The sequence below is a fragment of the Lynx canadensis genome, chromosome E2, assembly GCF_007474595.2.
Source record: "Lynx canadensis isolate LIC74 chromosome E2, mLynCan4.pri.v2, whole genome shotgun sequence".
Classification (NCBI taxonomy): Eukaryota; Metazoa; Chordata; class Mammalia; order Carnivora; family Felidae; genus Lynx; species Lynx canadensis.
This window is the reverse complement of record NC_044317.1, coordinates 25,390,534-25,462,622: the sequence shown is the minus strand read 5'-3', so window position 1 is coordinate 25,462,622 and position 72,089 is coordinate 25,390,534. Positions and strand designations below refer to the sequence as shown.

The 72,089-nt window shown below is 36.8% G+C and overlaps 1 long non-coding RNA gene across 1 annotated transcript; it reads right to left on the bottom strand.

Annotated features, from left to right (window-relative positions):
• Nucleotides 1–34,112: 34,112 nt before the first annotated feature.
• LOC115503188 lies at nucleotides 34,113–59,586 on the bottom strand. Its single transcript, XR_003965315.1, has 3 exons — nucleotides 59,528–59,586; nucleotides 35,741–35,887; nucleotides 34,113–34,492 (listed from the first exon to the last, which is right to left on the bottom strand). It is a non-coding gene; the product is annotated as an uncharacterized LOC115503188 (long non-coding RNA).
• Nucleotides 59,587–72,089: the final 12,503 nt, after the last annotated feature.

Below are 72,089 nucleotides of genomic sequence, written 5' to 3'. Positions count from 1 at the left end.
GAAATTGAAGATGATATAAAGAAATGGAAAAACATTCCGTGCTCATGGGTTGGAAGAATAAATATTGTTAAAATGTCAATACTACCCCAAGCTATCTACACATTCAATGCAATCCCAATCAAAATTACACCAGAATTCTTCTCAAAGCTAGAACAAGCAATCCTAAAATTCAAATGGAACCACAAAAGGCCCCGAATAGCCAAAGTAATTTTGAAGAAGAAGACCAAAGCAGGAGGCATCACAATCCCAGACTTTAGCCTCTACTACAAAGCTGTCATCATCAAGACAGCATGGTATTGGCACAAAAACAGACACATAGACCAATGGAATAGAATAGAAACCCCAGAACTAGACCCACAAAAGTATGGCCAACTCATCTTTGACAAAGCAGGAAAGAACATCCAATGGACAAAAGACAGTCTCTTTAACAAACGGTGCTGGGAGAACTGGACAGCAACATGCAGAAGAATGAAACTAGACCACTTTCTCACACCATTCACAAAAATAAACTCAAAATGGATAAAGGACCTGAATGTGAGAGAGGAAACCATCAAAACCCTAGAGGAGAAAGCAGGAAAAGACCTCTCTGACCTCAGCCGTAGCAATTTCTTACTTGACACATCCCCAAAGGCAAGGGAATGAAAAGCAAAAATGAACTATTGGGACCTCATGAAGATAAAAAGTCTGTACCGCAAAGGAAACAATCAACAAAACTAAAAGGCAACCAACGGAATAGGAAAAGATATTTGCAAATGACATATTAGACAAAGGGCTAGTATCCAAAATCTATAAAGAGCTCACCAAACTCCACACCCGAAAAACAAATAATCCAGTGAAGAAATGGGCAGAAAACATGAATAGACACTTCTCTAAAGAAGGCATCCAGATGGCCAACAGGCACATGAAAAGATGCTCAACGTCACTCCTCATCAGGGAAATACAAATCAAAACCATACTCAGATATCACTTCATGCCAGTCAGAGTGGCCAAAATGAAGAAATCAGGAGACTGTAGATGCTAGAGTGGATGTGGAGAAACAGGAACCCTCTTGCACTGTTGGTGGGAACGCAAATTGGTGCAGCCGCTCTGGAAAACAGTGTGGAGGTTCCTCAAAAAATTAAAAATAGACCTACCCTATGACCCAGCAGTAGCACTGCTAGGAATTAGAAGGTATTTTAGAAGTGTTGATAGTGGACCTTGAAGGGTTGGTTTAGCTATAATTGGTGGCTTTGAAAGAGGTTGAGGTTTGTTGCTTTAGGTTTTCCAGCATCTTTCACCCCTTTCCTCATTAACAGCATACTTGGTCTTAGAAGTCCACATACTTTGCATGTGAGCCAACACCTACCCATCTCTGGCTTCAAAGATAGACATGCAACCAAATGCTGTTGAATCTTAACTCCATCTTCCTCAACCAGAGAAGTTGGTTCAGAAATAGTCACATGATCCCAATTGGCGAATTACATTCCCAGTTGTGCTCCTTAGGTTGTCTCAATCACATCCTTCTCGTTTCTCTCTTTTTGGAGAACCACTCCCATTGTACAGATTGTCCCTCCACTCTGAGATCTGAATAAAACACCAAAGCGTGGTGGAATGGGATCTAACTTCCTGAGAGCAATGTCAACTAACAGAAAATTGGAAATAGGCAGGTTCCATTTGCTCTTTCTTGTTATGAGTCTCAGATACGGTTTTTCCATGTAGTCCTTCTTGGGAAATACCATGTGCCCAGTGAAAGTCCCATGTGCCCAGTGAATATGCTGACTGGGGCTACTTCAGCTGTGTCTCTGAAGAATAGGTAGTATATTAAAGCCCTATATTTCAATGTACCACATTTCTATTTACCTCATTGCTTTTTTCTTCTTTCCTTTACTGACTTGGTTTGAACCTCTCAAAGAAAAGTGTTAGTACTTTAATTCTTGCTTCAGTCTCTGTTTTCTGGGAAATTCAGTCTAAATCAGAGCCATATTTGACACATCTGTTGGAGCTTTCAGAAAGAACTTTTTCTACTAGTTTGTAAAAATCTGTAGAATGCAAACCTGGTGCTATTTTGCAAAGAGAGTTTGAGATTAAAGTCAACAGGAAAAACCCAGAGATAAAGAATAGTGACAGATCCCTGAGGATATTATTCAAGGACTTGGATAGAGCTTTGATTAATGGAAGCTTTATGACTGGATTTTTCAGTTATGTGAGCCAAGAAATGGCCATTTTTAATGTTTTGTATGAGTTAGGTTTTCTCTTTTGCAATAATCAAAAACTTCTATGTATTTAATTTTAAGAACAAAAGAAAAGTCCATCTAGTCCAGATGAAACTCATGTTACGATATTCTTTTTTTAAGTAATTTACTTTTTTTTAATTTTTTTTTTTTGTGTGTTTATGATATTCTTATAACTCTGAGTTTAGAAACAGGGAGAGATCAGATTGAAAAGGCTGGCTGAAACCAGAAGTTGGATTGTGCTAGATATCCAGTTAAAACAAACAAACAAGGGGCGCCTGGGTGGCTTAGTCCGTTAAGCATCCAACTTCGGCTCAGGTCATGATCTCGCGGTTCATGAGTTCAAGCCCCGCATCAGGCTCTGTGCTGACAGCTCAGAGCCTGGAGCCTGTTTCGGATTTTGTGTCTCCCTCTCTCTCTTTGACCCTTCCCCGTTCATGCTCTGTCTCTCTCTGTCTTAAAAATAAATAAACATTAAAAAAAAAAAAAGAAATCTTAAAAAAAAAAAGAAACAAAATTCAACATGCTTTCTTTTAGAAAGTAAGGATACAAGGTAGGTATTTGACCAAATAGGGCAGATTGAAAAGTGATACTTTTAGGAGAAAGAAAACAGAAATCTGTATTAATTTTCTATTGCTGACATAACAAATGATCACAAATTCAGTGGCTTGAAATAAGAAAATTTTATTTATTATCTTACAGTTGTGGAAGTCAGAAGCTCAAAATGAGCCTCATGGGGCTAAGGTCAGAATATCCATTAAGGCTGTTTTCTTACGGAGGCTTTAGGTGAAAATCACTTCCTTGCTGTTCCAGTTTGTAGAGGATATCCACACTCCTTGGCTTCAGCCCCCTTTTATCTTCAAAGACTTCACTGTCTGGTCAAGTCTTTGTCATGTATAACCCTGAATACTCTGCCTCCTTCCTCCCTTTTTTAAAGGATCCTTGGGATAACATTGAACCCACCCACATAATCTTGGATAATCTCCCTATTTTAAAAGCAGCTGATTAAAAACCTTAATTCCTTCTGCTACCATGATCACCATTTACCATGTAATGTAACATATTCACAAATTCCAGGAATTAAAGCTGGACCATCTTTGTAAGGCCATTATCCTACCTGCTAATGTTAAGGGGAAAAAAACAAAAACAAAAACAAAAAACCATTGAATATTGATTGTATTCTGCTTCATCCCAGTCCAGATTTATTTTCAGGGGAATAAAAAATAACCTGATTATGTTTCATCAAAATGGTTTTATCAGAAAAGAAGTCTGAGAGCATTAAAGAAAATTTTTTTTTAACAGAGAGAACTAGTATTGTGTTAGTTCATCTATTTTGGAAGTTAATGTTAGAAAGGTAGCATATTTTATTATATATATAGTGTGATAATAGGTCTTAGAAGGTACTTAACTCTAAACACATCCAGAAAGTCCTTTTTACCATTAAAAGTAATATACTCATAGGTTTGGGGGATTGGGCATCATTAAGGAGCTATTATTCTGCCTATCACAGAATCTCTTATATATTATTTTTATTAGAATGATTGGGTCCTTTGTTTACAAATACCAAGGATATACTAAGAATTTTGGCAACATGCATCATAAGCCAAATTTTGGTTCACCCTGTATTGAAACTTAATGGAGCTAATATTCACTCAACATTTATTCAGTTCAAGATAGGACTAAGCAAAAGCAAAATACACAACAAAAAAAGAAAGAAAGAACAGCAACAAAATGACAGATAGGAATCATTTTAATTATCCCCATTTTGTAGATAAGGAATTTAGATGAAAGTAGATGTTAGATGAGTTACCTATGTTGACTTCCATAGTAAGTGATACATTAAGAATTAGGGATTAAATTTGGTTTGACATTTAGTAATGTTTAAAGGGTACCCATAATTTAGAAGTCATGAGTTAAGTACAGTCAGCAGAGCTCAGGTAATCTCTAAATTAGGGAATAGCATTTTTCATGCTACAGTTTTCATATATTCAAGTTCAATATCTGTTTGAACTATAGCAAAAATTTGCAATGCAGGTCAAAGGATTAAAAATGAAATTGACATACTATAAGAATGCATTTCAGTAATTTTTACATTTATGAGACAAACATTGATTTTCTGAGATATTGAAGTATTTAACAATAGCTTTACCATTTTGAGGCTTCTGTTTGAAAAATCTAAAAATTAAAAATTACAATCTCCTTTTCTGTAGACACCATTACTAAAAACAAATGATTACAAATTTATCAAAGATCACTATACTAAATGATTTTGGAATCCTTGATAAGTCTTTTTTAATTTTTTTTAATGTGATTTTTGAGAGAGAGAGGGAGGGAGCGAGGGTTAGAGAGAGTAGGAGACACAGAATCCAAAGCAGGCTCCACGCTCTGAGCTGTCAGCACAGAGCCTATCATGGAGCTTGAACTCAGGAACTGTGAGATCATGACCTAAGCTGAAGTCAGACAATCAACCAACTGAGCCATCCGGGCACCCCTACAACCCTTGATAAGTCTTGGTAGGGATTTGAAAATTGGAATTTTGTTCAGTATCTGTTAAATATAGACATATTTATACTTTGGATGTACTTTTATTCATTGCAAAAGACTGAGAATTGCTTCAAAGATAGCATTCAAAGTATCACATTTTTCCCTGAGGATAGTCTTTTTAAAAAAATCTATCTTGCAATTACTATTTGCTGTGATCAGTCAATATTCAGTCTTTGAAAAAAGAACATTAGCTTGTTGAACCATAATTCAAAATAAGTCACAATTTAATCTTATTTTAAAAACACTCTAGTTAATTGTAATTAATGTTTGACAGTTTGAAAGACATCTGTTATATTAACATAATGATCTTCTTACACATGAAATGCTGCACATTAAAAACTCAACAGAGTTGAATTATGGGTATTTGGTAAATAAAAGAAAGTCTTCAATAAAAAAATGTCGTTCTTTCCATTATTTGTTAAACAAATAGGTTTTTTTCTCTTGACAGAATAATTAATGAAGCATATATATTTCTTCGAAAGCGAAATGCATTTCCCACTGTTTTGTTATAAAGTTGGTTATTCTGGAGAGACTTTGGTCCTATATTTTACAGTTTGAAAGTCAGTGACATACCCTATAACTTCATGTGTTTATTCATTGTCATTTGTGATTATTGGAGGTCACAGACTCTTAGATTATTCCATGCTATTGCAAACAATATTCTCAATAAACGAATGAATGAGCAAAGGCTTAACAAAAACATTTTGCCCCATAGCTAGTTCCTTCAATCAGTGGTTCTACACCTAGGGGATATTTAGCACTGTCTGGAAATATTTTTGATTGTTACACTGAGAGGGGGAAAGGAGGTGCCACAGGCCAGGGATGCTGCTAAACATTCTATAGGAAAACACCTCTCCAATCAAATCCAAAAAGTCAATAGTGCCAAGGTTGAGAAATCCTTTCTTATATCAATAATAAAAATCAAAAAAGCAGATTTTAAAGCATCAATACACTGACACAGTAGGGAGTTAGTCTGGCACAGGAAACGTACAGAGGTAAAATTTATGAATGCAAACAAATCTACCTGAGTCTCCTGCCTTTTCCACCCACAGATTTGTGATAATGGAAAGTTAGTTTTGAATGGAGCTTTGTGACTCACATTCTAAAGCAAAGGAACCTGGGACTAAATGTGTCAAGGCTTTATTTCACGATATGTTTGTGTTTCTTCCTCTTGAAATAAAATGAAAAACTGAAATAAAGATATGAATTTAGTGTATTAGAAAAATAAAAGGCTAACAGTAGCAGAATAATTTTAAACTGGGATGGTGTTAATGCACAAACATGTTCATTTGCTACAATTGGGTAAAATGTTTTATTTAAGCTTCCTGCTGGTAAATGTGAAGAGGGAAGCTTGCTGAGTTGTGCAATTTTCAGTCCTTAAATTTAATACTAAATATAGATGCTCTTACATTACCTAAGCATTATCTAATACGAAATTGGAAATGTAGAAGTCACTCGATAAATGTGCTGAATTATTTCAGTTTTCTGTGGGCAGTAAACAAAATGGTTGAGTGAAAATTCTTTGTAAAACTACAAATTACTGTTAAGATCCACAGCCAAATATGCTACTTTTGTGTCCATGGCTCTGTCTTTCCAGAAATTTCCTTTTCCATCTGCTTGATGACCTCCTGTATACATACATGGTTGTATGTGTACATATGTAATTCAAAACCAATCTGATAGGTAAACATAACATCAGATTGTAAACTTGGAATCCAAGGCTAATAGCTAATAGTTACTTTGTGCTCAGTACTATTCTAGGTATATTACACGTAGTGATTTGTAGAATTCTTATAAAAACTCTGTGACGTAAGTGTGAAATACCATTCCCATGTTACAGACGTGAAAAGTAGGAAACCTATCAGACTTAACCACACTCAGTTGATACCTTGACCAGGCTTTAACCACTTGGTGTAACATGTTCCATCTTTTAAACAATGCCCACAAACCATTCCTCTGATAACCTCCAACACTGATAAATATGGGATGGTTCTATTGTTTGGAGTACTCTGTAAATGCCATGTATTCCATTCCAGATCCTCCTTCAAGGATCAGCCTAGCAGTTCTACTTTACAGGAAAAGAATTGCCTATTCTCCTAGCTGTGGGAGTAGCTCTTTTCTCTCTTCTTAATTAAATTTTGTGGTAAAGATAGTGAAAGTATCAGGTAACTTTTCTTGTATAAATATCAACCCCCAAATTTGATTGCTTAAAATAACAACTAAATATTAGCTTTTGGTTTTGTTGATTGGCAGTTTGAGCCAGGCTCAGCTAGGTAGTCTTTTGGTCTTGGCTGGGTTTACTCATACATCTGTGGCTCTGTTTTAGAGGATTGGCTGGCCATTTGTTGGGGTGATAGCGATAACTGGGCTATGGATCACTCATCACCCGGCAGGTTAGCCAATTAATCGATGGAGATTGGACAAGGTTTCAAGAGTGAGCTGATGGACTGGCTTACAACTGGTACATCATTCATTTCTATTGCATCCTGTTTGTTAAAGCAAGATACAGGGACAGTGAGGATTCAAAGTGGTGGAAATAAACTCTACTTCTGATGGAAGGAGCCACACTGTCACACTGAAAAGAGCCCTTTATACATAAGGGAATAACTGTACCTATAATTGTTACCCATCTACCTGGCCCACCAAGATGTCACAGTCTCCTTGAAGTCAAGCATGTCATTTTGTACACAGGGCTTGGCATACAATAAAGATTTTTGTGTAGGCTTTGAATCAGTGAGTGGTTGTTTCCAGTTGTAGAGTTACCTTTTTATTCTTGGCTGGAATGATTTAAAAGGGAATCTGACTCATGACTGATTCCCTGGCCTGATTGCAATTACTTTTGGCCTTATATCATTATTAGTGTGTTTTTAAGAATTAGTAGAATGATTTATCAGAAGGAACATATTTCAGAGCTAACTACCCACCAATGCAAGATGCACTTTAATTTTCTTTTGAAAGGTTTGTTTATATTTGCTTGGAGTACAAACTAGCAATGTCTATCAAAATTAGAATACACATACCTTTTGATCAATTCTACTTCTAATCCAAAAATGGAGCTAATCCAAAATATGGATAAAAATTTTTTATGAGTATGTTCATGGCATCATTGTTTATCATGCACTTCCTTTCAATTTGTGCTCTCTCGGAATTTCTGAAGTCCATAAGTGGGTTTCACATAAAATATTTGTGAATAATTATTTCACATAAAATATTTTTTCAGATGGACATAAAACATGTACAGAAGCAGATGCCATAAAATAAAAGTTAGCACTAGATTTAAAACTAGAAAACTTGTTTTGTTTCCAGATGTATTATTATTTGTGTGACTTTAAATATTTGGTAAATATGAACCTCAGTTTTTTCATCCATACATGCCATGTGTCACTTGGCTATGTAGTAGTAGTAATAATAATAATAATAATAAAAATAATAAATGGAATAGTGCATTAAAGGTACCTAGCGTTGAGTACAGCACATAGCACCTGAAAGGTAATTAAACGTTATAGTACAATATGTTGAACACTAATGTTTAAAAATCACCTTAAATTTATAAGTATTAAATTTTTACTAAAATACATAAGAACATATTAAAGAGAATAAAAGACGTAATCATTTAAAAATCTTGAGTCTCATTCGGGACAGTCTTTCAAACAACAATACTGTATTACTTCCTTGAAGAGTAATAATGGAATTGGGCCCTTAAATGTTTGTTCTCTCCAGGTCCCTCTCCTTAAAATTCTTTTTGATAGTTTTTGTGTAAATCTGTTACTTCTTTTCCTGTCACTTTCAACTTCTTAATCTCTTTTGGTGTGCTGATGTCTAGTAACTGACACTTGAAATTTGATACTGAAAGTATTTCCTGAACTAGACATCAAATGGCAATTGTCCTCATAATTGTGGCAAAATCAGAAGCTAAGTTCTGAGTGAATATCTAAGAGATACCCTTTTAGGAAAGTTGTGAAATCGTAGGAAACATACATATTGGACTCTGACCCTGATTGCTGGCACCGGACTCCTGAAACCCTTGTAATCTCCTGGGTGATGGGAGTGTCTTTTGTTCTAATGAAACAGCCATGAGTGGGCTCCTGAATGGGGGCTATCACTGGAAGGTTCCAGCCGTGATTAGAAGCTTGGAATTTACAACCCTGAAACCTCCACTTCTGTAGAGAGGGGAGAGGGGCTGGGAATAAAGTTAATAACTGATTGTGCCTGGGGCGCCTGGGTGGCTCAGTCACTTAAGCGTCTGACTTCATGATCTCACAACTCCTGAGTTTGAGCCCTGCGTCGGGCTCTGTGCTGACAGCTCGGAGCCTGGAGCTTGCTTCAGATTCTGTGTCTCCCTCTCTCTCTGTGCCCCTTCCCACTTGCACTCTGTCTCCTGTGTGCTCGCTCTCTCTCTCAAAAATGAGTAAAACTTCAAAAAAAAACTTTTTAAAAATTGATCATGCCTTATATAAGGAAACTTCTCTAAAATCCCAATAATGTGGGTTTGGAGAGCTTCAGTGTAGGTGAACACATCCATGTGCCGGGAAGGTGACAAACCTCAACTACATAAGGACCGAAGCTTCTGTGCTTGAGACCCTCCCAGACCTTGCCTGTGCATCTCTTCATCTGGTTGTTTATCTGTATCCTTCTCGTATCCTTTAATAAACTGGTAAACGTAAGTGAGCATTTTCCTGAGTTCCAGTGAGTTCCAGCAAATTAAAACTGAAGTTGGCATTGTGGGTGTGTCCGATTTAGAGCTGATGGTTCAGAAGCACAGGTGACAACCTGAACTTGGGATTGGCATCTGAAGTGAGGAGCAGTCTTACTAGACTGAACCCTTGACCTGTGGGATCCGATTCTATCTCTAAGTAGGCACTGTCAGAATTGAGTTAAATTGCAAGACACCTGGCTGGGGTTGCAGAAAATTGCTTGGTAGGGGACACCATCCTGCACAAACACACATTTGGGGTCAGAAGTGTTGTGAATATTATAGTAAAGTGATAGTAAGAAAGAAACACAGGTGGAAAACTGGGTGGTTTTCTAACTGAGAAAGAATAATCAACTTCAGCGTGTGCCTGCTGCAACATAGATTTTACAAATCCTGGCCTCTTTTTGCTTTCTCTCCAGTGCTCAGTTGTGCAAAAGGAATTGGACTTCTAATAAGCAAGATTTTCAGCGAGATAATTTTTAACAGAAATGACAATGTTGCCTTTCACAAGGCACTTCGGAGTCTTGACATTTGTACCGTTGTAGAGCAGAGGGGAAAGAGCACGAGAGAATTTGAGAGATGTTAATATCCTGAAAGCAGTTTTCTTTCATGAAGGACATTTTTGCAGTCTTAATATAGTGGAAAATGGGTCCAGTTAATATCTTCAATCCCTGCCTTACATGTTCCACATAGTAGTATTTCCCTGGTTAAATGAAGAAATTAGAAATAAAAATATATGTATAAAAGAGGCTATTGTAAGAAAGTTAAAAGACACTTTCTTACCCCTGTCTAAACTTAAGGAAATAAATTGTTCCCTTACTATAACTTTTTTCTTCAAATCGTCTGTACCATTCACTGCACTTCACGTTTATTTAGGCCCTGGTAAATGCCAATCATTATGTAGATATTTTTCTTACATGACCTTTTTTTTTAAATAATAAAAAAAAAAACATTATTTTAAAATAATCTTTTGAAGAGGATATGACAGTCTTGATGAAATTACTGAGACTCAGAATTTATAATGTTGTAGAGATCACAATGAGACCAGAATGAAAGAATTAAAGATACCTTCAGGTAAGAGATTTTTGAACCAATGTTGATCTTTATGAGGTACTTAGGAATCTTGACATTTATAACTTTGAAGAATGATACAGGGTTCAAGAATTACTGTGAGCTGGCCTGGATTATCCTAAATTGTAGATAGAGGAGCAGGGTTTATTACCAATGTGATATTCATATTTCCACATTATTTTTCTTGGAAACACACCTCTCATATTTGAGAGGATACAGTTTGCTCTGTAGTTGAGACCCTTGGGAAGGAGGAGTAATAAAACTCACATACTTTTTACTTCTCACTTGATTACACTCCCCCAGGGGTCAGTGCCATTGCATAACCACTTTCATGTTTGCAAGGTGTCGTAATTTGCAGAAAGGATTGCACACTCTTTTAAAGCTTGCATGTCAGATCTTGTGGGTCTGTCGAGAGCCTCATGCTGAGAAGAAATGTGAGGGGTGAATGGAGTCAGTGGGAAACAGCACTGTAGAATAGAGATTTGGGAATAAAATGGTGGTAGGATTATATGTATACAACAAACGTGACTCTATAGCTGTTAGATCCTTTGTAGCCCATGAGCCTGTCTTTGTAGTAATATTGAATAAAAAGTGACTTGTGAACTGCTATGTACTATACAAACCTAAGAAATAATCATAATTATTGTTACTGTTTTTACTACACTCTTCTTATACATGGAAAGTGCTGAGTCCTGATGTCCTTGTATTAAATCTGTTAGGCCAAATATCTTCTTTATCTAGCTCTGGTAGGATAAAGCAATAATAATAATTTAAAAAAGCTACACAAGCATCAATTTCTCTAAGAATCTTTGATAATATACAGCTTGATTTATACCTCTGTTATAACACTTAAAAAGTCATAATACATATTTTGGAGGAGTCCTAAGACTCTTCCAAAAGAAGATGAATTTCTTAGGGAAGAAATTATGTCTTAATGACCTGTGGATATCACTTTATATATGATACATTTTTTAAAAAAAGTGAAGAAATTATTACAAGGAAAATTGAAAAGAAGAAAGGAAGGAAAAAAGGAAGGAAGAGAGGTGGGAAGGAAGAAGGAAGGAAAGTTTCTGTTAGGAAAGCTGGAAGCAAGGAATGAACAACTTAAATTTTCTGTGCTTGTGAAGCTACATGTCTTGTAATATGAATGGACTTTGTACCACTGATAGGAGTTGAGGTCTGGGGTCAGAGGTGCAGAAATGACTTAAAAACAATATGTGGCAAGAAATGTTGCATACACTAATATCACATGCTTGACTGCTTATTTCATTATTAACTTTTACACCTGTCCTCAGGGACCAAATCGATGAGACACTTGATGTTACACTTTTGTAGTATCATCATTGTTTATTTGGAAGCAATGTTCACTTTCTCTTTGGTTAAGCTGATAAACAGCATCTTGTATAGAGTGGTTATAGATGAATGTTGATAGTGGATAAGCATTCTGGCTGGACTTTTGTGGAGAAGATGGGAAGGTGGAATCATGGTGTTTAAGGGCTCAAAAGATTGGTGATGTTGTCTAATGTAGGGATTGGAAAACCTCTGTATAAGGTCAGGTAATAAATATTTTGGGTTTTGCATGCCAGACTTTGTCACTACCACTCAATTCTGCTATCATAGCATGAAAACAGCCATAGATAATAAATACATAAATAAATGTGATCGTGTTCCGATAAAACTTTATTTACAAAAATGAGTGGCCAGCCCCATGATCATTATAGGTAATAATATGGCATCTTTATGTTGCTAGAATTAAACTACATCACAGTTAATCATCTAGCCTTTCTTTGAATTCTTTGAATGTCTCATTACTACCTAGTTCAAACTTTTCTAGATAGAGGTGTGTGTGTGTGTGTGCGTGCGCGCGTGTGTGTGGTGCTATTGATTTTAATGGTTTTTGTATTTGTGATTGTTAATATTCTTTCCTTTGAGTCAAAATCTGGACTCTCATCATGCACTAGGTTAGACTGAGTCTGGAAAATTGTGATGGGGAAGCCAACTGTGTCCATCTGAGATATCTTCAATATTTTGAGATGGCTGTCATATTCTTTTATTTTTAAATAAACTTTTAAATTTAGAACAGTTTCAGATTCATAGAACTATTGTGAAGATAATACAGATACGTCCTATATACATCAGGCTAAGTTTCTCATACTATTCAAATTCAATTTCCCCATCTTATCTTAGTATAGTGCTTTTATCAAAATTAACGAACTAGTGTTGATAGATCATTATTAAGTTCATGTATTATTCAGATTTTCTCATTTTTATGCCCAAGTGTCTTTTTTTCTGTTCCAGGACCCATTTAGGATGCCAGATTACATTCAGTAATCATGTTTTCTTAGCTTCTCTTTGCTGTGACAATTTCTGACAATCCTTGTTTATGATGACTCTGATAGTTTTGAGGACTGCTGGTCAGGCATTTTGCAGTATATCCTTTAATTAGGATTTGATGATACTTTTCTTACTTTGTAGAGTGTCCTTTAATTGGGATTTGGTTATTAAACTGGGTTTATAGATTTTGGAAGGAAGACCATAGAGGCAAAGTACCATTCTGGTCATACCACATCAAGAGTACTGTGCCAGTTAACTTTATGTGTCAACTTGACTAGGCTAAGGGCTGCCCACTTGGCTGGTGGAACATTACTTTCGGGTATATCTGTGAGGGTGTTTCCAGAAGACACTAGCAATTGAATCAGTAGACTGAGTAAAGAATATCATCCTCACCAGTGCAGGTAAGCATCCAATCCATGAGTCCCGAGTTTCACAAAAAGAGCAAGGAAGGGCAGATTTGCTCTCTTTGCTTGAGCTAGGACTTCCTTCTTCTCCTGCTCTTTGATTTTGGCACTCCTGGTTCTCAGGCCTTCAGACTCTGACTGCAACTTAGGTCATCAGCTTTCCTGGGCAGGTCTTCAAACTTGGACTGAATTAGACCACTGGATTCCTTGCTTCTCTGTCTTGGAGACAGCAGTTTGTGGGATATGCTGGCCTCCATAATTGAATAAACTAATTTCTATAATCTATATCTGTCATCTTCTCTTGGCTCTGTTTCTCTGGAGAGTTTTGCCTAATACAGGTACATACTTTCAGCACTGAACGTATTCCAACTGATGTGAACACTGATCACTTAGCAATTAGTGTTTGTCAATTTCCTTTACTGAAAAGTAGTCCTTTTTTTTCTCCCTTTCCACACTGTACTCTTTGGAAGGCAGTTGTTACATGCAGTCAACACTTAAAAGGAGCATTATGCTCCACTTTCTTAAAAGTGAAAAGTCTACAGTGATTAGGACTCTTCTGCATAAGAGATTTGTCTATCTACCTATTAATTGTTTACTCAATCACTTTTATCAGTATGGACTCATGGATATTTATTTCATACTTTGGGTCATAATCCATCACTGATTTTACTGTGTTGCTCCAACTGTTCCATCTTTGGCCATTGGGAGCTCTTTTGGTATGTACCTACATTTCTTTGACATGCCTCATTTATTTTGTAAACCTAGTGTGTATCACTTTCTTACTTTCCGGCACTGTAGCAGGCTCCAGGCTCATCTTACATGTTTCCTGTCCCAGTCTCTGAATCAGCTATTTTCCCAAAGAACTCTCATTCTTTTTATTAGAGAATGATATTAAAAATGATATAAAAAAATTAAAAAATTCTGGATATTAGCTGTGCTCATTGCTTGTGAGGTGTTGTTACTTCCAGGACCTCTCAACTGTCAAAGCAAGGAGTTGTGTGTATGTATACTAACCCATGCACATCTATGAATATTTATGTATCTAACTTTAGTTAAACTAATGAGTTCATCCTGATGTCTCTGACGCTAATCCTTTACTACATGGATCATTCTTACCTTTCCTTGCTTATTTGTTTTTTTTTTAAGTTTGTTTATAGAATGGGTAAGGCAGAAAGAGAGGGAGAGAGAGAGAACCCCAAGTAGTTGGTCCACTGTCAGCACAGAGCTGGATGTGGGGCTTGAACTCACAAACCATGAAATCCTGACCTGAGCCAAAACCAAGAGTCAGGCACTTAACTAAATGAGCCACCCAGGTGCCCCTTTTCTTTGCTTACTTGTAATCTCTCTCTCCGACAGGGAGAAAGGTGGCTCTAACCATCTGCCATCCATTTAATTGGTCAATCCAATATTGTGTACAGTGGTTATTAGAATTGTTAACCCATATGTCTGTGGGAAATAACTTTATCAAGTAGAATACAGTATTTGTGTATAGTTACTTTTGCCTTTAGTCTTAAAGAATCCATTAATTTCCAAAGTGACTTGTGTCAGCACCTTTTCCCACCATCCCTTTCAATAATTTTTTTCATGTTATATATTCTATCCTGGGATTGCCCAGCCTCCTAAATGATACTTTTTAAATCTCTATAGTTTTGTGTTTTTCAGAATGTCATATAATTTGGAATCATACAGTATGTAACTTTTTTTTAGACTGGTTTATTTCATTTAGCAATATGCATTTAAGATTGGCCCATGACTGTAGAAAACTTTTTTACCCATGGAGAATTATAGAGGAGGCTCTGGTCATATTCATAATGATTATTCTTCACCTCCTCTTGCCAGAGCTTTGTGGGGGTCCCTGTTGGGTCTTCACCATGAGAACCTGGTGGGGTTCCTGGAAGTAAAACCCGTGAAAGTATGGGGACCTTCCTAAGACTAGTTTACCCTCAGTCTCTAACAGTTCATCAAATACCATTTAAATGTTCCTACCCATTTATGGCTCCCATAACTTCTCTTCTAGGTAAGCAGATGTTGGATTGATTCTCTGGTTTTCCTATATCTCCAAACTTCAGAGTGATATAATTTATTTTGAAAACTCTGCTAACAAATGGCCCCAAATAAGATCAAAAGTTTACAGTTGGTATGATTTTTTTTCTTATTGCAAGGATGAGAGTGATGACTTGGAAGCAATGTTGGGGGTGAACCTGGAAGTAGGGGGTGAACCTATCCTTTGGAGGGTTTGTGTTTCCTTCGTTGTGTTCAATGGCAGTTATTTCACACATTTTTTGTTATTCAGGATTTTCAGATTTGGGAACATTTGTATGGTGGTCGAGAACACAGTCATTCTCTTAATTTAGGATGAAGTCAACTAGCATATAAGATTCCGAGAATAGTGTCAGCAATATGTAGAATGCCCACCTCCTTTATTAATATTACTTGAAATAGATTTTTAGATGGCTTTACATTTTTTATCCATTTTCTTCAGTATTGATACAGTTGTGAAAATGTAGTAGAAACACGATAGATGCGGTTTCTGGCTCATTTTGTATAGCATCCCATGAAAAAATACAGTAAAAAACCACACAAATTATATAGCATGTGTGTAGGAAAATGATGAATTATCTCATTAGGTTTTTTATAGGATTAAAGTAGAATAGGTGATTTTTATGGTTTTTGTGAGGAAATTAAAGTTTTTTTCCAATAATGCATGGGCAGCTTTACAGTATACAATTTTAAATGCTAACTCCCTAACCTGTAAAATATGTCATCACTAAATTAGCGAAAACACAACTTGAACCTACTTTACAGGACTGTTGGAGAATTTGATATATTTTTTTGACAAAAGCTAGCAAAATGTCTTATAAATGGTGAGAGAAAGCCAAGTTCCATCCTTATTTTATTGGCAGGAAATCTGAAGTTCTGAGGAGTTACTGCTGTTCCTAAAGTCATGCAGTTAGTAACAACTAACACATTTACTGGGTTAAAGTATGTTCCTACCACTCTATGGGGTACTTCACAAAACATAGTATCAATATTTTGGAGTATTATTTTTATTTTACTTTGCCTGTTTGAAAAAAGTGAAGAGTAAAAATGTCAACAGTTGTAGGAATTTGATTCTGTTGGATACGGCCATGTCTGTTTGACAAGTTTTTGTCAGAAATAGAAATTAGGCCAGGTTTTCTAAAATCCCACCGGAATGAGAACCTTCACATTCCCAAGAGCCTGAGTGTTCTCACAGCAGGAAAGGACATTGAGCTTCAGCCACACAGCAGTGCAACTCTTAATTAAATGATGCAGCAACATATGGGAATTAGCAAAGAGATTAAGAGACTAATAGACCAGAACACAGTAATGTTGATATAAATGGAGAGGAGCTCCATGTTGGCAAATTAAAAAAAAAAAAAAAAGAATAACCTATGATGAAGTATAGAATCATAGAGAAGTGATCTGAGCATTAAGTGCTAAACAGGATCCTAAAGGTCACTTAGCCTTATCAGGCTCTGTATTCAAGTTGCCAGGCTTTTGAGGGAGAAAGTTACACAGACTCTTTGAAAAGGTCAAGTGAATGGAAAGACCCAACCTTATGCAGCAGCTCATCTTACTGTGTCACTTATTTACTCCATCTGCTGGTTCGTCATTACTTTGGTCAACAGATATTTACTGAAGCTTGCTATACTTTATATAGTAAGCCAGAAGAGTGTGTACTCGCTGTCCTAGGCACAAAGTTGATGGGAAAGAAAACCAACATCATCCCTGACCTCATGAAAAGGATGATCTTGACTGAGACAAGTTCTTCCAATTGCTCTTGGTTGTTTTCTTTTAAATATTATAAGGCTTTTTTTTCCTGCAATGCAGGATTTTGTCAGATAATTGAAAATAGTTACTGTGTCCTAGAATATCTTCTGTCTTCATGGATGAAAGTTGCTATTTTCTTAAGTGTCAGATCACATTTTCTTGTATGCATAACAAAGGCTTTGGGGTTACTTAGATAATATCAGAAAGATAAAAGGGAAATGACTGTTTCTATTAGATTTCTACCATGTACCAGACCCATGGATTGCTCTGTCTATCTAGAAAGTGAGATCCATGAGTGTACAGACCTTATCTGTGATCTTCCCTACTGTATCTCAGTGCCTCAAGAGGCAGCAGGAGTATTTTATACACTCAGAATATATTTGGGAAATAAAAGAACCCAATCCTTTGATTAGTACTACAGTGCAGTATTATTTTACAAATGAAGAAGTTCATCCAATGCATGAGCAGTATTCTTCCAATTGCAAGTTGACAGGACCTCTTTAAACTAGGATTAGTGAAGTACTACTATTACTAGTATTACCATTAGTAATAATACCTACTATTTATTAGACCATAGAAGTGAGAAATGGCATTGCTGAACTTGAGTGCTCACAGAAAGTATTCAGAGCTGCTATTTTTCTGTCTCATAACTTGGCTTGCCTTTATGCTGACTTACTGTTCTGTCTCCCAAAAACAGGACCTCTCCTAAGTAACAAAGGGGGCCATGGGCAGCTGTAGACTAACTATATGCATCTGCTGTGAGTCCCTGTTTTAGCTGAGTGCCTGAACTTTGAACAATTTGTTGAATAGATGTACTCATGAAAAATGTTGCAGACTAACTTTTATGTATGTTTTAAATTATTTTTACTGGAGAGGAGGCAAATTTCATTGAACCTGTAAGTCATTTGGTTCCAGAAGAATTATGACCCAATCAAAATATTCCAAAGATGTAAAATCCCATTTTAGAATATTGAGAAAAGAAGATAAAACAGAGATGTTCTGTAATTGAATCCTCCTTTGTATGACAAAGCAAGAAATTAACCAACATTCCTTGAGAGTGTAATGAGGTCTGAGAGCCGGACAATGAATCAGCAACATGGTCTTGAACTAGAGTGGTACAAAAGAACCATTATATCCCAATTAATGTACTAATATACAAAATCTTCCCAATGTAGTAGGTTTCACATATTTTACATGTTATGAGGCGTATGTAATATAGAGATAAAATGAAAAATAGCGAACATTTATTGAGCACTTCGTACTAAGTATTGCTTTAAAATGTTTGGATATAAATCCTTAGAATATCTACAGAAATCATGTGGAATTGACAATTCTATTTTAATTTGTTTGGATGTGAATGAATGGCACAGATATGTTAAGAAACTACCCAGAATTCCACAACAAAGACATAGTGAAGCCAGAGTTTGTAACCTGACGGTCTCACTTCTGAATCCATGCATTGGATTGCATCCTTCAGCTGTAAGCATTACAATATCCCATGTGAAAATATACTCAGGACACAGAGTTAATATAAGGAAAAAGTCATGTAGCAGTTGTGCTTCTCAGAGTAGGTGGGCTTAGAAGGATAAGTAGATGGGGCGCCTGGGTGGCTCAGTCGGTTAAGCAGCCGACTTCGGCTCAGGTCATGATCTCGCGGTCTGTGAGTTCGAGCCCCGCGTCGGGCTCTGTGCTGACAGCTCAGAGCCTGGAGCCTGTTTCAGATTCTGTGTCTCCCTCTCTCTGACCCTCCCCCATTCATGCTTTGTCTCTCTCTGTCTCAAAAATAAACGTCAAACGTCAAAAAAAAAATTAAAAAAAAAAGAAGGATAAGTAGAAGACTATAAGGTGGACAAGGGAATAGACATTTTAGACAATACATGTGCAAAGGCATGGCCTGTTTGGAGAGCTACAGATGGTTTGGTGTTTCCTCACTTGTAATGAGTGAGGAAGAAAATGATGGAGAATTATGTTGGCAAAGACAGCGTTCTCACTTCATAGCCTCCCTTTGTGCCATGCTCATAATGAACGCCAGGTTTGCACCACTGCACTTTCACACCATTTCCAACCTCAGAGATACTAGTATCTGCCTCACTATCTATTCCCCACTCCTACTTTATTCCAGTTTGGAACTTGGTCAAGGGGAAGGGGAATTAAAGAGCAACTCAAAAAGAAATGACTGCATTCACTGGTTTTCACCACAGCCCATTTACCGTATATGATTTTATATGTTCCATGGAACTGTTCACATTTCAGAGCATTTAAAACAAATGAGACATTTATTAGTGTAACCTTTATTCTGTAGATGATTTAAGCCATTTCAAAAGTAACTAAAAGAGGAGCACCATTTCCCTTACACTTGAGTCTTCCCCGTGCCCCCACCAGCCCACAAAACGCTTCAGTGATTTTAATGCACTGTACATCTTCTGAAATACCTACATAAATAATCTATTGTTCTAAAGGTCACAAAGGTAGAGGATCACTTTGAAATGTCAGGAAAGTAAATGAATTGGTAATGTGGTATCATAAGTTTGGATATGTCCATTACCTCTTTATCCTTAGATACCAGTGCACATCAGAGGACATGACGTAGGTGACCCGGAGAGTGTGCAAGCCTTTGGGACTGGAAGGGACAGATGAATGGCCAAAAGTGTGGGCTCTGACATAGCCCAACCTCTTTTCCCCCAGGAAAAAAATTATCAAGTGTCTATCAGACATGGCATTTTTGCTGCCCTTCCTTGCCTCTGTTCAAATGGGATGAAACCTCATTAAAACGCCAAGTCTCAAAGACACAGTTCAGCTACAGATCTCTTTCAAGTTAAAGGCCACCTCGTTAACATGGCCTTAAGAGTTGGCTTGCAACTTTCAAACATCCCATAAATTTGCAGTTAATAGGAAGGTTGATAAATTCTCTCTCATTTTAACTGCTATTCAGAGCTGTCATCCTCCTTGATAGATATCACTGTCTAAAGAAGAAATTTCTAGGTGTCTAAATGTCACCACAGGGTTGATCATCCTAAATTATTTTTGCATATTACCTGGGTAACTTCTAAAAAAATCCTTATAGAAACATGGAGAATTGGACAGGTTTTAGAGACTTCAGAGACAGATACGAACTCCAAACCTTTCATTAAACAGGGTGCTGGGGCAGGTACAGATAAAGTACATAAATAAAAGTCTCAGAACTGAGATTAGAACCACACTTCCTGGAATTCTGTGTTCTTTTCAATATTACAGAGATACCAACTCTCCCACCTTGCAAATAAACTACCTTCCCATGTGGGCTGGAGAACAGAAGGCTGAAAGTCCTAAATTGCATCCTTTAGCTGTAAATAAATAAATGTTTAAAGTGAAAGACTCCTTATAACACCATCTGTCAAAAATGAGCTATGTCCAGCTACACAACTCTAAGGACATTTATTGCCAATGTCTCTATCTAGCCCTCTAAATTCACAGCTCATTTCTCAAGCAGGTATTAATACTTCTGACTAAGACTTTGATCAAAATATTTTGTCTAAAACTGGCTACATTGAGCACACATGTCTCCAGGTGGTGGAAAATAATCAAGGGTGATTACAGCATACACTGGATGTTTTCTTTGGTCAGGCTTTACTATTTCCTAATTTAAGCAAATCTTTATAGTGATTCATGATCAGACTATGCCTGCCACTCAATGAAAAGTAGCAGGTTTCAAATGGGAAGAGAAAGTTCTGAAGCACCTACTATGTATCCTGCAATGTGCTAGCTTATTATCAATGGTGTTGGTGTTATTAATCCAGTTACTTCCAGGAAGAAGAGGCTAGGGAGGCTAGATAACTTACCCAAGATTACACAGGCAGTATGTGATAGACTCACATTTTAACTTACGATCATCTGGCCCATGAATGGAAAGTTAGGGCTTAGCTACAGAATCCCAATTTTATTTTTTTTATTTTTTTTTTCAATATATGAAATTTATTGTCAAATTGGTTTCCATACAACACCCAGTGCTCATCCCAAAAGGTGCCCTCCTCAATACCGAATCCCAATTTTAGAAAGCAGACCAAGCTCTGACTAAAAATATAGCTAACACATCTTCTCTCTGTTAGTCTACCTATTTATGAAATGTACAGAAGAAAACTCTCCCTAATAGAAGCAGTCCATAAATAACTCTATAAGGTCTTTCAATGTATATGTAGGTGAAAAACATAATAATAAGGTGAAACACTGAACACAATTTGCAGTCATAGATGAAGAGCCTTGTTTTTCATTGTCTTAGGGAAACGTAAACAAAAGAAGAAACAGGTCCCACACATGTTTCGTGGGGTCCAGTGTGCAAATGAAATCATGTCCCTCCTTTGCTGGAAACCTTTCCAAGGATTCCCAAAACAGTGAGAATGGAATCTGGGTCCTCATCAAGGCACTCACAGACTTGCCCTTTTCCTCATATCTAGATCTGCCTGTGCTTACTCTCACTGGAATCTTACCAGCCATACCAGGCTTGTTAACCTCTGGAGCATGCCAACATTATGCTTAAATGGCACTGCTCGGGGAATACTTTTCCTGATCGCACTCTTAACATTCTCTGTTCCTTTCCCCTGCTTTATTTTTTATTCCAATTAACATGTAACATTATGTCATACATCTATCTGTGTTTTATCCTATCTGCCTCTCACTAAACTGCAAACTTGTTGAGGGTAAGGGCCTTCGGTGCTTTGTTCACTATTGTATTCCTGGCACATGGACAGTGCCTGACACAGATGAGGTTCTCACTGAATTTTTATGAAATTAATGATCTGTTGCATAGAATTAATGATCCATTGTACAGAAACCACTCCAGAGCATCTACATATGTGAAGGTTACCATGCTTCAAGATGGTTGCTGTCAGTTAAATCTGAGAGACTCAGTGGAAGGTTGTTGTAGACTATCAACATGACAGTAAACTAGATAGATAGATAGATAGATAGATAGATAGATAGATAGATAGATAATTTGCGGAGCATCAATTATAAGGCCAGTATTGCTCTAGAATCTACATTACATAACTCAGGCTTTGCAAATGCCTTATAAAAAAGTTGTTACTAGTTTTATGTCACTGAAGAGGAACCTGAGACTTAGGAAATTACATCAAGCCCATGGGTCATTGCTCAGTTGATGGCTCCTTCAAAAGTTCTGCCAGGGAACTTAGTGTCTCTATCACAGGCTGTGTTTGTTCTCAGGTTTGAAGTCCTAAAAAAGCCTTCTTAACAATTAATTACATCCCTGTTCTACAAGTGTGAATGTTTTGATTTGTGGACTTGCAGGAGAGCTTGAGGGAAATCTAAATTGCCCTCCAACAACTACCCAGTTCACTGCCCTGCACTACACAAATTTGATATTAAATGATCAAATGTGAACCCCAAAACCCATGAGGTCATGGAATCCCTTGATTTGGGACCAGGTATATAGAGATGTTCAATTATTAAATAATTAGTTTGGAAACAATAACTAGTGTAGTTTAATTCTCTTGCTGATTTCCTAATGTTTATTAATTTAAGCACCTGTGTCTTCCTGTAACACTTTCCTGCAGAATGCTTACCAGCATATGCATAGCATGTAAATTTACAATGAATATAATTACCTTTTGTATCTCACTCCAGGTGCCTAAGTGAGTAGAAATAAATTATGACTTTAATTGTCAGAAAGGTTTCAATATTCTGAACCTAATTATTGAAAAATTGTTTAAATTTCTAGCTAAGCAATAGTGTATTGGTGTTAATTAAAACACCAAAATATATTTTTTAGAATAACCAAATGTTCCATGAAAGAAGATTCAGAGAAATAATTATATAGTGAAAAGAAGCAATTGTCTTAGCATACCTAATTTGTTCTCAGGATATTTCAAGGATGATTGACGTTGTAGATGCATTTTTTTTAGCTTTCAGAAAAAGTCCCTGGTCCTTTTCTTTGACTGTCCCCATTTTTCTTGGGAGTGAAAGAACATTAATCTTTGCAGAAAAATATCCCATTGACACTTCAAATTCATGTTCAAAATTGAACTCATTATCTTCCTCTAAACCCATCTTGATTTTCCTACTGTATTCCTTAACTTGATAATAGCATCACCGTTCCCCCATCCAACTAAATCAGAATGGTGGAAATCATTCCAGATTTCTCTATCTCCCTTAAGCCCCACATCCATTAGTTACCAAGTTCTGGTCATTTTCCCTCAGAGGCCTCAACAAATTCTCAGAATGATTGCTTCAGACCCTCATCTTATCTGGCTTCCCTTATCCCAGCAGTGATGCCAGTAGAATAATGCTCTCCTCTCTGCAAGACCCTGCCCCAGCCCCAGGTTGTGACCTTCAGGCCATTTCCTACATGTCACTTAATTTTCTGATGTGCAGTTTAGAAGAGGAAAGGACGAAGTGCATGTCTCAAATAGGGGATTACTAGTGAGTCCTACCTGATAGGAGTGGAAGGAGATGACTTTAAAAGATGAAGGGAACACACAGTGACATTTTGAAATTATTCCAGGGATCAACTATTTAGGGAATAGTTTTCTGATTCACCAGAAAATTAATCATTTCGTATGTCCACAAAGGTGAAATGAAGATGTTTCGTGGATACCAACAATAATAACAACAAGGTAAAAAAGTTAAAAAATGCATCTTCCTAGCCTTGAAATGCCCACATAATTACCCTAATTCTCAATTACATGCTCCTACAGACATAGGAGAAAGCATACAGTCTTAGGGCATAATTATAGGCAGATCACTCCTGATCATTATTACCCAATTTCATCCCAGGCCTTTAGACCAGCCGGTGGATCTCTGTGTTAGACAAATTTGTTAAAGTGCCCTGTTAGCACAAATTGATTTGATAAAGACTAACCGAACTTTGACCAAAAGAGAAAGAAAAAAATAGGTAAAATGATCTTTTAAAAAGTCCATTAGTTTGATGGGAGTTCAGCAGGGGTACTCCATTATGTGGTGTAATAAATATTACTCCACTCCTAAGAGTGTATGTTAAAATGACAAGAAATAAACAGCAGGATTGAAATAAGAATGAGGTTGCCTGCATACAGCAGTTCTTAGAAACATAATTACAACATCACTGAAGCATGAAGGTAGGTGCACATATTTGCAGCCACTGTAATCAGTGTAATTGGCCTGCCATTTTCTCTGCTCACCCTCCTTCAGTTAAGATATTAGGAGTATTTCTGCTGGAATGATACAGTTGATGCCCATTTGTCCTCTTCATGCTGCTAAATCATGCTGTTGGTCTCCTCTGCTCACATTGCTACAATATCATTTGACATCACTTGCAGAGTAGATAACAATTGTCAAACTTTCAAGTTTACTGGCACAGTACATAGTCTGTAAAACAAAGGAAGGTAAGAGTTGCTTTCCTTGATGTTCCTTTTTTTTTCAGCATTTATGGGTTCACTTATAGATATCTACCTATAAGTTCCACTCTACTTGGACACCTTGGTTGTCATTTGCAGCATTAACATTCTGGAGGACTCACCAGAGATACTACAAAAAATGAAAGACTGGGGATGAGAAAAATGAAGATTATTTACAAATTGTTAGGGTTAACCAGGGCAAATTCTAAAGCTTATTTCTAATAATTATTCTACCAAGGAAAACCAGTGCAGTCATGGTGGAATAGAATACTTTGCTTTTGCTGATACGCCACACATAACAGATTTACAGAGATTATTTTCATGTAATTATCTTCATTCTTGACACACACACAAAAAAAACCCTTCCATCAAATGAAGCCTTCATATTGTTCTGTTATTTACTAAAAAAGAGGTAAGATGCTAAATAGTGAAGTGCTACCATGAACTACACTTAAAAGTACATATTTATCACATTATATCTGATGATGAGGAAACACTGATCTTTGTGTCTACATTTGTAGCAATAGTACAACTTGTTCTGGGATGGTTGCCCTGCGTATAGAGACATTGTTTCTTCTTCAGCTCCAGGGGTCTAGGGGAATACCGCTCATCCACTATGCTACTAATTTAAATTCTATAGATGCATCCAATTAGATAAACAGGCAACGTTAGACATTAGCTAAGATACTTAAGAAAAGTTCTCACCGAGTTGTTTTGATTGCAGCCTTGGTGTGTGGCTGTTGTAAGAATTAATTGTTTTAAAACTACTGCTATCTACAGTATCATGTAGTCTCCCACAGGCAGAAATTTACATTATGCATTATGTTATGATTAAGTTCCAGGAAAAACTTTTACTCCCCTTAGGAATCGATATACTTCCCCTTTACAAAAGAGCTAGGTAATTCAGACATGGAAATGCATTACAATCATTGACCTTCTTTTGAATATCCAACATCTTATCCATCTCATTGTCATAACCAAAAAACAGGGGAGTTTCTCTTCAATACAGGATAGAATAGGAGCCTTTAATCCAGATTCCCTTCTCTCATATTGATATGTCAAATTGATGGTTACTTGCTGAAATGAAAATCTTGAGCTGTGCAGTAGAAATACTGAAAATGGTCAGAGTTGATTGAACTATTGAATATGTATTTTTTTATCTTGATATACTGAGGAGCGCCAGTTGTGTTCATTTCTGGACCTAATTTATTGTCAAAATGTAACATAGTGTTATCCTTTCAATTGCTTTAACTTATCAATAAGTTATCAAGATCAAAGTTTATATCCAAACAACTCTAGCTTATACAAGGTGGTGCAGTTGATCGATCAACAGTGTTTGAATTGCCTTTGGCTACTAGAAAACTTATAATAAATTGGATGCTCTATTTTATCATTTTTTTAGCCTGAAAATAAACATACATTCTTCCATATTTTTCTGCTTCTCTTTTCCTGTGTTTATGTTTTTATTAAATATGTTGTATTCATATGGCATTGGTTATAAATCCACTTAAGTTCATTTGGGATTCAGGATAATAAATTTTTTAGAGGTCTTTACACACTTTTTTTTCAGCATGTATATGGCTAAATATGTCACATATTTAATGATTCAAGTAATTTTAGAACATTACCACTTTTTTTCTTAAATATTGAGGAATAATATTGATCAATAGGGAGAGTCATTGAAGAATTTAAGTAAGCAAAAAAGGATAATAGTTAACACTGTTATGCTATTATTTTACATTAGTTATGGTTGCATTGATAATCAAGGGTCTCAGAACTGAAAGAAGGGAGATACATGTTATTACAGATTACTTCTGTGATGGTCTAATTACTTCCGTGATGGTCTAATAGGGACTGGAGTGATTATTAGGCAAATGTATGAGATGACTTTCTTCATATACTGAAAAAAAGCACCATAGAATTTGATCCTTGAGAGAAGGGATATAAGCAAGGTAAGCCCTATGATGACACCAATTTTGTTCCTGTGGACATAATCCAGACCACAATACTGGGAGAGAAATCCTGAGCACAGCACAGTGGTTGGCTGAAGTATGGAGACAGTGGGAAATTGAGGCAGCTGAAAGTTGCAGGACAGAGTCTTGGAGAGGAGGGAGATTTGCAGAAAATGACCTCTAGAAATTTGCTTCTATGGCTCCCTGAGTGTGTGCTCACTACTTAGGTTATCTATGTGATCACTTAAACTCCAAAGGGCCGCGCAAGAAAGAATTGTGGAGCTATAAATGGAATCATTCCGAAAGTTGATGTAGGTGCAAGTATGTTTGAGTTCTGACCAGGCATCTTGGAAAATACCCTTTGATCACCCAGACCATTCAGTAGCTAACCCAGAAGTTTCACATGTCCTCTGCTTCTCTAGAATAAGTTACCACAGACCCATAATAAAAGTATGAGAAGCAAGAACGGGAGGGATCAAATTGGTCTCTAAGTAAATTAACTGTCTGCCATGGAAAGCCCAGTGTTGCTTAGAGGGAGGCCAAAAATTCAGGCATGCAGCAAGGACCAAAGTCCAGTAAAAAATTGAAAAATATGCAAAGAAGCATAGGACCCACATGGTGGGACCCAAAATGTGACCCATAACTGGGAGAAAAATCCGTCAATTCAAACAGATTCAGATACAAGAATGTCACTGGAATTAATACAAAAGGACTTAATAAATGTAATCAGAAAACACTAAAAAATTTTTTTTGGTCTTTTTTTATAGCAGCTTTATTTGTGAATAAATAATGTAAATAAATAGTGTAAAACTGAAAACACGTGTCCACAAATGATGAATATGTAAACAAATTGTGGTACGTTCCTCCACTCAGGTTGTATTCACAGAAAAAGAAGCAATTGAAGTAGATAAATCTGAGTGAAAAATTAGACTGAGTGGAAAAATGTCAGGCATGAAGAAGCGCATACCTTATTTATATTCTAGGAAACACTACTATAAAGTATAGTGACAGAAAACATATCATTGGTTGCCTAAAGCCAGGGTGAGTAGATTTACTGGGTAGAGCAAATATTATGTCTTGATTGTGGAGATGGTTACACAAGGGAATACATTTGTAAGTACTCACTTGACTATAATTAAATCGGATGCATTTATTATATGTAAATTTTACTTCAGTAAAGTCAATTTAAAAAAAAAGACAATGGCATAAAATTTTTAGAAGATGTTGGAAAATCATGGTAGCGTGCTTAATTATTTACTTTGTCTGAATGTCCCTTCTCCCCCATAAAAACAGAGAAACGATGAAGCTAGAGTAGCAAAACTGAAAACACACATCTACAACAAAACCAGGTGAGATGTAGTGTGGACAGATTCAGAAATACAAGCTGGTGTAGACAACCCATTGATAGCCTCAAGTTTTTCACGGTATCAGAATCTGTGTGGGAGAGTAGAGGATGTTGCCTGTATTCTGATGAGCCTGAGAAAAGAAGTCCTGAGTCACTAACAAACAGTTTTTATCAATGTGGAAGGTCAGTCCCAGAGCAGCATTTGAAGCCAGGAGGAGATTTTCATCGTCAAATATAATGATGAGTGCAAAGAAATCACAATGCAGTTGGTTCTGAGACTTCTAGAAATTCTGGGCTTAACTGAAGTTTCTTCTATGATCAAGCCTTACCTACACTGAGAAGAAACTGCTGTTTAAATAGGTGATGGGGATTAAGGAGGGCACTTGTGATGAGCACTGCCTGTAGAATGGAAGTACTGAATCACTGTATTATACACCCGAAAGGAGTAATACACTGTACATAAATTAACTGGAACTTCAATAAAAACTTAAAAAATACAATAAAGAGTCAAAATTGAAGAGAACAGGCACCACTGGGGGGAGAAAAGAAGTCCAGACAAAAGTGGGGACTGGGGAGCTAAGTAGTAATTCTGAGAAAATTAAAAATGAAGTAACAGTAATATTGAAACTATTACATACCAAGATTCATAGTATAGTTAAACAGTGCTCAGAGAATATATATGACATTCAATACCTATATTAATAGAAATGAAAACAAATATTCAACACAAGGATTTTGAAAGTGAATAATGTAAACAACAACAAAAAGCAAAGAGCAGGAATTAATTAAAATAAGAGCAGAAAAATGAGTTACAAGTCAAAAGAAAGAAAAATTGGACTCACTGAATTAATCCAAAAGCTGTCCTTGAAATTTTTAAAAAATATCAAGCCACTAGCTAATTAGAAAAAGAAACATGTAAATTTAAAAGAGAAATAAAAATATAGACACTTAAGTGTTGCCTGAGTGGCTCAGTTGAATGTCTGACTCTTGATTTTGGCTTAGGTTATGATCCCAAGGTCATGGGATGGAGCCCCATGTCGGGTTTGCACTGAGCATGGAGCCTGCATAAGATTCTCTCTGTCTCTCCCTCTGCCTGTCTCCACTGCTCATGTTCTCTTTAAAAAAGAGTGTCTTTGTGTCTGTGTGTGTGCATATATACGTATATATATGTGTGTGTGTGTGTGTGTGTATACATATATGTATATATTTATTTCCCACTTATGGACACTTAAAAGTAACAAGTGGGAAATAGCCATCAAACTAGATGCATTTTTTAAAAAAAATTATCACAAAAGACTATTCTATACAACTCTGAAAACTCTTTAACAAAGTATTGGAGGTATCAGTCAATGCAATGCACCATGAGAAACCAATCAGGAACGTAAACATTTTTAAAAAGAGGTAAAATACTGGTAACATACAAAAGAATCACTATATGAACTATTACAACATTTACCATAATTTAATAGAAGTAGTATTTTATAAAATTCATTCAAAATAGGTAACTTCAGGGGCTCCTGGGTGGCTCAGTCAGTTAAGCAGCAACTCAGTTTCATCTCAGGTCATGATCTCCTAGTTTGTGAGACTGAACCCTATGCCAAGGGGCTCTGATGTTACACATCCTGCTTGGGATTCTCTCTCTCCCTCTCTCTGCCCCTTTCCCCCATCTCAAAATAAATAAATATACTTAAAACCCCCAAATATGTAACTCCACATATACAGCCCAGTTATAAATTATAATCAAATATTTTAATAGATTTAAATTGCAAAAATAAAACATTTAATGTATTTTTAACTAGACCAATTCAGAATGATTATGGAGAAAAAAAGGATTTGGAATTTTCATGTTTTTTGGTTTTTTTGGTTTTTGTTTTTATGCATAGGAAGACATTAAATAACAGTTTCCTTTAAATTAATGTATACATTTTCGCCGCTCTGGAAAGCAGTGTGGAGGTTCCTCAGAAAATTAAAAATAGACCTACCCTATGACCCAGCAATAGCACTGCTAGGAACTTATCCAAGGGATACAGGAGTACTGATGCATAGGGGCACTTGTACCCCAATGTTTATAGCAGCACTCTCAACAATAGCCAAATTATGGAAAGAGCCTAAATGTCCATCAACTGATGAATGGATAAAGAAATTGTGGTTTATATACACAATGGAATACTACGTGGCAATGAGAAAAAATGAAATATGGTCTTTTGTAGCAATGTGGATGGAACTGGAGAGTGTGATGCTAAGTGAAATAAGCCATACAGAGAAAGACAGATACCATATGGTTTCACTCTTCTGTGGATCCTGAGAAACTTAACAGAAACCCATGGGGGGAGGGGAAGGAAAAAAAAAAAAAGGTTAGAGTGGGAGAGAGCCAAAGCATAAGAGACTGTTAAAAACTGAGAACAAACTGAGGGTTGATGGGGGGTGGGAGGGAGGGGAGGGTGGGTGATGGGTATTGAGGAGGGCACCTTTTGGAATGAGCACTGGGTGTTGTATGGAAACCAATTTGACAATAAATTTCATATATTAAAAAAATAAAATAAAATAAAATAAAATAAAATAAAATAAAATAAAATAAAATAAAAATAAATTAATGTATACATTTTCAAATCAAAATCACACTCAGATATCACCTCACGCCAGTCAGAGTGGCCAAAATGAACAAATCAGGAGACTATAGATGCTGGAGAGGATGCGGAGAAATGGGAACCCTCTTGCACTGTTGGTGGGAATGCAAATTGGTGCAGCCACTCTGGAAAACAGTGTGGAGGTTCCTCAAAAAATTAAAAATAGACCTACCCTATGACCCAGCAATAGCACTGCTAGGAATTTACCCAAGGGATACAGGAGTACTGATGCATAGGGGCACTTGTACCCCAATGTTTATAGCAGCACTCTCAACAATAGCCAAATTATGGAAAGAGCCTAAATGTCCATCAACTGATGAATGGATAAAGAAATTGTGGTTTATATACACAATGGAATACTACATGGCAATGAGAAAGAACGAAGTATGGCCCTTTGTAGCAACGTGGATGGAACTGGAGAGTGTGATGCTAAGTGAAATAAGCCATACAGAGAAAGACAGATACCATATGGTTTCACTCTTCTGTGGATCCTGAGAAACTTAACAGAAACCCATTGGGGAGGGGAAGGAAAAAAAAAAGGTTAGAGTGGAAGAGAGCCAAAGTATAAGAGACTGTTAAAAACTGAGAACAAACTGAGGGTTGATGGGGGGTGGGAGGGAGGGGAGGGTGGGTGATGGGTATTGAGGAGGGCACCTTTTGGGATGAGCACTGGGTGTTGTATGGAAACCAATTAGACAATAAACTTCATATATTGAAAAAACATTAATGTATACATTTTAAGTAATTCCAATAATGATACAATCTTTTTTTAATGCAGGTAGCCAAGTTGATTATAAAGATAAATGTTACAGATTTTTAGAAAAAGGGAGTTTTAGAAAAAAAAAGCAAAAGGAAAAAAGGAAAAAGGAAAGAAACTAAAAAAAAAAAAACAACCTAGGGTGGGCTGGTGAGTAGACCTGTCAAATTTTAAACCATAGAACCCAAACCTTTATTATTACAACAGTTTCACATTGTTGGGTAAATAATTAGACCACTGATGGACAGTTCCCAGATCCACTCATTCATACATATTACAAGGTGGAGCTATCTTAATTCCTTCATTCCTTCCTTCTGGAAAATTTCTATGGACAGAAACTTTTTCTCCTCAATGCTGAGGTGGGAAAGGCATAATGAAAGCTTTATCTTTTTCCTTTTACTTACCTGCCATTCAAAATTATGAATTGGTTCCCAGTATCACTACAAAGATGAGTTCTTAATGTTATTATCAAATCCTCAGCTTATACCTGTAAGTTTTCCAATCCATGGCAGTTATTATCACTAGTGATTCTCAGATTCTCTTGTGTCTGGCTGTGGTGGGTGTGTTTTCAAAATTGGCTCCTGAGCCCTTTGACAAGTCTCAGGAGTTTTCATTCGTTGTCTTGCCCTTTGATATGATAAGATGTCCCAGGTTTATCCTGAGTATATGTTGTCCCCAACCATGAGTCAGACATTCTTCCAAGGAGTCCTTGTTCTTTTCAGTGGGATATGGTATATAGAGGCTACTATCTTGGTGGGAAGGTTGGCATTGTTCCTGGGTTGATGAGTGTTTTAGGCCTGTACACAGTGGACAAACTTAGAAAATGCATTAAAAAATATATTGAGTGTGCACATTGATATTCCAATTTAAATTCAAGAAATCATTGTTGCTAAATAACTTCATCAAGCTTATAGTTTTGATCCCAATGAAAATCTTGATTGGGATTTGGGATTGGGATTTCTGGAATGAAAACTTGCTCATTTACTTTTGACGTACTCACTGATAAGTCACTCATGCAAAGTAGTCCCAGGAGAGTAATATCAACACTATCACCAATAATACGGTTATTGAAAACTGAGCTTGAAAATTTTTTTAATCACTAGATAAATCTCATTGGGGTGTTCAGTGCAATTACAACAATATCTTAATGTAATTAACATTACGTAGAATATTTCCTCTCTGTGTGCCTGTGTTAATAATTGGATATAGAATCATATTTTTAATTTTCAGATTTAAGAATTTCTCTTTTTAATTTTAATTTCGTTTTATCTAATGTATGATATATATAGATTATCCGTGAGACAAATTTACAAACCAGGATATATTCAAAGAAATGAAATTTCTACCCTAAGATCCACTAATTGCACTACTAGGTATTTACCCAAAGAATACAAAAATATTAATTCAAAAGAATACATTCATGCTGATGTTTGTGGCAGCATTATGTGCAATAGCCAAACTATGGAAACAATCCAACTGTCACTGAACTGATGGATGGATCAAGAAGATTTGGTATCTATACACGATGGAATATTACTCAGCCATAGAAAAGAATTAAATTTTTCCATTTGCAACAACGTGGATGGGGATAGAGAGTATTAACCAAAGCAAAATAAGTCAGAAGAAAAATATCATACAATTTCACTCATGTATGAAATTTAAGAAACAAACAGACATCAGGGAAAAAAGAGGAGACAAAGCAAGAAACAGACTCTTAACTGTAAGGAAAAAAGATGATTATCAAAGGGCAGGTGGGTGAGGGTTGGGTTAAATAGGTGATAGGGATTAAGGAGTAGACTTGTAATGAGCACCTGGTGTTGTATGGTAATGTTGAATCACAGTGTTGTACACCTGAAACTGATATTACACTGTATGTTAACTAACTGCAATTTAAATAAAAGAATATAGTTCCCATTCCTATATTCTTTACACCATTCCTTCCTTCTCTCTATGGGTAATGCTTTTTGTTTATATTAGCCCAAATGAAGCTGGGTTAGCTTTAAATCTGTTTATCTTTTTATTTTAGAATATCTATGTATAACCAAATATGGGTATATGTGCACACACACATGTATTTTTTAATAGATAATATGTGGTATACTAGTATCATTTCCACTTTGCTTTTTGCACTTAATACTTGTTAAACATCAAGTTATGGTAGTATGGAGGTATTTCATAGTCCATTCATTACAGATGTATAGTATTCCATTGCAAAGATGTATCAGGATGTAATTAAGAAAACCCTTGTAAAAGGTCACTGAGGGTAGTCCCCACTCTTTTGCCATTGGAAACAGTTCTTTAATAAATAGTCTTGTACATTTGTCTTTTTGATTTTGTTGTTGTCAGAATTTTGTTAGGTTAGGCTCCTAGCAGCAGGGTTATTGGATCAAATGGGAAATATATGTATGATTTTGCTTCATACTGCTAAATTCCCCTTCCTGGAGGCTGTATCATTTTACTTTGTCTTCAGCAATGTGTGAACATGCCTATAATCCCATAGCTTCCAACAGAACAAGTTGTCAAACTTTTCCTGCCAATATTATACATGAAAAATGGTGCCTTAGTGTGGTTTTAAATTGTTTTTATCTTGTTATCAGTTCAGCATTTTTCAAAAGGTTGATTATATCTCTTTTTGTGTGAACTTCCTTTTATATCTTTAAACCACTTTTCTCTAGATTGCCTAACTTTTTCCTTCTCTTTTAGAAGCTCTTCCCATATTAGGGATATGAATACTGTGTGACAAATATTTTTCAAAGATGGTCATTTTTCTTATTTAGTGGCTTGTGGCACATAACCAAGATAAGATGATCAGACATTATGTATATATGAGAATTGTTCATCTGAGCAGGGCTCTAGATTATAACCTAAATACCACCACAGAACCTTAGTCAACAAAATAAGATGAGAAACTCTACAATAACATGAGTTACCGAAGGAAAAACAACACAAAAAGGGAACCTGTACATTTAAAGAGGATGGGAGTCATATCAGCCATTGACAGTGAGTGGATGATGTAATTTTATTTAGATCACAATTCAGATAGACTCCCCAACAAGAAAATTCACCGTGTAGAAAACAAATGGGAAAATGTGAATATTTACTGGCTATAATTCCATGGACAAGACTAGTAGACTCCACTCGAATTGCAGATCTGGGCATGGGAGAAAGAAAACAATCATGGAAGACCGCCAAGAGAGTCAATTAATTGCAGTTGGGGATTGATCAGAGATAGTAGATTGGGAGAACTTGAGAGAAATATAAAGATTAATCTCAGTATGTATATATTTTGAATATATTTTCGAACATTCACAAATACATGTGCTTTTAGTTGGTATAAGGAAATAAAAACCTAAGTATCCTCTGTTGCTCCATCATGGATGTTTTCTAAATGTTCTTTACCTAAGGAGAGAACAAAATGTTCTGATTACAATCATTACCCAAACATTTATTAATTATTTAAACAAGTGTTGTCTCAGTATTCTAGTTCTTGGGGTGTCTTTGAAACAGAAGAGTACAATGAGAATGGATCATAATCCCTGAGAATTGAGAGACATAGGAAAGAAGGAAGGGGGGAAGGAAGAGAGAAAAGAGCAGGGAGGGGGAGAAGAAGAAAAAGGGGAGGGAGAAAAAGGAAAGAAAGAGGAAGAGAGGAAGGAAGGGAAGGAGTGAGGAAGAGAAAGAAAAATTAGTATTTTTTTAATGTATTGGCTATTTAAGATTTCCCATACTAATTAAGTGTGGGTTTCAGAACAGGAAGAATATAAACACTTTATGTTTTCAGCTTTGCTCTTCATTGTGTCTTCACCTGGATCATCCTTAGCACATAGTCAGCAAAGAGATGAAATGGTTTTATTCTGTTTTGAAACCCATTTGTTAGTATGGCGAATCTTAAGTAGCCAATATATGAAAGATACTAATGCAGCTGAATAATGGGATATAAGATTTTTAGAGAAAAGTTCAGATTTTATAAATGAATTTGCATATTTATAGAAACCTCAGAGGAGAGAAGATAGCTAAGGCAGGATCCCGTTTCCTGAGCTGGGCTGTTTGTTCAACTTACAGCAAACTCTAACCTAAATTCAGAGAGGCCACAAATGAAAGGTACTTCAGATCAAAATTCTAGGTGCAAAGAAGTAGAAATAATCTTATTAAATAAGGTGGCTCAGCACACCATGGAAATCATAACCCTTTGACACTTTTGTCTCTTAGAGGTACTAATGGTATCTTTTAGGATACAGAACAATCTAACCTCTGTCATGTTAATTACAATGGTCTAGTTTAATGGATTAAGGCCCTTTATCCTAGAAGGATGAATTTACTGGAGTAGAAGGGGAAAATAAATTTAGGATTTCCCCAGTATGAGTCTCCTCAGACTGACATGGCTTTAGTTCTCTAATCACTAATAAGAATTTGTAATAGATTCCACTGATATGAGAAATTATTAACCATTATGGTCATTTATACTTTATAAAGCCTGCTCACTACTTATTACTTCAAAATAACTATCATTTATTGACTTTATATTTTGTGCCTGGTGCTCTGCATGTGAAATGAGTATGGTAAACTCATTTAATTTTTGAAATTATTCATAAGGTGAAAGTTTCCTCATTTTGTAGATGAGACATAAGAGTTTTAGGGAAAACTTACCCTAGATGACACAACTGGAACTTGAAAGGGCAAGATGTAATAAGCCCAGGGTTGCTTTTCTCCAAATCTCGGGACTCCGGTACAGTGAGACACCCTTTCTCATGTTCTGCTAATGTTATACGGGATGTATAGGCTCGATGCAGCTACCTAAGGAAGACACAGACTTGTGTTGAGATTTTCATTTATAATTTTGCAGTATTTTTCTTTTTTTTTTTATTTTTTTTTTTTTTTTTTTTTTTTTAAATTTTTTTTTTTCAAAGTTTATTTATTTTTGGAATAGAGAGAGACAGAGCATGAACGGGGGAGGGGCAGAGAGAGGGAGACACAGAATCGGAAACAGGCTCCAGGCTCTGAGCCATCAGCCCAGAGCCTGACGCGGGGCTCGAACTCACGGACCGCGAGATCGTGACCTGGCTGAAGTCGGACGCTTAACCGACTGCGCCACCCAGGCGCCCCTAATTTTGCAGTATTTTTCTACTCTGAGTCAGCTTTTCAAATAATTGGTCACATAAATGTAAGAAATATTTCTCAGTTCCCTGTTGATATTATAAATATGCCTATTCCAGAAAGGTCTTCAGGTTGTACTTTGTGTATAAATTGTGGTGAGATATAGATTTGCATGAACATATTTCTAACTGCACAATGTAATTACTAAAAAAAAAAGTAACTATACTCATTTTGAGGGTGGTTCTAGGATTGAATAAAAAATATGAATATATTGATACCACATATAATTTTAATCTAAAGCCAGATACTTCATATGGAGTAATTTAAGTGTCAAACTTCTGGATAATTCAGGGGGAAAAAAATCAACCAAAAGTAATGTTTTTGCAGCTTTCTCAAGTCAGCCTTTTTGTGGGGAGGAGGGAGCAGACTTTGTTGTAGTCATTGTTTACAAAAGGGAAGTGACAAAGTGTGAATGAATCCACAGGGGTGTAGCTGTGGTGCTATGGAGAATGCCCCAGACTGGAAGGTCAGGATGCCTGGAGGCTGAGTGTCTTAAATCTGTTACTAATGTCAGGCATGTTGCTTAATCTCTCTAATTTTCATTCTTCTCACCTAAAAATTAGAATATTAAGACCTATTCTAATTGGTTGTTTTGAATGGAATGCCATCATGTGCATGAAAACAGGGTAACTTTCCTCACTAGATGAAATTACATGGGGGAAAGGGGAACATGGGCAATAGGCATTGAGGAGGGCACTTGTTGGGATGTGCACTGGGGGGTTGTATGTAAGCGACGATGAGTCACGGGAATCTACCCCCAAAGCCAAGAGCACACTATGTACACTGTATGTTAGCCAACTTGACAATAAATTATAATTTAAAAAAAGGAATTACATTTATATTGTTGAATTGGAGGTGAAAATAAGAGTTTTTCTCAGGGATGGCCTGGTGGCTGCCTGCATGTCCATAGAGGAATGGGCTGCCACTCTTTGTTCATTAATAGGTACAGTTCACCCGACTCTTAAGCCTCCTCTGTGGTAGCCCATTTTAAGGTACAATAACTTTTGTGCCTTCAGTACATAAAATAATGGTCACAAGAATAACATCTCTTACTTGGTGCTTATGGAGTGTATCTTGTTTCATAGTGCTCTATATACTGTCTCTTTTTGCCAAAACTACTCCAGGAGGTAAGTGAGGATAAGACGACTGCCTAGCAGCTGAGGAAATGGATGCTCTAGAGATTTTATAATTTACCTAGAATCACAGAACTGGTGAGAGATTTACAATTCAAGCCCAAGCCTACCTGACTCTTTCTGTTCTACCAAATTGTCTTTACTTTGCTTTATTTTCAGTTACTTAAGAATTTTCTGCCATCTGTGGAGATCACGATACACAGATCAATGTATCTTCCATCTGATTATCTATCATCTATTTCTGTCCTTACATGATTCAGAAAAGATAGAGCCAAGCATACTCCTTGTTGAGATAGGTTAGGTCCATTATAACATTCTGTCCACTGGCAAGAAATAAATTTTAACTGAGATACTGCTGTTGCACGTTTATAAATACAAGCAATTAGTAGACTTTCTCAATTTTCTGAGAGCCAGTGAGGACAGAATCTCAACCTTACTCAAGTGCCGGTTAGCACACACATCAACTTAGAAGTGGAGCCTGAGACAGAGATTTGTGTGCACTTTGCTACTGATGGAATGCAGCAAAGTTTCCTTCTGCTGAACTGTTTAATAAAGGTTGGGGAAAAAACTGAGAGGACTTGTCAGAGTCACCATGGAGGCAGTGTGCCAGGCACCTGAGGCGGGCACCACAGGTCAAGTCCAGGAGTGAAGATACCAGTAAGCCCACTGAAAGAGAGTCTGCAGTTGACTCAGGACTGCTGATCATCATTGAGGATTGGTCTGAGTTTGAAGCCTGATGGAATCGGAAGTGTGGAGGCATTTGTATAATTTCTGGGGATGCAAATATCAGTCAATTATTCTTTGCCTCCTATGCTTTGATTGTGTGTACATGTGTGTGAGCATATGTGTGCTTTTGCATATCCACAAATTCAAGCTTTGTCTATTGGAAATTTCAAATCAATCTTGAAAGGAACCGAGTCTCTATAAGATTGGGTACAGTCTGTTAGAGATGTCAGCAGTCTGGTTCAGAAATTTGGCACCTTATTCCTAGTCTTCCTCTACTCATTTCTATTTTGTATCACCCCCCTCCCAAATTCTGTGCATGCCTCTCCACATGGATATAATTATTTGTGTATATTAAACTCAGTAAATGACTATACTAGTACTTTACATCATTCTTTTCTGATTGCTAAAGTATTGGAATGTTTCCCAAAGCAGTTACAAACTCAAAGAACATGATTGAGTAAAATCACTTTGCAGATATGGGATAGTTCAAAACATTTTTCTGTTGCTTAGCATATCCTCTGAAGAGTTATAAATATGCCCACAAAAGATTATGTGATCAGAAAAAGTAGCAAAATTCTCTGTTCCTAATGTCTACCATGGATTGCACATTGCTGCAACAAAATGTGGAATGTCTTTCCAAAAGAAAAAAAAAATAGTGAAATCAGAAAATAGAACATTCATGCTTTTTCATGTTCTATTTTAACTATAAGATTGACCATGAAGAACAACCTATTTGAATTTATTGACTTTTTGATTACTGAATTTAGCAAAAACAAGGTAAAGATTTCTCATCTATGGAATATAATTTTAAAGGCATACAAAGCAATTTTGCTTTGGCTAAATTATTCGGTGGGTTAGGCAAGGACTTGAAGTAATAAGCACCAAGTCCTACTCTGCATCTTTTGTAGGTAGAAATCAATAAAACCCTCGAAATGTATTGCAGAAAAAAGGGAGTATTATACAGGATACAAAAAGCTTCCCTCTATAGTTCATCTAATGGACATAACTGTAAATGATATTGGAAAATGCATACATTAAATTAAGTCTTACAAGCACTGAATTTGCTGCGGGCAATTTAAAGAGGATCTCCTTAGTTCTTCCCTAGGGGAGATGGTGGGGGGGGGGGGGCTGTCTCCTGCAGGCCTGCCTCCTCACCATCCATCATTTCAAAGAGACATATATCGCCTCCAAAGTGCTTTAAGGCAGCTGCAAGCAAGTGTCACTTTGAGTTAAATGCATTATTAAACTATTGGGAAATTTCACATCATGGGTCATTTATCTATGCTAAATTGGGTCAAAAGCCTCTGCACATGCCTAGATAAATGAGAGAGGAGAGCAAAATTCTACTGTGGGAAGTCGTACCTTGACAAGCCTTATGAGTGCAGCTTATTTATTTATTGAGTAGCCATGGGGAAAGCCATTTGTGTGTGTGTGTGTCTGTGTGTGTGCACGTCTGTGTGGTTATTTTAAAAGGTAGTCAAACACCACAGAAATCATCTTTTCTAATAAATATAATTAGATATTCACCTCTCTAATGCCTCTAGAATTAGATGTTGTGGAAAACATAAACCATTATTCATTCATTTGACAAAGAGTTGAGTGTGTTCTGTGTGTCATGTATGGTATAGGAAGTTGAGAGTGCAAAAATGATATATCTTTTTAGGCATAATATCATTTGGAAGCCTTTTTTGCATGGTGGCAAAGACCTAACTGCCTCAGTAGACTGACATAAAAAATGGAGCAGGAATGCAGATGACAGAGGGATTAGATCTTTCAGATTTAAAGAGCACGACAAAGGGGAGGTAACCTGAGTAGAGCTTTGGATGATGAGTAGTAACTTGCCAGATGGAGAAAGTCCTGAAGTCCAGTTCTGGGATGAATAAACAGCAGAAAGTCAGAAAGTAGGAGAGAAGTAGGTATGGATTTATGGTGATGGAGTAATTTATCTTCCAAATTAGGACATTTTATAGAATGAAAGAGGGCACACTTAACAAGCTGGAGCAACAGAACTTAACCGAATCTGTCCCAGGCAGATTGAGACACATGGTTAGCTTACGCTGTGCTCCTATCCCTTCAGTACCTCAACTGCTGCTGATGTTAAAAGCCTCCGTAAAGGCAATTCAAATACAACCTTGCCAATGTGTTTAACTACGACTGAACTGTACACTTAAAAATGGTTGAAATGGTAAATTTCATGGTGTGTTTATTTTGCCACAATTTAAAAAAAAAAAGGCAATCCAGAACTTCAGAATTTCTTTTTTTTATTTTTATTTAAAAAAAATTTTTTTTAATGTTTATTTATTTTTGAGACAGAGAGAGACAGAGCATGAACGGGGGAGGGTCAGAGAGAGGGAGACACAGAATCTGAAACAGGCTCCAGGCTCTGAGCTGTCAGCACAGAGCCTGACGCGGGGCTCGAGCTCACGGACCGCGAGATCATGACCTGAGCCGAAGTCGGCCGCTTAACCGACTGAGCCACCCAGGCGCCCCAACTTCAGAATTTCTATGTGGACACATGTTTTAGGTAAACATTTATCAAGGTGTTATGAAGATTCAGAGAAAAGACACTTAAATATGAATTATTCTGATTTAGCCGACTTGTTTATTGTTTTATTGGATCTTTTATATTTAGCAAATTGAGTAATTTTGTGGTTTCCCCCCTATTTATTTCATCAAAGTTTATTGTTCAATAATGTATATGATATGTAGGAAGAGAAAAGAAGGAAGCTGGAGCACAGACCTACAGACAAAATTTTCCTGAAGGCTTAAACCTTTCACATTTTGAATCACAAGTATTTTTGAGCATCTAATGAATATTTTGTCATGTTGTGAATGATTTACATGACAAAAGCTTGAAGTCTCACTTGAGACTTTGCTCAATCTCTTGAACAAATAAAAAATGGTCACACTTTGCACTTTTATTGAGATATAACTCACATGCCATACAATGCACTCATGAAAGTATAAAATTCATTGGATTTTAGTACATTCCCAGAGTTGTGCAGCTATCACCAAAATCCAATGCTAGAACATTTGCACTGCCCAGAAGAAACCCTGTATACACCAGCAGTTACTCCTCACCCATCCCCACAGACACTCAACTCAGTCATAGGCAACCACTAATTGACTTTCTGGCTATAAAGATTTGCCTGTTCTGGACATTATAAATATAATCAGACAAAATATGATCTTGTATGATAGTCTTCTTTCACCTAGCAAAATTTTTACAAAATTACATCCATGTAGCATGTTCAATATCTCCATCATTGTTAACCCTAAACAGTACTTCATTGTATGAATTTTTATTTATTTGTTTATGGACATTTGGGTTGTTTATACTTTAGTTATTTTAAATAATGCTGCATTGAAGATCCATTTACAAGTTTTGGTATAAGTGTATATTTTCATTTCTCTGGATATGTTATTTAGGAGTGGAATTGCTAGGTGGTATGGTAAGTCTATGATTCACCTTTTGAGGAGCTGCCCTACTGTTTTCCAGAATGCTTCACCATTTTATATTCCCAGTAGGAATGGCTGAAGATTCCAATTACTTCACGTTTTTGTCCCTTGTTATTACCTGTTTTTTTCTTTCTTTCTTTTTTTTTAAAATCATAGCCATCCTTGTATGTATGAAATGATTTCTTTTTTTAAAATTTTTTTTTTCAATGTTTATTTATTTTTGGGACAGAGAGAGACAGAGCATGAACGGGGGAGGGGCAGAGTGAGAGGGAGACACAGAATCGGAAACAGGCTCCAGGCTCCGAGCCATCAGCCCGGAGCCTGACGCGGGGCTCGAACTCACGGACCGCGAGATCGTGACCTGGCTGAAGTCGGACGCTTAACCGACTGCCCCACCCAGGCGCCCCTGAAATGATTTCTTATTGTGGTTTTGATCTGCATTTTCCTCATGGCTAATGATGCCGAGCATCTTTTAAGTGCTTTGGCTATCTTAGCTTGGGGTGCTATAACAAACTACCATAGGGATTGGGTGGCTTAAATAACAGACATTAATTTCTCACAATTCTGGAGGCTAGAAATACAAGTGCCACAGTTTTCATTCTTAAGGAGGGCCTTCTTCCTGGCTTGCAGATAGCTACCTTCTCACTCGGTGCTCACATGTTTTTTCCTCAGTGCATGAAGGTGGAGATAGTGAGCGTTCCTGTCTGTTGCTCTTCTTATAAGGGCACTACTACTATCATGAGGGCCCCACCCTAATGAACTAATCTAAACCTAGTCCGTTCTCAAAGATTCAGTCTCCTCATGCCATCACTGTAGGGGTTAGGGCTTCAACACATGGATTTTGTGATGACTCAAATATTCAGTCCAGAACAGTAGTCATTTGCATATCTTCTTTCAAATAATGCCTACTCAGCAACTTTGCCCTTTTTTAAACTGGATTGTTTTTGTATTTTTTGCATTGGAAGTGTTTATATTTTCTAGATACAAGTCCCTTATTTGGTAAATGATTTGCAAGTATTTTCTCCCATTTTATGGATTGTCTTTTCATTTTCTCTTTGTTATAATATCTAAATCAATTCCATTGTAGTGGGAAAATACACTTTACATGATTTCAGTTCTTTTTTAATTCTAGTATAATTAACGTACAGTGTTATGTTAGTTTCAGGTGTACAACATAGTGATTCAACAGTTCTATACATTGGTGCTCATTACTCTAAATGTACTCTTAATCACTTTCACCTATTTCACCCATTCCCCCCAACCCACCTCCCCTCTGGTAACCATCAGTTTGTGCTCCATAGTTAGGAGTCTTTGTTTCTGTCTCTTTTTTTTTATCTTTGTTTATTTGTTTTGTTTCTTAAATTCCACACATGAGTGAAATCATATGGTGTTTGTCTTTCTCTGAATTAGCATTATATCCTCTAGATCCATCCATGTTGTTGCAAATGACAAGATACCATTCTTTTTATGGCTGAATATTATTCCATTGGGTGTATATACCACATCTTTTTTATCCATTCATCCGTTGATGGACCCTTGGGTTGCTTCCATCATTTGGCTATTTAAATAATGCTACAGTAAGCACAGGGGTGCATGTATTTTTTTGAATTAGTGTTTTCATATTCTTTGGGTAAATACCCAGTAGTAAAATTACTGGATCATATGGTAATTCTGTATTTAACTTTTTGAGGAACCTCCATAGGGTTTTCCACAGTGACTACACCAGTTTGCATTCCCACCAACATCGCGTGAGGGTTCTTATTTTTGCCAACACTTGTCATTTCTTGTGTTTTTGATTTTAGCCATACTGACAGGTGGGAAGTGATATCTCATTGTGGTTTTGACTTGCATTTCCCTGATTATGAGTGATGTTGAGCATCTTTTCATGTGTTGGTTGGACATCTCTATGTCTTATTTGGAAAAACACCTGTTCATATACTCTGTCTACTTTTTAATTAGAAGATGATGATGATGATAGCGATGATTGGATGTTGTTGTATAAGTTCTTTATATGTTTTGGATACTAACCCTTTGATATGTCATTTGAAAATATCTTCTCCCATTCATTTTCTTTGCTATGCAGAAGTTTTTTTTTTTGTTTTTTTTTTGTTTTTTTTGATGTAGTCCCAATAGTTTATTGGGCCTATCTAGAAAACCTATCTAGAAAAATATTGTAGCTGATGACAGAGAAATTACTACTTATGCTCTCATCTAGGGTTTTTAGGTTTCAGGTCTCATATTTATCTTATCATTTTTAATGTTTATTTATTTATTTTGAGAGACAGAAAGAGAGAGAGAGTGAGCACACACAAGCTGGGAGGGGCCGAGAGAGAGGGAGTGAGCGAATCCCAAGCAGGCTCTGTGCTGATGGCACAGTGGGGCTTGATCCCACCAACCATGAGATTATCATTTGAGCCGAAATCAAGAGTTGGGCGCTTAACCAACTGAGCCACCCAGGCACCCCTCAGGTCTCACATTTAGATCTTTTATTCATTTGAGTTTATTTTTGTGTATGGTATGAGAAAGTTGTCCACTTTCATTCTTTTGCATGTAACTGTCCAGTTTTCCCAACATCATTTGTTGAAGAGACTGTCCTTTTCCCATTGCATATTCTTGCTTCCTTTGTTGAATATTAATTTACCACATAAGCATGATTTCAATTCTTTTAAAAAAGTGTAGGCCTGTTCAATGTTGGTATATTGTCTATGCTGGAGACTATTACATATATATTTGAAAAGAATGTGTTTCTGCTGGTGGTGGGTGGAGTGTTCTGTGACTGTCTCTTGGGTCTAGTTGGTTTATAATGTTCAAATCTTCTATTTAATAAAGTCTTTTCTGTTTACTTGGAGTAGTTTCTCACAGACTTTGGAGATTTGCCTATGCAATCACTTTGAACAAAGTAGAGCATTTGTAAAATAGATGCTTAAGGATTGCTTAGTTGGGTTCTGCTGGAAGCAGGTCTGAGGAAAGAACTAAGGAGGAAGTGTATCTGGGAGGTTATCTCAGGAAATGCCATTGGACAAGCAGATTGGAAAGACAAGGAGCCAACGATGATTACATGATCTAGCCAGTAACCACAGTGGCTAATTGAAACTTAATCTCTTGGGAAATAGACTTCACATATTGGATTATCCTACCCAAGATTTTAGGGATAGGGAACATTTAATGTGAACTCCCGTTAGTCTTTCATTGAGGACTCTATTAGGCTGCTAGGTTTGCAATAACAAAGTAACACGGACTGGGTGGCTTAAACAACACTTTATTTTCTAATGGTTCTGGAGCCTGGGAGTCCATGATTGAGGTGTCGGCAGATTTGGTTTCTTCTGAGGCTGCTCTCTTTCCCTTGAAAGTTTTCTCACAGTGTCCTCATACGTCTTCCATATTGTGTCTCTGTGTGTGTCCAAATTTCCTTTCTTTATAAGGATACCAGTCAGATTATATCAGGGCCCACACTAACTGCCTCCTTGTAAGTCAGTCACATCTTTCAACCCATATCTCCAAAGACAGTCACATTCTGAGGTGTACTGGAGGCTAGGGCTTCAAGATGCTAACTTGGGGAGAGACACAATTCAGCCCATTAAAAGGCTTTGGTGGGGGAGGAAAGAGAAATGTTCTTGGGCTACCTCTGATATGGGCAAAGCAGGCTCAAGCTGCCAGTGTAAACCCTATGGCAGAGAAGTACCGACGTTCCCTGCTGCAAGTCAGGTCAGTGTGTAGTGAAACAGTGAGAGCAAGAGGATGTGGTTGGGGCAACAATATCTAGTCTATGGACAGACAAAGCTATATCCTGAGACTGCTCTTACCCATTCATACATGGCATAGTCCTTTTGTCAAAAAAAGGAACAGCCACACATAAGTGCACATTTAAACAACTACATCTAGCTACAACCTATGCAGGTGCTGGGATAGAAGACAAAATGAGGCATTCAGAAGGGTCGTAAGAGGGCATGTGACAAACACTGTGATGTTATCTTCCTCATGTAAGAGGTAGAGCTCTGGAAAATGGTGCTATGGAAGAGGATGGAAAAGTATTTAGCTGTACAGATGAATTTTCAAATGGTATAAGGCTTCATGAAGCTTGGAAAATGGAGAGAAATTCATAAAATCGGCAAAAGATTGATACAGAGAATGGAAAGAAATTTGGATATGTGAGTGAGGCTTGGTGGAGGCAGACAGATAAATATAAGAAAGATGAGGGTGGTCTATTAGTGTACTTAGATGTCAAATTTCAGTCAACTAGTGTCTCCTAGCAGAGATGCTGATAGAGAAGGCAGCTCTAATCTCTACCTCTTCAATCATAAGCCATAGAAGGAACTTACTCACAGGTATTTTGTACTCAGCAATGCATGCAGAAACCTTTTCCGCTGCCCCCCCCCCCACTTATTCATTTTCTTCAGAGTTGTAGAAGAGCCAAATGCCAGAAAAGGCAAACTAAGGTTTTCTCTTCAGTTAGGAGAAAGTATTTTTAAAAGTTTCTCTCTCCTCCCTCTTTCTCTGGAGGAGCCAAAGCTGTTAACAGCTGAGAAAAGCCACACAGAAGGATTTTTGATGCCAAGCTGGCTTGAATCCTAGAGTCATGCATACCCCTTTGCAAAGGGGTTTTTGACTCCAGGCTAGGAAATCATAGAATTATGATTATAAGGGAATATCCTCATCAAAGTTTGAACATTTGCATTTAATTCACCGTTTTGCCTCTTTCCCAGGATAGCGTTTTTAGTTATTACAAAATGTAAGACACTCTTCTCCTGAGAAAGAAAAAAAGAACTCTCCATTTGCCTTTTGAGACTTAAAATTATGTGATTCCTTAATTACCACAGGCTTGGTTGGAACAAGCTCCCTGGATGAAAAGCAATTCTGTTTACTTATGGCGTATACATGTATGGGTACGATTGTCTGCTCTAAAAGAGAAACAAACAATTGAAAATGGGAATGTCTAGAAATTCGTGGACTTTAGTATTTGTAAGTTGAGAAATCAGTAGTGATTGTCCCAAAGGGTAACATATTCATCTGTAAAGGGAATTAGAAAACAATTATAGGGAGTTTGAACAATTTATGTTAATCTCTGCCAAAGATATCACCAGATTATACAATATGTCTCTGATCTCATAATGCATAGGACTTACTTATACTGAAAAGTTATTCCTTTTTTTTAAATCTGAAATTCAAGTTTAACTGAGTGTTGTATTTTTAATCTACCAAATATGGCAAACACGTCACTCAGTGCAGTAGGCAATACCAGAACTCAAGATGCACTGACAGGTTCAAAACTTACAGGGAAGCACTGCACGATATTGATAGAAATACATCAAATGCACTGATAATAAATGTACTGAATCAAATGGTGACTCACTATTTTCTTCTTCTCTTTGTTATGGGCAATATTGGCACGTTGGTGAGCATTTACGTATATTGTAGTTAAAAGCCCAGTGTTCAGAATTCTTAAGAGTTAGACTTGAGTCCATGTTCTTCTCCTTGCCAGCAAAGCAACTGGAGTCATGTTTCTCTCAGAGCCTATTTTTCTGCTTTGTCATAGGGGGATTATTATGATTCCACCAATATGTAGGTAACACATGTTAGCCAGTTGACTTGTGCCTGACATGGCATGAAGACCTAAATACTAATGGTTTCAGTGAATCTTCGTAAGAAAGCTCTGAAGGCAGACACGTGTAATAAAGAACCGTCTGACTCCATTTTTGATGTTTGACTACTAACAACTTTTAAGTCTTTCCCATGGTCTTCCCCTTCTGCTTGCATCTGAGCAAGCTGTAAAGCTGGAGTGCACCTTCGTTTGATGCCAGGATGAAATTCAATCTACAGGGACCCATATCAGAGACCTATTTGCTCACCACCATAAATACACCAAGCCAATCTCCTTTCCTTGGCCTCTAGAGCCATTTTAGGACCAGATTTGTGACCCTGGTCTGCTCTCCCCAGAAAGACTCATTCTGTGAGTAATAAACTTTTTCAAATTTTCTTCATGTGTTGGGCATGTGTGTTGTATGTGTCTTCATTCTCAACATCTGACCCAAATTTTGGATGAAGGTCCATTCTTTCACTAGAGTGGCTACAATACTATTTTTCCCCCCAATTTTTGGATGAGAGAATTGTGGCTTAAAAAAGAGCATTAACTTACCCAAATCACACAGGCTAATAAATTATGGATCCTGGTTGAACCAGGGCACTCTAATTAAACAAACAAACAAACAAACAAACAAACAAAAAACCCAGCTTACCCATTGCACTGTGGTGTCAGAAAGAAGGAATGAGGAAATTTGTGTGAAATGTTTAGTACATTACCTAACACACATTTAATGCCCCATAAATACATGCCACAGCTGGGTGGTACTGAGACATCTGTGTGTGGGGGCATCAAAGTAGATGATTAGCTCACGATATTGCCATCTCCTCTAAACTCAGAGTTTTCTTAGAAATAAAGGTGTACGTATATTACAAACAGCCACCTATTGCTTTCAAACATGCCACACCTCTCTTTCTAAAGCACTTAAAATGCACAGCTTCCATCAGCCCAAGACACTGTTTATTTTCCAGTCTCATGTCTTTCATTCCCTGCTTGTTTGCTGGAGGCTGCTGGCTGGTTGTCAGCGGTGACAGTCCCCATCTGTCATCTGTGTATGAGGGCCTAGGCACTGCCTTTCACAGAGACTTTCAAAATATGCCTTCTAGTTGCCTGGGCGGTAGAGGCTCTGCTAAGGCATTTAGGAATCCCACGGTTCTCTGCCACACTGCGTAAGTTACAGTTAAGGCCACCCTCATCCGAGAGTGACATCTTCCTGCTGGAAATCATGGGAAGGACAAACATGGATTGGCACAATGGGCTGCCTCAGGATAACATGAGATTCTGTGTTAGAATAATCAGGATCATGATGACAAATATTTTTGAGCTAAGAGTGTCCTTTTAACTCTGGTAGTTGGAGGACATTTGTTGTCTATGAAGAGCCCTACAGGTTTCGTTTTTCACAGAAGAGAAATATTAGATAGCGAACAGAATTACTATGACAGCTAAAAAATATTATTTGTTGTAAATAGAATCTTATCAAGAAGATATGTATGCTCACAGAATTCTGGAATTTTATTTTTTTTTTAATTTTCTTTTTTTTTTTTTTTTAACGTTTATTTATTTTTGGGACAGAGAGAGACAGAGCATGAACGGGGGAGGGGCAGAGAGAGAGGGAGACACAGAATCGGAAACAGGTTCCAGGCTCTGAGCCATCAGCCCAGAGCCTGACGCGGGGCTCGAACTCCCGGACCGCGAGATCGTGACCTGGCTGAAGTCGGACGCTTAACCGACTGCGCCACCCAGGCGCCCCAGAATTCTGGAATTTTAAATAGGTCTTCCTAACGGTCAGTGCTGTTAATTCTTACCATCCTTCTCCTTGCCTGTTGCTGATGCGACTAGTACTGCTTCTAGTCATAATAAGTAAGCACTCCCAAAGGGTAGCTGGTTTATACACCACACAGTGTTGTAAGTGCTTTATGCACAAGGTTCTGTCCTCATTACTATACTGTAGAGCAGGTTTTATTGAATTTTTGAAAAACTATGCCTCTGTCATTCAGCTACTTAATAGCTAAGCAAGGATTTGAACCCAGGTCTCTATGACTCCAGAGACTGCTCTGACTTTTTGGCATCTAATTATATTTAGATAGTACCTTGTCTAGCATCTTACAGTGGAGAGAGCTGTGGAAATGGGTCCGAGGTTACAGGACAGAAATTCTAGAATCTAGGTTTTCCTGGCTACAGATAAATACTGACCCTCATTTTATCCCAGAGGAGTAATGGTGAAGGTTAAGTCTGCATCCTCAGTAGTGTTTTGGGAAAGGGTACTTTGCATACTGAACTTGCAGACAGTTAAATCTCTGAGAGAGAAGGTGGGATGTCCTGAGGGTATGAGTTGGAGATATGCTTAGATCTGTAGAAATGCTATAGAGTGTTCTCTGTCTTCTGCCCTCCTTTATAGTTTTCTTCTAATACTACTTGCTCTGCTTTCCAAACACGAACAGCTATTCATTTATTTCTTGATGAGTCCACGACACCTTGCATGTACTTCTTTTCACATTTATCACATGGCTGTCTAATGATCTGTCCACCTGTCTGTGTTTCTTTCTAGACTACATGCAACTTGAGGGTGAGAACTATATTGTGTTTTTATTGACATTTCAGATCTCTCAGATAACAGGCACTTAAAGTACCCCGAAGGATTTTACAGATGGCTGACTGGTCAACTCACATTGTATTGCCACTAGTTGCAAATGGTTTTGTCTCTTTCATTGGGAAAGGAGGAAACAAGGGAAGAGGTGAAGCATAGGGTCTGCAGGTCAGAGTGTTAAGCAAGGAGTCACGATGGTGATACTGTAGGTGTTACTGTGCATACTTCCCTCTGGAAAGGTTCTATGAAGGGCAAACTAACCTTAACTAGTAGAATATGTAATTCTATTTATAAACGGATTATTCAACTGCGGACATTTTTCCTGAATGTAAGAGCTTCATCCTGATTCAGACGGCCCCAGAATACAGAATAATCGGTAGCATCAAATCTTTGATGTTTTCTGGGAAACAAAGAATGTGTTCAGTGAAATGCTCTTTCATGCGTTGAATATGATCAGTGTTATTCAGCATGTGACCCTTAAAGTGTTAGAGAAAGACGTGGGGCTTCTGAGGGTGAAAAACTGCATCCAAAATATTCCTTTGATTTGCCTAAGACACTTCACAGGGAAGCATTCAGAATGAGGAATGAAGTAAAAAGAAGGATGCTAACCAGAATAAGAAGCAAATTGAATATCTTCACTGTTGAACATCATGAGGTGTTTTACCTAGTGGCTTAAATGGAAAATCCTTTTTTTATGGAAAGGGATGGCAGGCATTATTGAGCTGAACTAGAGAGAATGTTTTGGGTAAATCTTCGGCAGTATTGTGGAAAGAAGTATTATCAACTCTTGGAATCATAACACGGTGTCCATACATATTCAGGACAAATTTTTCCTCAAATGTCAGCATATTACATTGCAAGTTCATATCTGATTTTCTGTCTGTTATCATATCTAGGTCTCTTTAGGCATTGCTGATTTCCAACCATACTTTCTCCACCACCCCCACCGCTGGGTAACACATGGAATATTTAGGGCACTAAGAAATCAAAAGCCAGCTGTCAGGGAGGCACCTGCCTTATACATGCTCTGAATATCTGAACAGAAGGCAGAAGCCTACACTGGTGGAATTTGCGTAACAGGAAGAAAAGACGAAATGTGGTGTGCTAGCCTCTACTGTCCAAGGGGGAGGAAATGGTTATAAACAGAAAGTGCTACTACCAGGGTGTGAGTGACTGTGCCAGGGAGGCTCTCCGGACCATTTCCTTTCTTGGGGAGGAAAAAATAAAATGATAAAATGAGATGTGAAAAAACATCAGAATAAAAGAAAAGAGATGGGAGATTAGAGAACAGTTTTTGCATTGCTATTATATGCTAAACATTTGACTGGTTATCCTATATAATCCTCACAACCACACTGAAAAAAATGATCACCACTACTTTTACAAGGGAGTCACTTTTTATGGATGGAGAAAGCGCATTGCCCCACCAGACTGCAAAAATCACAAGGTCTGGCAATACCACATTTTGCAGAGGATAGTTACAGAAACTCTGATGGTTACTGATGAGAATATGCATGTATAAAATCGTTTTCTACCTCGCTAGCTATGTGACCTCAAATAAGTGACAATTATTTCTTAGACTTTTCCTTATTTTTAAAAGGAGAATAATACTTTTGTAGAGTCATTTTAAGGATTGAATATAATATGTCTAGCATTTAGCATAAAAATAGGCTGAAGAAATGGCAGTGGTGATGATGGGGATGATAATAATGATGCTTGACATCTGCACAAGAGGAGAAGGGAAAACAATTACTTTTCCTTTTGTCTTTACAAATGCTGCCATCGGCACAACTCACACTAACCACGTGTGGCTTGTGTGTGGGTCAGGGACTCTGGAAGGGTATAAGGGATTGCAATCAACTGAAAGCAATCCAGGTGGAGTGGGAGGGACACAGAAGGCAGGGGAGGTGGGCTAGGAAGTTACCCTTCAGCCACTGCCATTTAGGTGACTTATCTTCCAATCTTTGCTAACGGGGCATCAGGAGAAAGAATTCCTTAGTGTTGCATATTCGATACCAGCAATTTTGCATTCTTATGTGTCAGTCCCAAGATGACTTGTGAGCTAAGGTATGAAATGTCGGGTGCCGACAGAAGAACATAGTCTGTTGACAGCCCACTGGTGCCCTCTGTTGCTATGGCGTGTGGTGAGTGGCAAGCTGGGAGAAAGAGGGAAAGTTTTGAAGAGATTAGAGATGTTTGGATCTGAGTGGGGCCAGTATCTGTAGGACAGATTCTGCACAGGCCCAGTGGGCAAGAGAATAGGTGGAAATTATAGGAAGGGGGGTTCAGGTTAGTACGAGGACTAGAAATATCCATTAATAGTGATAATAAAAACATTTAAAGGTTGAACAGGCCACTACATGTGGCCTACCCTTTCCTTAGAAGTATGTATAAGAAGCCAGGTAATCACTGGAAAAAATGTTTTTGGAAGAAAAAACCTGTCATGAGTACCACATTGAGCTCTATTACTCCCAGATCACTTTCAACCTAAAGAGTTAAGAGCTTTGATTGAGTGAGCTGTTCATTTCACATGGTGTTTATATTATATTTATTAACACCTCAGCCAGATTGACTGATAAATGCTGTCAGGACACAGGGATGGGAAAAATGGCAACTATTAGCATTATACATTTTTACTAATAACAGAGTGTAATCAGTGTTTCTTAAAGGAAGTGACAGAATTTCATTCCATTATGTATCTTGTATGTATCTTTTCAAATAGCTGTTTATTCTTGTCCTGCCTTAGTCTAATTAATTGCTGCTGGGTATTACAAATAATTCAGGTTTACTCTTCAAGTTGTTTAGGCATAATAGAAGTTCAGGTGATTAAAAAACATGTATTTTAAGTTTATTTATTTTGAGAGAGACAGAGATAGCACAAGTAGGGTGGGGGCAGAGAGAGGGAGGAGAGACAGAGAATCCCAAGCAGGCTCTACCCTGTCAGTGCGGAGCCCAAAGCAGGGCTTGAACTCATGAAACTATGAGATCATGACCTGAGCTGAAACCAAGAGTCAGACGCTTAACCTACTGAGCTGACCAGGTCCCCTAGGTGATGTTTTTAATTCAAGGTAACAAAGATGATAGTTGCTTAACAGATAATACCTCTGTATATCTGTGCAGATTGGAGAGCTGGAAAATTAAGGTCCAGAAGAGGGAATTCTGAATTATCTAAATATTTCCAGTCATTGGTGATATTTCTCGCTCGACAATTTTTTTTTTTTTGAGTCCCTATCCAATGGTAGGAATGTAGTGGGGGAAAAATGTCATCTTTGCCAAGAGGAGAGTGAATTACAAGTACAATCCCACTGTCACCAGAGAGTAGGCAATTAGAATACAGTAATGCTGTCTACAGGATGTGTGAGATGGACAGTTTCATAGTGACAGGGAGCATTTTATATAAATGATTGATTGGGGCCTGTCTTTGATGTGGGGCTAGAGCATCCTGTGAGTCACATGTGTCCACACTGTGGGCAATACACGGATCTACACTTGTACCCATCTGTGCCTTTTTGACTATGTCTGCAACTTGTCTTCTGGTGACTCACTGTCTCTGGGAAAATGAGGCAGTTCAGAAATGAACTCATTAGCCCTCTTATGCATCTAATAAGAGCTGTGATAACTACCAACTTCAATCTGTAGTTCCCTGTAGAGTAATTCTCGTTTTTCTAACCTGTCATCAGATAACATTAATGTCTCAGTGAAAAACAATTTTCTTTCCAAATCGTCTTTCAGGTAGCTGAAAGTAAGAATTAGGCCACTTATTTGTCTGATTTTCCTAACCAGAGATAATAAGCTTGTAAGGAAAATAAAATTTGGTAATTATACATATCGAATGTCTAGCATGTTCTCTAGAAAGGTAAATTGCATGTTGTTACACAAACATACAATAGGCAGAATTTCTCAATTACTGTGTAATGAATGTGCTGAGAGTGAAGAAGAATCTGAAAATTGTAATTATAATATCTTAATATATGACATTCCAGTATCTTTAATTGAACCCCCCAAAATAAATTTAAAATCCTTGACTTCCCACCCCTGCATATATTACGTGATAAGTATTTCATGATCCCTTCTATATCATAGGAATTCTAGAAACCCCTGCATTAGAGAGTCGTGTCAATGCATTCAATGAATTATTACAAATCTTTCAGTGATCATAAGGTTTGATTCACGACCAGCAATAAATCATGTGTAATTAATATTGGTAATATATAAAATGTACTTTGTAGTGTTGAAAGGAATTTATCCATTGATGGTATAGGATGATCACCATCCTTACCTGATTTAAGAAGTTTTAGTGAAGGCCAGATACTAAGTTGGGAATACTCTCCGCAAAGGAACATTTCGGGTAATGAAAATTAAATTTTAAGACTGTGAATGATGATACCTACATACACAGTCTGGATTTCTTAAGCCTTTCAGCAAGTATAAATCAAAGCACATTAAATGTTTAGACTTTGAAATTCAGCTCAGCTTCAAGTTGGGCTTTGTGGCTGATTATTCTTTTCTAAACTGTTCAAAGACATCATCAATCAGATTTGAGAGTCCTGGAATGAGTATTAAGTCAGCACATGAGTAGATCAGAGTCCAGCTATGAGAAGAAATGCATATTTTGATTTATTTGATTAGGGTTGCTTGCTGAGGACATCACAGATTGCGATACTGTTCTCTTGCATTAGCACGATGAGATCATTGTGCAGAAGTGGTGCTAATGTCTGTATTTAACGGAGAATGTTTGCAGTGATACATAGAGATGAAAACATGAAATCTGCAAATCAATATGTTTCTGGCTATCTTGAAGTACTGCCCACATTTGCTGGAGGCAGAATATACTCTTGGCCAAAGAAAATATATTAACAAGCACATCCTGAGAATTAAATTACAAATGTCTATTACAGATTTTCAATGTTGCACAATCATGATCTTGTGAATAGTTATTTCTGTGGCTTTGGGCCATTACAGATTACAGTTGTTTTTTCCCCTCCAGTAAGACAACTACCTCTGACATGCTATGATCAATTTTTTTTTTCTCCTTTCTGTGCCTTCTAAATTATTCCCACTGTCTAAATGGAAGCATGTCTTATGGTAATATCACTGGATGTCATTTTATCAACTAGTGATGCTAGAATTGGGTCTAAAGTATTGAAAAGCTTGGAACAAGTATTTTGGATAGCTGAACTTGATCCTGCTGTATCATCTTAAAAGGTCTCTTTGGCCTTTTGGAAAGTCTTGATCTGGTTCCCAAAGCTAATAGATTCTTGACAGCTATGAAATTCTATTGAATGATGCTCCCTGAAGGATGCAGGGAATAGTGCGGGTAGTGTCATTGGTATTATAATAAATAAATAACAGCCTAAAAATGAGACCAGTGCTAATAATAGCATGGCCAATAGTATTTGAATTCTTACCATATGGTATGCCAGGATGAAACACTTAGTTGGCATGGATTATCTCATTTAGTTCTCATGGTCTAGACCATATTATAAGGTAGGTATTGTTATTAACCTGTTTTAGAAATTGAAAAACAGGCAGTTTAACCATACAAGGTAGCATGACTGGTGAGAGTCAGGACTCCATTGTATCTCACTCCAGGAATTGTGCTCTTAATCTCCCTTGTGGATAGGCCAGCTGTCTGCGTGTCTGTATCGAGGCATCACAGTCTGTAGAAATGCCATATGATGTTTTATGAAGCATGTTCTGGCTTTGCCCTAAGCAGCTGAGACTGGTCAGGCAGCATGGTGCCTAGTTGGGTGGGTACAGATGCAATGGAACAAAAGGGGATTAAAAGGGGAAGAAAAGGGGATTTTCTTCCATATTAATAAAATTACCAAGGATTCCGATTTGTAGTGCAGACGTATAGTATTCAGACCAGAAATGTTTCACATACTTCAAAAATGATATAAAAATTGTGAAGAATAGTTTTTCACTTGTCTCTGAGGGCCGTTTGTTCTCACATTCTATGTTAATTCACTAAAGTTGTTGGCATAAACAAAGGCGATTGATGTTATAGGCTAGTTTTAATGCTGTCTCATTCATAAGAATATTAAATTATTTTAGGCAAAGTGGCTGTGTCAAACTGAATAGAAATAAAGGGAAAGTGGTAATTAGACTATGTTAAAATCTAACCTCCAAGGATATTAAATATGCAGGAGCTCATCCATGAAAAATTAGGCTGAGAGAGGTTACACCATGTATTGGCTTATTTTGTAAGATATCCAATTACCTCTCATGAATAAATATGACTAATAATGGTAACTCTATAATTTAATGCTATAATAGTAAAAACACTTTTTGATTCAAAAAACTCATTATATATTTGATCCATTTTCATGACCAAATCCTAACTACGCAAGTAATTAATAATTTCTTTTGACTTTAACAAACACACTTTCAGAGATCTTATATTTTAAACTGTCTTAACAAACTATCTTAGTAAAGACTAGTTTAAACAAATGCTGAGATACAAATTTTGAATAGGAAACAGGAAGCAGTAAGACAAACTCTTCTGCCTCTTGGTAGGCATGTCAAATGGCCTGAACGATGAAAGGGTGGGTCTTCCTGGCACTAGGCATTTTGCTAGGTGTTGAGGTTATAAGGGCAAATATGAAAAGAGCAAAATAATTGCAAATAATGAGCAACATTAAAAATTTTGCCCTCTCATGTTTCTCCCTAAGAAACAAAATCATTGCGTTTAAGGGTGTGCCTGTCTCATTGACACGACGAACCTGAAGCAGGAAAGGGGTTACAGTAAAGTAAACGTCTGTAAAAGGGACAGAAGTGGATATAATGGAGAAGTGCTGCTCATATGGTTTGAATTTCTCTGTTTTCACATTTTACTCAACCTATTTCCCATCCTCCTTTTGTCCCAGTCTCTTCTGCTTTGGCATTTCACTTACTTGTAAGTACTGGGTACAGCTGATTCTGGTGGCTAAAGGAATCTTTGAATAAGTTTCCAAGTAAGGACGATATACCGAGCACTGCTTGAACTCAGGAATAAGCAGATGAAAGTACTGGCACTCTGCCTTTCCTTAACTGCATTTAGACCTATTGGGGAAATACTCCTAACAGCAAATAATTCCAGCGCTGTGTGGCATCAACCCCAGTGTTTACAGAGTGAAGTAAGAATGAAGAAGGAGAATGAACCAAAGTCAGAGTATGTTTGCAATATTTAAACTGATGATAGAAGTTGCATAGGCTCTTTTTTGATAAGTCAAGGATGACCAAACCATCACAGGGGAAGGGAGACAGCAAGGAAATAGTGTAGGGGGTACCAGACAGCATAAAATGTTTGGGAAACTCTCAGTGTAGTATTCCTGGAACGTGAAGCTTCATGTGTGTTGGGGCTTAGAAGTGGAGAGGTGTGAGTCTGGAGTAGTGCATGGAATCATTTCTCCTCCTTCCTATGGAGAAGGCTGCAAAATCCCAGCTTTGGGACCCTGGCCACTGTTGAAACTTCAGCCTTGCATTTATAATTACAAAGTGGGGACCATCTACCCTGCTCATCCACAGAATGATGTAATACAGTCTTCCAAATATGCTCCTTCTCTTGGCGCCTGGGTAACTCTGTTGGTTAAGCATCCCACTCTTGATTTTGGCTCAGGTCATGATCTCACAGTTTTGTGAGATCGAGTTCTGCATTGGGCTCTGCCCTGAAAGCATGGAGCCTGCTTGAAATTCTCTCTCTCTCTCTCTCTCTCTCTCTCTCTCTTTCTTTCTGCCCCATCTCACTTGGATGCACATGCTCTCGCTCTCTCTCAAAATAAATAAACATTTAAAAAAGAAACAGGTAAACCCCTTGTCACATTCGGAAACATTTCTGTAAAACTGTATCACACACGATTCATAGTCTCTCAGGTCTGGCATCTTAGAATCACCTCCCCATGCCTGCATATTCCAGTAGTCACCCCACCCAAAGAACAGTGTTGGTTTGTCTTCTATCCTAAGACTTCCTGCCCCAAAGTATTTCAAATATAAATAAGACTGTTCCATTTTGACTATTCCTCTAACATGCTCAGCGCTTTCTTTCCCCTAATCTTTTAATCATTTTGCTCTTTATGTCTGGAACATTCTCCCTGCCCGTTGCATTTCCCAATCCACTGCTAAATTCACAGACCTCATGTTAGCTGTTTTACAGATTTCCAGGTTGATATCCCTCTCCCCTGAACACCTACTCCACTTTATATATGCTTCTTTTGGGGATCTCTTGTGTTCTGCTAGTGTTATCTTTCATTAAGAGAAATGTGTACTTACAAGGTTAGAAAGAGAGATACTGAGACTCATTCATTCATCTTGTTATTTCCAACTGCCTTTTGTTACATTAAAAACAAAAAACACATGAACCCAAATTACTAAATGTTAACTTTTAAATCTGTATATCTATTTATAAAAGCAAGGCTAGTTTTTTTTTATAAGAGTTGTCATGATGATCAAAAATTACAATGATCTAATACAATGATCCTAGCTACCTGGATTAACAGAGGGGATTGAAATTTCTTTCTGACTTGAGAGATCTGGAACAATGGTGCATAGTACTTCAGCCTCAGTTCTTTTCTTTTCTTTCTTTCTTTTTAGAAAATCCACTACAATGCATCTTGCCCTTGAAACTTTTTATTTTTTGTGTCTCATGTTTATTAACTCAGTGCAAATTTATATAATCCAGTCTGCCATCATTCATAACATACTCCCTTTGTGTAAGCAAGGGAACCTTGGAAAAATTGTCCTGCCTTAAGAAATGATGAATGTTAGCAAAATATTAGCCACAGAACCAGTTATCACCTGGATTTCATCTTGTATGTCCATATTTCTTGATGTCTAGATAATATTACTTCTAATTTTCTTATCAAAGTCTTACAGTGCTACCATAAGTGGAAAGCTAAACTCATTCTTAAGGTCTCTTCATTATGATCTCTGGATATCCCAGTCTGGGGTTTGATATTAGGTTCTATAATTTATAATGAAAAGAAATGTATTTTGTGTTTATGCATTATAGGTAGTGTAATCCACAATTGTCTGTATATTTTAATATGTTGAACTCTAGCAAGAGGACTTATTCTCCTGTGTTTCCCATATCTTCCTTCAGAGATCAGATGATAGGCTCCAAGAGCATAATCTAAGAAGGAATGAACAGGGTTATTTTCTTCTGGACTAAATTAGTTGTTAGTAAGCAAAATTTCTATTTGAACCCCAAAGGTTAAACTCTGTCTTTATTTCGGCGTTTTCAGTATTTGGGAAGGGTTGTGGGAAGAACCTACTTTTATATTGCAAATTGATAATTATAATAGTAGAATTCTCTCTTGCCCACACGTTAGGAACTTTGTATTCCTCTCATACACACAGTATTACTTTGTCTTAAACCATCTTGAGATGTTAGTCACTTAGGTACTCATTTTCTGCATAGAAATGGAGTTTTGGAAAATACTTGCAAAAAAGGAAAAATAACTTGCAGAAAGTTTATCAGAATGTTAACTGCAGATCTGAGATTCACACCAAAAGCTCCATCTACCATACCACACCACCTCAATACCAGTGTGCTGCAACAAGCTGTATACTAGCTGATCTCACTGTATAGATTTGTTTGTAATGATTCTTTTCTTTTTATAAAGAGAGGGCACTCTCCCTAAGTAAGCAACCACTGTGCTAGGGGGTCCTTCTACTTTATTCCATCAATACTTTGTTATTTTACATTCCTTCCTAAGGAGCTCTTAATTTCATTGACCTTTTTCAATTTCACCTGTACCTGTCCTCTTATTCCATGCTACCATCATTTTTCATCTAGACTAATGTAATAGATTCCTTACTGGTTTTGTCACAGCCCTCTGGACCATCTCCAATCTTTTCACGTCATCCTGTCTGCTCTCATCCACATCTGCAACAAACAAACAAACAAAAAGACCCTTCAGTGGTTTCCCAATGCTCTGAGGAAAATAAAATTCTTAACAAGATGTACAAAGCCACAAGACTGGTCCTGTCTACGTCTCATGCCTAATCTCACATCACTTTGTCCTTCATCCTTTGCATTTTTGCTTCAATTGGCTTCCTATCTATTGTGGTACAGCTGCTTAGGCTCTGAAATCAGTCTGTTTGGGTGTGAATCCCACATTGTTATTTACCTAATATGGGGATTATCATTTGGATAATTATTTTTTTTTAATTTTATTTAAATCCAAGTCAGTTAACATATAGTGTAATAATGGTTTCAGGAGTAGAATGTAGTAATTCATCAGTTACATATAACACCGAGTGCTCATCCCAACAAGTGCCCTCCTTAATGCCCATTACTGATTTAGCCCGTCTCCCTACCCAGCACCCCTCCAGCAACCCTCAGTTTGTTCTCTCTATTTAGGAGTCTCGTATGGTTTACCTCCATCTCTGTTTTTATCTTAATTTTCCTTCCCTTCCCCTGTGTTCACCTGGTTTGTTTCTTAAATTCCACATAAAAGTGAAATCATATATTTATCTTTTCTGACTGACTTATTTTGCTTGGTGTAAAACACTCTAGTTTCATCCATGTTGTTGCAAATGGCAAGATTTCACTCTTTTTGATTGCTGAGTAATATTCCACCGTATGTATATGTGTGTGTGTATACATACATACGTACATATATACATACATACGTGTGTGTGTGTGTGTGTGTGTGTGTGTAATTCTTTAACTTCTTTTTGCTTCAGTTTCATTATTATAAAATTGGGGCTAATGATCCAATGATGGGTAACCATCCCATAGGGTTGCTGTGCGAATTAAGTGAAATAACATAGAAAGAAATGCTTAGTGTAAAAGATAATAACACTTGAGTCTGATTAGGTTAAACGGGAGGAGAAGCTATGTCTGGTGTTAATTACCTTGTATATTAAGTCTCTAGAATAGTACCAGACATATTATCTTGAAAAATGTTTATCAAATGAATAAAGGAATGACTAGATTTATTCTCACAACAAAGGTGGTAAGTTGTCTGTGCCCCCTTTATCTGCCAAGTGAGTAGCTCTTAGGTTTTGGAGACCCAAAATAGAGATTATTGCCTCTGAAATTCTTTTGTACTCTCTGGAATATTGAAAAAGGCCTGAGATAATCTCACCTGCTTGATGCAAATTCTATAGCTACCTCTGCAACCCTATGTGTGTTAAATATTTTTATAGATACTTCCCTTGAGAGCAGAGTATTAACACTAAGAGATAAATTATAGAAGGTCCCTTCCCTCTAAGAATTTGCAGGGTAGTCAAAGGAAACATCTGTGTATCAATTCATTAAATTCCATTAAGTAGTAGGGATACTATGGTATTCCCTATACGAGAGAAGAAAAAAACTGAAAAGGCAAAAAATACATGTAATGATAGAGGTAAACTAGGGATAAGTGACTAATGTAAACATTGATGGGAGAGGATTTTCTTGAAGTCAACAATGACTTTGCTGGGACAGTAATATTTATCTAAGACCTATAGACAGGAAAGGGATCAGAAAGAGAAGCAAAGATATTATTGTGGTCTAAGAACACAGAGAAAACCCCAGAATGCACTTGCTGTTTGCTAATCAGAATGAAAGAGGTGAGATTTTGGAGGGAGAGGGGAGGGAAGGAAAGGAAAGAAGATAAACATCTTTACCATTGTTTCAAGTTTTCCCAACTTCTCCCAAAGTCTGAAATCTAACTATAATTTAAGCCCTAACTCAAATGTATCTTGTTCCATCTTCTCCTATTTCGGAGCTCCTCATTCCCTCCTTGAACATCTGTGGCCCAATACCTTCGCCACTCTGGAACGAAAAGACTCAGTATAAATTAGAAATGTGCTTGTTGAACTTAACTTCTTACTTGTGTAATCTTCTGCAAAAATGTTACAACTTTTGAAGATACTGGTCCCAGGTTAAGGCTTCTCTGTTCCATAAGTTCAGAAGATGAAATGGGTTAAACAGACCAAGAGCCTTCCATCTTTTTACTGCATGGTTCTTAGATGTCTTATATCATATTTTCCCTTTACCACACTGAATTAATCTGAGGATTGATACAAGAGTGTTTCCTAGAAATTTTCGTTAGCATCCCTGTTTTATTTTGGTGCCAATAAATCTACCAACAGTTGAATCTTAGAAGTTACAGATTTAGGGGTGCCTGGGTGTCTCAGTCAGTTAAGCATCCAACTCTTGACTCCAGTTCAGTTCGTGATCTCACAGGTTCCTGAGTTTGAGCCCCACATCCGGCTTTATGCTGGCAGTGGGCAGCCTGCTTGGGATTTTGTCTCCCTTTCTCTCTGTGCTTCCCCTGCTTGCGCGCGCTCTCTCTCTCTCAAAATAAATAAACTAAAAAAAGAAAAGTAATTACAGATTTATTAAAATTATTAAATTTAATTTCCAATCCTTAGCTAGAAATTCCTCAAGATTTCTGTGTTTGTTTTTATCCTCTCTTCCAAAGGCTAACATTGATATTTTCAATTCTAGCTTTCTTCCTTGAGTAACAAAGATGGAAGGACACTACAAGACTTTTTTTTCTTTCTTTCTTTTTTTTAATACTGAAAGCTAAAGTATGGTGAGTAGTTTAAACACTGTTAAGATGTCAAGTCTCCAAAAATTATTTACAGATTCAAAGCAACCAAAATTTGGTTTTAGATATCAACGAGTGCATTCTAAAATTTATATGGAAAGGCAAAACAACTAGAAGAGCCAAAACAAGCTTGAAAAGAGTAACAAAGCAGGAAGAGTCACAGTAACTGATTTCAAGATGTAGTACTAGGTTGTAGAGCTCAAGACAGTGTGGTCTGGCAAAAGAATAAACATATAGATCTATGGAATAGAGTATAGAATCCAGAAATTGATATGTACAAATGTAGTCAACTGACTGTAGAGAAAGATACACTTTTCATATAAAAGAACAGGTAATGATTTTATTCAGACGAAGTTCCAGAACATGCAAAGTTAATCTATAGTAAGAGAATCAGAATAATCATTGCTTCTGGGGTCATGATGTGTTGTTGGACTTGAAAGAAACATGAGGAATGTTATGGAGTGATAATGTTTCAATTTTTGATAAGGGGTATGTTATATAGGTGGATGTGTGTCAAAACTTAGTGAATATGTATCAAGAATACTTTTCATCAATTTAAATTTTATAGCAAATAAAAATAACTGTAAACTAAACACAAAAACAAAAACCAACAGAAAATTTTAAGTACCTGCTAAAATAGTCTAAGATGGGAATTTGCAAGAACAAAATTTTTGTTAAACACACAGGCAAGATTTATAATTTCTTAGAATAGAACCCTCCTTATTTAGGAGACATTGTTGATATCTCTGTAAGGTTTTTTTTTTTTTTTCCAGTTAGAAATTTCAAATAGAGAATAAGATGTGGAGAAATTGAAGCCAGTCCATAGAATATCAACAAAAAGATTAAAGGGATAGAAAATAGTACCAGTGAGGAAAGATAAAAGGAACTTGGGTTATTTTGTGTTATTTCCAGAACAGAAGTTGAGAGATTGCTTAACAGCCATCTTCCCCATTTATAAGGGAAATGTGTTGTGTTCATTGAGACCCATGAAACTATTGGGAAATTTGGGGTCATCTAATCCAGCCTCCTTTTTCACAAGTGAAAACATTGATGCCCAGAGGTCATATGTGACTTGCTGAAGATCCTGTAAATCATTAATGGTTGAGGTTTGGAACAGGACTCAGCGTGATTGAAACTCCAGATATCAAGCTAAAAATATCAAGGCATATTATGCCTGCAAAGATAAGTCAAGGAGTAAGTCTTAGAAAATATTATTCTGTTAATGTAGAAATTTGAAATCTATTGGAAGCATATAAATTTCATTTATACATCTCTATTCTCAGTCTTCTATCTCCTCCTAACAAAGATTTTGAACAAAAATTTTGAAGTCGGTATTAACTTAAATCTAATTCTAAGGCAAAGGCCATCATTGGAATAGGTGAGATAATCTCCTACTTGCTACAGTTTTGGGTTAAGTTATTCTAGGCATTAGCTAACTGCCCCCATGGCTTCCACTAGTAGTATTGGGTGGGTTCACTTATAGTTCACTTAACAAGGAGCAAAGATACTTTCCCTCAGAATTTTAGAGTGATCTCCTTTTGGACATTGTGGAACACAAACATGACACTTAGGGATTCTAAAGTCATTTTCAACCATGAGGGAAGCCTCTCCCAGCGCTTAACTGAAAAACAGAAGTAACCTGAGCCAGCAACACCACCACCACCAACAACAACAAAATCACAACCTTGATCAAATTAAATCCTATGCTCGCTCTGGATATTTAAATGACATGATCCACTAAATTCTCTGTAATTCTAAACTATCCTTTGTTGAGTTTTCCAGATACTTAGAATCAAAGTCCTTCAAAATAATATTAGCCAGAAGAAATATTTGTTTAGTAGAATAGATAACTGAGTTATTTATTCCTAACAACTTAATTACTGAAATAGATAACTAATATTTTATTGTAAAGTGCTATAAACTTTGCATACATTATCATGTTTAATCCCAACAACAATCCTCTGAGGCAAACAATACTATTATCTTTATTTTACAAATAAAAGGAACTGCATCTGAAAAAAAAAAAAAAGCTTACTATGGATTGTACTTAAATTGACAGAGCCAAAATGTGGCGGAATTGTCATTTGGCCCAGATCCATCTGATTCTGGGGCCTTTGTTGAACACTTCTGCTTCACATACTCAATGAATGGAAGGTGTATATGGTAGGAAGAAGTCACTTACAGACTTCAGATCATTGAAGTTATACTTAAGTTTTGGATGCTGAGTTTCTGGGTCATCTTCATATAAGAAGAAACAGAGGGAGGAGAAGGAAACACAATAAAACAGAGCTCTTTTTTTCCTTTCATGTTAAAGAGGTTTCCATCTCCTATGGTAGAAAGAAAATGTTTTCTAGCCTTGAAAAGTACCAGGAACACAGTTTGAGACATGTATATCTACGTATGCTCACACTGTTCTTCATGTCAGACCTCACTGTGTTCACGTCCAACTTCATCTACTGGCATCGCTTTGCCAGTGGATGCACTCTCTCTTGAGAAGCATGGAAAGTTTCCATTTCAAACAGCCTTTTCGAGAATGAAATGCCTGGTCTTCTTCTCATAATGCCTTGCCAACAGATGGGACCCCATGGTGGATTCATTATGGAATCCGAAATTGTTACACCTAAGGAGACATCCACCAGCCAGATGATCCACAGCAACAGAATGCTAATAAGTCAGTGCACTTTACTTTCTACAATTTCAACCATCTGAGACTTTTATAGTTTTAAGACCAAAGCTTCAAAGGTGGATTATTGTGAGGCACTGATGTTTCAGGAGTTTAATAACCATGACAAAGATATTTTACTAAAAATAGCTATGAGTTATTATATGAATTGAAAAATATTTATAATCTAATATTTAAAAGCAAGATAGAATTAACATTATAGTATTGCATTGTATCTCAACATCTATTTGTTTAATGTACCTCATTAAGAATCCCATTGCTTTTATTTCTTTTTCTCCTTCCAGCAAAGTCTTGAAAATTTCTATTGATTCTATAAACATATTTTGTTCACCTTCATGAACCCACCTATTTAAATAGACTTTTAGTTCATTCTTATAGTTTTCCAGGCAGGTATGCGTATCATCTGTAAGGAATAATGATTTTTGTCTCATTTGCAAATGTTGTCTGTGTTATTTTGGTTTGTTTTTGTTTTTACTAAATCTGTTGAATGGAACCTCAGGAGCATTGTTTAATGATATTGCCATAAAAATCTTAGTCATGCTCCTAGTTTTAGTAAGGCAACCTCTACTATTATACTATAAAGATAATATTGGTGGTCGTTTTTGTTTAGGAGCTATTTTTCTAAGTTTTGCTGAGAGGTTATTATTACTTTCATTAAGAATGAAGTTGATTTTTCTTTGCTAACTTCTTTATACGTTCTAGATATTTCTTCAAAAAAAATGGGAGAAAGAGGTTTCTCAAATTTATGTTGAGTACAGGTCCTAAGACTTGTATGAGGTATAATATATAAGGTATAAATATTATATCTTGCCACTTTTAATATCTGAGCAATCTTAACTCTGTTACACAAACTATAGTGCCCCTCCCCCATTCCATCAATAGATGCCAGTTGAAAATATATTCTGGACTATATTTGCATGTTTTTCAGTCTTAGCTTATTGGTGTGGTTTTTATTATTTTTCCATATCTTCATAAATAGTTTTAAAGGGACAATGTGAAAGGCTGCTTCAAAACCTGGTGGACACATGACATTCTAAGACTGAAAGCCTGGCTGCTTCTCAGCCCTTTGTTACCCTTATAATACTCCACCCTGTTTAGCAGAAAAAAATCTATATTGTCTTTGAGATTGGACTTCTGGGACGGCAAGCCTGCTGATATTCTCCTTATTATGCGAAGTGTCTGAAGTATTTATTAGCTTATGATTTTCAACAAAGAAGTGGTACAGATAGCTTTGGGTGGGTATACTAGTCTCCTTTGCTCTTTCTGAAAGTCAAAACATTGAGCTCCAGAGATAACATAAAAGTTACCTACCCCTGTACTTGGAGGTAATCACTCGGTCAATGAATACTTTGGGCACCAACCAAACACCAGTCATTCTTCTGGGCACCAATGATGTAAGACCGAGCAAAGAGGACATGGTCACTGCCCCAGTAGAGACCAGACAAGAGACAAATTAACTAGTAAATAAATATGCTTTTCTGTTGTAATATGTAATTACTAACAATGGTAACTACTTTACAGGGAAAGAGCTGTGTTCAGAATTGTGTAATGGAGCATGCATCAGTCAGGGTTCTGGTAGGAGACAGATGGCACGCTTCAGTTGGGATCAGTAAAAGAGAATGAATATATATATATATATATATATATATATATATATATCCATCCCTAAAATATGTATTATGCCAACTTTATTATTATTTAACCCAAAGTGTGGGTCAACTTTGAGACATATGGTGAATAACTGAATGGAATTAATAGAATCCTATTTTGATTACTTGTTGTTACATTTTATCATTTCTCACTAATGCGATTCTTTAGATAAGCTTGTTAATTTGTCTTTAGAAATTTGACACACGATCCCTTGAGACAAATTCATTCCATTTATACCAGCCAAATGGAAGAGTTAAGCATTTGCTGTCATTTTTCTTAATGAAAAATCAAAATGCAACCCATCAAAGTTACCAGGAAAACATGATTTTATAAATGAAGGGTTTTTAATTGCCTAATGTCCTGAAGATGATTTTGTAATGTAGGCATTTTTCTGGAAATCTTTGTTTACTTACTGGTTGTGTTTAATTTTTTTAAACTGATCACCTCTGATCATATTATTATGTAGGAAGGGACAATGGCTGTTCATATAGCATAAAAGCTTCAGTTCGTTTATTTACGTAAAATCATCATGTCATCAAACATACTTTTCACACATGGGAGTTATTCTGTTGGCACAGTTGTGTATGTTAAAATGTTAAAGTTTAGTATAAACTCTTGGAATGTTTCCTTTTAAGTAGCATATTATGTATCATATTTAATAATTCTCAAAGTTTAGTTTACATACATTAGCCATATTTTTTTTTCCTCCAAAGACACAGGAAAGATATTATCCCTAGTTAGCTAATGGGAGAGTTTGTAATTGATACAAAGTCACATGGCTAATATAGGATAGAGTATAATCTATAGCACAGGGTTTATTTTTTGTGTATGTATTATTATCATTGGCATTTTTACCTAAACATACATTACAAATAACGCCTTTTAACCTACATTCCTTTACCTCTGTGTATTTTTCCATACTTAATAAAAGACTCCATGTAAAAGGAATTTTTTTAACATAAAAGGGAAAATATGATCACACCTCATAACAAAATGTCCTAACGTAAATACCAGTTAACACTAGAGAGGTTTGCTGTTGTTAAGTATCTGTCTTTTCATCTTTTTCCTGGCAAGTTCTAGAAACAACTTGTTCCTTAGGCTAGTCCTTCTTATGGTCAAAAGATGGCCAGCAGAGACATAAAGCAAAAGCTTGCTTCCTCAGAAGGAACAGCTGACCCTGAAAGCAAATTACTCAGATTATTATAAACAACATCAATACAATCCAGTCAACACCAAAAGCTTAAATCCAGTCATTATCGGAAAGATTTAATTAAGTGAAGTTCCTTCCATAGGCAGATTTTAAAATGACATAACCTGATTTCTGAAACCGATAAAAATGTAAGAAGCCAAAGACATTTTTTTTTCATTTATTCGCATAATAAAAGCAGATGCAGTAAATGGTTGGGACCATCTGAAGATATTTTACAAGCTGTTCCATCTGCTTTGCTGGCATCCTACCCAAGTGGTGTGGGTGGTTCTGAGTTCTGAGTCATTTCTAACACTTTCATAAGTTGGCATGAAAAGGAACCATTTTCTTTCGGGTTTTTTGTTTTTAAATTTTTTTCTAATGGCCTGGTGTACATAGGAGGAAGGCATTTATTTTGGTGGTGGTGGTTGTTTTCACCTCTAAGTCAAGAGAAAAAAAGGTGGGGGGAGTTCTCTTTTATGTAATTGTTTAATACCTTAGAGTGCCTTGGTTGATAATTTTCTAAAAAGGTGGTTAAAGGCGGTAAGATGGAAGCTATAATCTGTTAGTTGCTTGCCAGCATAAATCTTTTGACTGGTTAGGTTAACGTACTAAAACACATTCCAATTGCTCTGTCCCTAATATATTAGAAATAAAATAGGTGCTGATATTCACCAACATGAAAAAAAAATGTCATCAGATATTTGTGCCCTTCCTTTGCAAGGAAAATTGTATACATCAAACTTCACCCAGATATTGGCTTTTGACTCTATATAATGTTAGGGCATGAGAAACAGGTACGGATTCAGGCTTAGACAAAAGTAGGAGCTTATATGAATCATCTTTAGGTAATCCTGTAGTTTGCAAATATGTGTTCTATTCATGATTTTATTTTTCTCTGCACTAATACCCTGAGAAGTAGGTTAGAAAAGATATAGATGTATCTATATTTCACATGGAAATTCTGTGACCTGGAGATGTCAAGTTATTTGTCCAGAGTATAAATATTGGAATTGCAAATAGAATTTGATTTTCAATGTCTCTATGTAAAACTAAGTATCAGATAAGACATGAATAAACTACCTGACAAGACAGTCTAGTGGTTATGAACAGATCCCCTTTTAGGAATGAGGAACTCATTCTTCCAACCACTTGGCATGTGGTCAGCTGACATTTAACTGAATTTCTCTCTTGGAATTTGCCCCTAGCCAAAAGATGCCGTTTTTTCAGGGCCATGCTCCTTCTCCAGGGACACTCTGTAACTACTCATTGGTCATTATTGTGGTTAACAATGCCTAGTTTCTTTGCCTCAAGGCATGACAACTCTGAAAGTTTATCCCAACTTGAGAGTTCCCCATGGAATCAACTGATACATTTGCTGAATGCATTGCAATTAAATTTCTCCAGTCCTCTGTCTAATCCTGGTTACATCACTTTCCTGTAAAGTTTCTATACGCAAATCTCCTTCTTGGAATCTGTCTCCCAGAACCTGACTTAAGGCAAGCAGTGCCAAGAAGAATCAGGCTCTGACAAAGGACTTTAGAGCCAGACCAATTGCCAAACAGCTAGCAATAATTACCCCATCACTTGTGGTACATGGAGTATGCATAATCTTTTTAGCATGGTATACTTGTTGCAATCATAAAATTTTTCAATCATGGGTAAAAATAGGTAAGATCCTAGGGAAGAAAAATGTGTTGGTGAGAGCAATGGCTCAGGTATTTGAAAAGTTTGGGGGCTGGTGGGGGGAATGCAGTAGTATGGGGGAGTGTAATTAGGTGGATAAAGGACTAAGTTTGAATTCAGAAAACAGAAAATATTCAGGTAAGGCTTACGACCTAATTAAAAGAATAGCAAAGTATTAGAGGAGATTAATTAGAGGGGATCTCAGGGTCCTGATTTGGAAGGACCAGAATGCTCTGAAGATAGAGGCTGAGACCATCTTGATTGATGAATACAAAAGTCTTGAATTCCAAGATGGCTTACAATGTTCTGAGCTTATAGCAATATGTAGAAATTGTCTATGCTCTCTTAAGGAAACATTCCATTCTTCCTTGACAAAACTGCAGAGGACTTTGCCTTTAGGATCCTAAAGAGAACACATCTCAGGGTCTACTCTGATTTCCCACTTGGCCATCTGACAAATAACCTGGATAAAGTTAAACAGAATTTGGCTGGACAAGTGATGAGCCTTCTAGGGGAAGAACAGGAATATATACCACATGAAATGCAGGACCTATCCAACATATACCAACACCAAATGGGCATGTTGTATGGGCTTGGATCTTGAGTTTACTGAAATTGAGAAGTTTATAAAATTGGCTAAGAGAGAATTTAATATGTGATCATACACATTTTGACACTTGTTTTTCTTGTTTCCTAGTGTGGAAGCTTAGAGTATTGATTTTAGATCTTCTTTTCTAATCTATGTATTAATATTGTGTTGAGATGTGGTTGATATACAAAAACTGCACATACATGATGTATACAATCTGATGAGTTTTGATACATTAAAACACTCTATATCATTAACACAATTAAAACCTCTCACAATTTCCTTGTGTCTCTTTTTTATTGATTGGTTTGTTGGGTGGGTGGGTGGGTGGTAGGTTGGTTAAATGGTAAGAATACTTCAAAAGAAATCTGTCATCTTAAAGATTCTCCAACTGCACAACACCATATTGTTAACTATGGTCACTATGATTTACAGATAGCAGCAGATATTTAGTACTTACTCATGTAGCGTAATTGAAACTTTATACGCATTGAACAACAACTCCACACTTTTCCCACCACCACTCCCTGGCCCCTTGCAATACTATTGTATTGTCAGCTTTTATAAGTTTAAGTATTTTAGACACAATACTTCATATAAGTTGACTAATGCAGTATTAGTCTGTGACTAATGTGGTTGGTTTCTGTGACTGGCTTATTTCCCTCAGCCTCATGTCCTTCAGGTTTATCCATGTTGTTGCAAACGGCAGAATTTTGTTCTTTGTTTGTATACTGTATGCATATGCCCATGTTCTTTATCCACTCAGCTGTTGTGATCACTTAGATTGTTTCTATATCTTGGCTATTGTGAATAAGGCCTCAATGAACATGAGAATGCAGATATTTCTTTAAGATCCAACTTTGAGCTTTCTTGGGTATATTATTTTGGGTATTGTTGGATCATAGGTTAGTTCTCTTTTAATTTTGGGGGGGGATTTTTATACTCTTTTCCATGGTGGCTACACCAATTTACATTCCCATCAACAGTGGGATTCCATTTTCTTCACCTCCTCTCTCTCTAACACTTGCCTTTTTTTTTTTTAATAGTCAACCTAATAGATATGAGTGATATCTCGTCGTTTGGATTTGAATTTCCCTTATCATTATTTTAGGCATTTTTCATATAACTATAGGCCATTTGTCTTATTTGGAGAAATGTCTCTTGAAAACCCAAAATAATAAAATCAGAAATTAAAGTGGAGACATTACAAGTGATGCTACAGAAATTTTAAAAAGGACCATTAAACCTCCTAACAAAAAGAAAACCAAGACCATATAGCTTCACAGGTCAGTTCCACCAAACATTTAAAGAAGAAATAATTCCAGTCCTTCTCAAGCTCTTCCAAAACATTGAAGAGGAGGGAATACTTTGAAACTAATTTTATGAGTCTAGTATTACCCTGATATCAATGCCAGACACAGATATGATAAGAAAATAAAATTACAGACTAATACCCTGATGAACATAGAAGCCAAATCCCTCAGCAAAACAAAACAAAACAAAACAAAACAAAACTAGCAAACTGAATTCAACAGCACATTAGAAGGATCATATACTATGATCAAGTAGAATTTATCCCTGATATGCAAAGATGGCTGAACATAGACAAATCAACCAATGTACTATATAGCACATTTACAGAATAAATTTCCATCCAAGCACTGCTTTCACTGGGTCCCCCAAATTTTCATTATTTTTATTTTAATTTATCTCAAAGTATTAAAAATTTTTTCTTAAGATTTCCTTTTTGACCTGTCTCTACATATGTCAGTGTTTTACAGCTAGCTTTCTGATTTTGATTTCAAGTTTAAATACATAGTTGTCTGAGAGCATATTTCATACAGTTTCTATTCCTTTAAAGGTGTTCAGGTGTATTTTATGACCATAGAATGTGACCCATTTTGGTGAATGTTCTATCTGAACTTGAGAAAAATATGTATTCTGTTGTTCAATGAAGTGCTCCATAGGTGCAAATTAAATCCAGTTGCTTGTTGGTGCTCTTCAGTTCTTCTATGGCTTACTGATGTACCTTGGGTTGGAT